The 60,201-nt window shown below is 43.8% G+C and overlaps 1 protein-coding gene across 12 annotated transcripts; it reads right to left on the reverse strand.

Annotated features, from left to right (window-relative positions):
* Positions 1–8,592: 8,592 nt before the first annotated feature.
* On the reverse strand, positions 8,593–48,494 carry SLC37A1 (solute carrier family 37 member 1). Of its 12 annotated transcripts, none has more exons than XR_012765132.1 (22): positions 47,854–47,947; positions 47,681–47,760; positions 44,717–44,998; positions 42,895–42,976; positions 41,933–42,059; positions 40,024–40,102; positions 39,047–39,182; positions 37,466–37,542; positions 35,457–35,623; positions 34,696–34,733; positions 29,105–29,188; positions 25,130–25,261; positions 23,456–23,546; positions 19,780–19,842; positions 17,949–18,034; positions 17,495–17,543; positions 16,593–16,666; positions 15,010–15,088; positions 14,346–14,443; positions 13,178–13,528; positions 11,957–12,009; positions 8,593–11,329 (listed from the first exon to the last, which is right to left on the reverse strand). XR_012765132.1 is itself a non-coding variant. In XM_075431485.1 (21 exons), exons 3-21 carry the CDS (start codon positions 44,770–44,772, stop codon positions 11,314–11,316), a joined length of 1,587 nt encoding a protein of 528 aa, XP_075287600.1. In that variant the 5' UTR covers positions 44,773–44,998; positions 47,681–47,760; positions 47,854–47,947; the 3' UTR covers positions 8,593–11,313. The 12 variants fall into 12 exon arrangements, 1 of the variants encoding a protein (XP_075287600.1); XR_012765129.1 differs by adding an exon at positions 45,332–45,540 and having other exon boundaries at positions 11,957–13,528; XR_012765123.1 differs by lacking the exon at positions 47,854–47,947 and adding an exon at positions 48,399–48,494 and having other exon boundaries at positions 11,957–13,528.
* Between the last annotated feature and the right edge of the window lie 11,707 nt (positions 48,495–60,201).

Consider the following 60,201-nt stretch of genomic DNA (forward strand, 5'->3'; position numbering starts at 1 on the left):
TTCTGCACCCTCCCTTTCTCAGCCGTGGCCCCAGGCAAAGCCCGAGATGTTGATTTTAAGGTGTGAATATTCAAGTCCAAGATACAGCAAGAGGTATAGAAAACAAGCTCAAGCCAGTGCTTCCCTTCCTAGCTCCTGCACAGGGAAGGACGCAATGTCACCACGTTGCGGCTAGCTCCACAGCGTGTATTTGGCCTCAAAACGGAGGAGAGCAGCTCAGGGACCACCACCAGGCACAAATTGCACGGCCATCCCTGAGGGCTCCCGGTGTGACTGCTGCTGGCTTTTAGTAGGAAGCTTCTTCCAGAGGGGCTTTTCTCTCCCGTCACACTCCAACACAGCTGAAACCATGCCTCCTTCCTTGTTTTTCATCCCCCTCTTCCTCCTTTCTTCCTTCTTTTTCCTTCTTTTTTGAATGGATTTCACTCCCTTCACCCGGATTTTTTTTTTTAAATCCCTATCCTCCCATCTTCAGCTGCTTCCACAGAACCTGAACACTGGATATGAAGGTTTTCCTCTACTTGGATCTCTCCTTCTGCCCAAGTGTTTGATGAAAATACACTGGTGGCTTTTAGCCACTGTCTAAAAACTTCCTGTATGCAACGAACAAGTTTTTGGACAAGAAACCAAGACGATGAAGCATATAGAGAAATAACTAAACACGCAGAAATAAAGTAAAAACCCAGCAGTCCTCCAGTAAAAAGGGCACAACGGTATGGCCAGCTCTTCTCTTCAACCCCATGCCTTCTCCCTGCGCATTTATTTTTTTGTTTCTCCTGCTTCTCTTCCATCATCACCTCCTCTGACCAGTGCTTTGCTCCCCACTGCCTGCCCCGGTGTCTCCCCCACCACAGCTGAAGGGGGTCCACACGTTCCCCCTGCCCATTTCATGCAAGGCTTGCAGTCTCCCCGCTGTTTGCCATCCGACTCTCCCGCCAGCGGCGCAACCAGCTCCCCGCTGTCCCTCTGCCCAGGAAAACAGTGCCCGCGAGCAGCAGGAAAATCACCGTGCCAGGGTCACTCACCAACAAAAGAGGATTCCTGCAGAGACGCCGAGCCCTGCTTGCTTTGGAGCGTACGAGTGCTTGACCCTCACGCTTGCCAGGGAGAAGGCCAAAGGCAACACATCACTGTTTCTCTTAATAAAATGGTGCTTTTGGTCTATTTGTCTTCTACACAGCCCTTTCCCCTCCTCCAACGCAACCACACCACCAGAGCGAGTGACCAAGACCGGAGTTTTATTTGCAGAACTGTGCCTGCTGCTGAAGAGCTGCTGTTCGGAGGTGTGCCTGGTTCATGCATGCACGTCTATGTGCACACATGTGTCTGTGTGAGTCTCCATAAATCTTTAAGGTATGGCATGCATTGTGAACGTGCCCCCCCCCAAATACACACCCATCCCTGAGACACGTGGTGGCTACCAGGACATAGATACTGCTAGCGTGCTACAGCATCGTATTGCAATATGCAAAATGTCATTATTACTAGCTGTTTCTGCATTGCTAAATATTGTTAGTAGGAATTTCCACAGAGTCCTCCACGAGGATATCCAAACCTCTACCTGAGAGGAGCTGCACGCTCTTCTCATGCCTCTGGAGTCCTGTTTCTCCCCAGTGCTGCCGCTGGGCACATCTGCTCCGGGTTTCTTTTGACACAATCGCTTGAGACCTTGCCACTTTCAGCACCCAGCTCTGCTTCGTATTGTGAAGGTGAGGAGGTTCCAGCTCAGCTGAGTCCTCCCAAGACACAAAACCCTTTGCCACGGATCACTTTGTGGTCCTGCCCTTGGCATCCCAGCCCAGCCTGCGCCAGCCAGCGCATCCCCCCAGAAGCACCCGCTGCCACAGACGGCCCGGGCACCGGCACGGGCAGAGCCCAGCAAAGGCTGCACGCTCCCAAACAATCCGGGATTTCATTCTGGTGAATCAAACTGTAATTCACAAAGTAAGTGCTTGGAAAAACTTTCTTGAAAATAGACTCATGCCACAGAACTCTCTAAACTTGCTGGAAAGTCACGCAGCACTCAAGTGCTTACTAGGTTCACTCTTTGGCCTAAAAAATAAGACTAGCAAGACAATTTGTCATGGGGTGGTTTGTTGCTGTTCTCAGAAGAACCCATTTACGTGCGCAGTTTCAAAATCAGATAGCAAAAACAAGATGTGTGGTGTGGTTGATAGCTGGAGGGAAGGGATGTCATTCAGAGGGACCTGGACAAGCTGGAGAGGTGGGCCTGTGCAAACCGCATGAAGTTCAACAAGGCCAAGTGCAAGGTCCTGCACATCCGTCAGGGCAATCCCAAACATAAGTAGAGGCTGGGCGGAGAGTGGCTCAAGAGCAGCCCTGAGGAGCAGGACTTGGGGGTACCGGTGGATGAGAAGCTCAACATGAGCCAGCAATGTGCGCTTGCAGCCCAGAAAGCCAACTGTATCCTGGGCTGCATCAAGAGAAGCGTGGCCAGCAGGTCCGACAGAGGGGATTCTGCCCCCTTACTCTGCTCTCATGAGACCCCACCTGGAGTCCTGCATCCATCTCTGGAGCCTCCAACATAAGAAGGACGTGGCTGTGTTGGAGTGGGTCCAGAGGAGGGCCACAAAGATGACCAGAGGGCTGGAGTACCTCTCCTATGAGGATAGGCTAAGAGAGTTGGGGCTGTTCAGCCCAGAGAAGAGAAGAGAAGGCTTCGGGGTGACCTTAGAGCAGCCTTCCAGTACCTGAAGGGGGCCTACAGGAAGGATGGAGAGGGACTTCTCACAAGGGTGTGTAGTGATAGGACAAGGGGGAACGGCTCTAAACTAAAAGAGGGCAGATTTAGATTCGATATTAGGAAGAAATTCTTCACCATGAGGGTGGTGAGGCACTGGAACAGGTTGCCCAGAGAAGCTGTGGCTGTCCCCTCGCTGGCAGTGTTCAAGGCCAGGTTGGATGGAGCCCTGAGCAACCTGGTCTGGTGGAAGATGTCCCTGCTTATGGCAGGGGGGTTGGAACCAGATGATCTTTAAGGTCCCTTCCAACCCAAACCATGCTATGATTCTGTGATTCTAAGGTAGAAGGCAGTTCCTGTCTTTTCCAGGGATGCATAAGGCAAACCTACCAAAGTTGCCAATCATCCATTTTCACTGCTTTTATGAGTCTGGGAAGGCTGAAAAAACTGTGTATAGGAATCAGTCTGCACTTAGGAACAACATTTCCTTTCTGATGACACACAGAAATGACATTTAGATGCTGCTTTGACAGACGCATTATTTTATTAGAGGATTTCAAGCAGGCAAATACAGGCGCTTTGTTTTCCCTGTTACTGTATGACTTCCATCACCTGCAACCTTTCTACCAAGAGGTCTCCTTTTCATATGACAGTGAACATTGTTCTGAGAACTACATGTGTTAGTTCCACTTCAGGTGTTCAGGGGATTTCATCCACTCACCATTTCTAGGAGCTTTGCTGGAAAGGGATTTCACTCCCCTCAAAAAATTACTTGCTGAAATATGGGGTAAGTTTAGAGTCTCAGAATTTGCCTGACAGCGAAGCGTAAGGGAAATTAGTCTGTCCGATGTAGCTCGAATACAGATATGAGTCCTAAAAAGTGCGTTCTCAGACTTCTCTGCCCGCACCCGGGATTTGCCAGTCAGCCCAGTTCTGCCTTTCTGGGTAGGTGACCCCTATTTTCAGAACTGCCGCTGTGAAAGTCAGAGCCAGGAAACCAGAAGGTTTCTCGCTATGTCTCTCCACTTCCAGCAGCCGCACCGCTTTGCAAGCGGGCCCGCAGACCGGCTGCGGCAGTGGATTCCCCTCAGTGCCTAGCAAGTGAGCAAACTCCCTCACTCCCAAGCCCCCACCGCAGCCAAGAGGGAAGCGAAGAGCTGGCGCCAAACTGAACACACACACGCTTCGGCCGGGCGATGGTCACCCCAGCACAGGTGACCCCGCACGCCCTTTCAGCTCTTTCTCCTGTTTGGGAGAGAGAATGTGCTTTTGATACATTTTTGTGACCACCTCTTCTATTCTTCTGTTAACGTGCTTTCTTCCTTTCACGTAACTGGAAAGCTGCAGCCAAAGGAAAAGGGGGAGGAAGCTTTACAAAGACTTCTAATGGGATGGCTAAATAGAACCCCGCGGTTACACCTATCGGTATGAAACCAAACCTGCAGATTCTGCCACAGAACGATGCAACGTTCAGCTGTTTCCTACCAGATGATCAGAGCCATTTAAGAAAAGATTCAGAACCGTCTATACTTATTAAGCAGAAGTTTCACGTGGCCTGTGGTGAAACTGGATGACTCAGACTCAAAATACAATGCTTCATCCTCCAAGACAGAAATAACATCACTGTGTTGGCAGAAGATTCAGAAGACACCCGCTCCTTCTGTAAGTTTTGCAGGGACATCTCCAACCAGACCAGGTTGCTCAGAGCCCCATCCAACCTGGCCTTGAATGTTTCCAGGGATGGGGCATCTGCCACCTCTCTGTGCAACCTGTGCCAGTGTTTCACCACCCCCACTGTAAAAAATGTCCTCCTTGTATCAAGTCTAAGGTCTACAGTAGCAAAAGGGCAATCAGCTCCTAGGAGTAAAGACTGGAAGGGATCACACCTTCGCTGCAGCCTGTGAGTACAATTGCAAAAATACTCACAAGCTGGGAAAGGTTAAGCACCTCACCTCACCCTGCTCTACTGCAGTTCATCTATCCAATACTACCTTGCCAAGGTTTTATCTTCTGTGGATCTTGGATCTTTATGTGAAACAAACAAACAAACAAACAACCATCAGCCACAGAGATGGCAGGGCACAAAACCCAAATTTTCTAACAAACATGAAATCTGCATCCTGCAATACTGGGGGAAACCTTACAAGCTCAGGGCCAGGTTTATGCAAGAAAGTGACCTCTAGGGGTGAGGAAAAATCAGAAATACATTTTAGTTCAAATTTTTCTGTTCTGTTTTTAAAAACACACTATAAATGTGATTAGACCAGGAGAATCAATTAGTACGATGACAAACAAATGTGAATGTCAGAGTAATTTGGGTTCTAAGACATTTATTTTTGAAGCACTACCTCTAGCCCCAAGCCCAGCTTCAAGTAACTGTGGTAAGCTGAAGATGATGGAAATAACTCAAAGTGGGCTCCACATGGACAGGCCTGCACCTTGCCTGGAAAGGACATCCAAGGTTTCAGCCCCATATCAGGTTTTCCACTAGCTGTTCATCCGACCATGTGTCCAGCCTGCCATCACACGAGCAAAAGAGCACACGGGTGCCAAAAAGTGAGAAATCAATCGAACGGTACCGGAGGCAAGTCCAGCGACCGCTCCACGGGGACCCGCAGAAGCCCTCGGCTGCTGCAGCGCTGAGATAGGACATCGCCCCAGTCCTCGCAGGTGTTTCTTACAAGCACAGCAACCAGCCGGTTCCTGGAGATCCAGCCACTGCAGCCCTCTCCCCTCGGGACACGTCCCCGCGGGCTCCCAGGCGCTCCCAAGGCCAAGCCCGGTGCCTGCTGGGGCAGAGGGGGAGAGCAGCCCCCTCCTTCCCACCTGCCAACGCTGCTCAGCACGCAGGACCTTTGCGGTGAGGTGCCTCTTCCCCTCCCCATTATTTAATCCCAACACCAGATTTTCACTCTGCTCCATGGCTTTCAAGTCAACTCAGTCTTTTGTACTTCGCCTTCTTTGCATGTTTACCATTACCCCACCCCACCTCTCATTCACATTTCTATAGCACCCCATTTAGACCCTGCATTATGCATCATTACTGGATGTCCTCCTCTTTCATATCCAAAATTGAACCATCTTTCTGTCTTTGCACTTCCCTTTCTTAATCTGTAGCTAATTTTCCACACAGAAAAGCCTTTGCTCTTTTTTAGACGAAATCTGTTCAAGCTCTTGAATATAGCCTTCTGCTGACTTCTGCTAACAGTTGCCTTTTCTTTTTTTTCTTTTTTTTTTTTTTTAATAAAAAAAGCCCACCTCACTGATACGCAGATATTCCTTTCCGGGGGGGCTGGGGGGGGGTGGGGAAGAGTGAAAAAGACACACTTGTCAGTATTTATTTACACCTGGATAATTATTTAACAGCCACAAGCTGGATGGATGTGTGTGTGTACCCTTACCGTATGGCACAGAACACATGTATCAGCTCTCAACCAGAAAGACAGTCCCTTAGGATGTGAAATCAGGCTGTAAAACATTTTTCATGAAAAGAGCTCTTAATTGTCTTCCACTTCTGAATGGCTGGAAAAGCCTGGAGTGAAGACTGTCATCAGCCACCGGGAAGGAAATGTTTTTGCAGTCCCATCTAAGCGCGACCCGTTACCTGGTCCATCACCCTTTTAACAGCACTCCAACGTTGATATTTACCTGGCTGTACACCTAAAGTCAGTTTAGTGTCCTCCTCTGGTCCTGAAACAAACAACTGGACCAAAGGGAGTATTGTGGAAACATGGCCAAGTATTTGTCAGCTGCTTTTATAAGAGAAGGAAGGAGAGAAACCCTACCCCCAGTATCATCATGAGGTGAAGAAAACATCCCGAAAATCCTCTAGGCAAGTACAGCATCAAAGGAGACTTTCAACACATTTTTGACAGCTAATCTTCCTATGCAGAAGACGAGCATGTTCCCTGAAATATGCCTCAGGAAAGTTCAGCTCTTGTATTCACTTTACAGAGCTGTGAAAGTTTCAGTGCAGCAGAAAGGGCACTGGTACACTACACCGAGAGAGAAACAGAGCTAAAAACAAAAATCAACCCCAAGAATCGGCTTGTGATGTTAACTAATTCCCTCCTTGTTCCAAACTGGAAACTAACCAAAAGGGAAACAAAAAAGAGAAAAAGCAACTTTTTATGGCAATAGAGCTTACTGAACTCTGAGGCAGCGTGACGCACAACACAAGCGAACATCACTGGACGCGAGGCTGAAGCGTACCGGCAGTTAAACCCTCTCCTTCCCCGTCCCCAGCGTTAGGGACGACGGCCAGATTTGTAACTCGGCATGGCAGAAGATACAGTTCAAGGCTACCACAGCCCCAGCGCAGCAGATGCAAACCTCGCTGCGAGCGGCCCGCAGCCTCTCCACAGGCTCAGCAGGCTGCCAGAGGAGGGCAGCAGGCAGAGCCCGTACCACCGCGTGGCTGGCCTAGCAGAGAGCAAAACACAACCACAGCAGGCTTGCTGTAAGGTGAAAGGGATGTAGTTCAGCAATCAGAACATCGTATCCGATCAGCTCTGAGGTTGGGACAAATCACGAAATAATTTAGTCTAACTGCCTGCATATTATGCAGACCGTACAATTTCATTGACCAGAGAACACCACCGTTACCAACTCTGGGCCTCATCATTTGATGGGATTGTAAATCTTCCTTAAATTAATTCCATATAAAGAACAGTCGCCTCCAACAGCTCTCAACATTCTCTGACTTCATTTATACCATCTTACGTCTACCTCATTTTGAGCAGCACTTCTCATATAAACAACCCCACACGTCAAGTCTCTGGGGAAACCTGCCAGCAGCAACCAACCAGATTCCCAAGCATAAACATGACGAGGTCAGCCAAAGTCTGAGGCAGTGCGATATTGGCACAAACACACTGGAGGACTGCCATTGTTATTCTAAGGACGCTAAGCCAGAAGCACATGCAATAACCTCCCAAAGCGGATGGCAGAATCCCTTCTGGGATTTCCTAACCGACAAAACAAACAGAAGTAGGTTTGTCAGTGCATGGAACAGGTTAGCAGTACCATCCAGAGGCAAAAGAAGGCTCAGAGTGACCTGTAAACACGACGGCACCTACCCTCCTACCTCTTCAACTTTTTCCCACCCGCTAAGTCCTTCCGACACCCAACGGAGACAAAGCTCCACCGCAGCACGTCCAGCGATAGCCGGGGTGCTCATGAGGGTACCAGTGTTCTGCTGGAGGCTCCTGCTCCCAGTCCCGCAGAACAGGAACCTGGATCTGAGCCTCTCTTCTTCTACAAGATACCCCAGCTATTACTTGCCTATTCCTGGGAGGCACTTTGGGCACACTTGGATGAGAAATACTGTCCAAGACCCTCAGACACCTTTTCCTAACCAGAAATTGTCTTCCTGTCCAAGCAGTTTTTCCCCAGCCCATCTGTCGTTTTCGACATTGTATCTCTGGTAGAGGCACACAAACCCTATCAAACATTGTAACAGAATCAAGACAACAGATGTTCAAGACGATCAGAGGTAGAGAGAAAAGATGAAGCTTTTCTATTTCAACTACATATAAGTTGAAGGGTAAGCAAAGCAGACAACAAAAAAAGTCACCTTAAAACTATGCTGCAGGAGCAGGACTCAGTCCCTGACTCAGGTGAGTGTCCTCCTTTCCTACTAGACTGAAATAAGGAGGCAGAATACAACCAGCTGATTGGAAATCAATCCCACAAAATGAAAAAAAAAATGTGTTCAGGCTGAGAAGGGCACTGTTTTCAAAATAAAAGTTCTAGGTCATTCTCCTAATGAACTGTTTCCCTTACACTCACAAGAGACAGGAGCACTGTCCCAGCACGGATGTCTATCCTTCCAACCAATAAATTGAGCACTTCTTCATGGAGATGTAAAAGATGAAGTAATCAGCATTTCTCATTTTGAAGAAGAATCTATTTTATTCAACACAGGACAGTAAATGAATAAAATTCACAATAACCAGCATTAAAAAAACAACAGACAAACCCTGCAGTCATATTTAAATTTGGCTCTACCTACTGGTTGCTCACATTTCTACATACAAAATTTTGTCAGTCTTGTTCATTTTCCAGATTAATGGATATTGACACACAATACTAACAAAACAGAGTTTATTCACAACTTAGCGGACCTTTACAGTTGTTAAGAAAGAAAAGTAAATCTTCTTGTCCAACATATTCGTAGCTGGGAGGAACTGAAATGCTGCACATCAGCAAGGAAGGAGGCATCGGCACACCACGAGTCCTAACTCCCTCCTGCGATCGATGGCAGGAAGGACTCAGGCCGACACCTCCAACATTGTCGTCATCCCATCCCCGAGTCACCGCAGTGCAAAAGCTATTCAAATAAATAAATAAATAACAGCAGCAGCCCCAACAATTAAAACATGAAAAATCCAAAACACAGTTAAATATCTTTACAACCTGTAGCTGTTAAACACAACTGAAAGCATTTTAACTGAGGACTTCAGCCCAGGGGGAATAGCCTCTCCAAATCCGAATGCAGCAGAGTTTAAATTGTTTCGATAATCTAGCATGTAGCTCTACACACCTTTTTGGGGAGGAAGGGATTGATATCTTCAGCTAAAGAAGTTCTCCATCCCTCCCTCCTCACACAGCCATTGAAGTTGTGCCAGTACAGCTGTTTTGGGGGTGCAACATTATTTTTCCCCTCATCAGGGGCTAGGCTGTCCTGGTCCGGCTGTCCATCCCCCAGAGCCACGCCACTGGGATGGAAGTCCTTTCGAGTAACATTGCTGCCAAATTCTGTTGCATTTAACTACAGCCTAAAGTCCAAACACAGCACAGATTTACAAATGTACATGTTGAGTACCCCCACTGGTCTCAACAGGTTTACTCAGAATGTGCAAAGTCAACCATTCATCTAGGTAACTGCAGGGTCAGGGCCTACGCAGAGCACTCACTCGCAAGGACTTCAGTACCCTCCTTACATCTGTGTGGGACCGAGGTCTTCCCTGTATCTCTGTTCAGCAAAACAGTTAAAAATGAACACATTCTTATCCTGTTCAAGACAAGCATAATGCATGAGCTGAATCAAATCAGCGAAATAACTGATCAAAGACTGAGGAATTACAAAACAGCCCTGGAAATTAAGTGTGCCAGCACATGGAAGAACACCAGCAGCCGATGAGAACATTTCTCCATGTTTTGCAGGATTATTTTAGAGTGTTGTTTTGTTAATCAAGTATAGACTACAGCATTGTTTCACAAAAGAGCATAATTCAGAACAAGACATATGCCTAGAGCTTTAATAAATACAGTTAAGACTAACACAGTTTAAATTATCTAGCCTTCATGATCTAAGTATAAACACCTCATACAAAAAAACATCTTTTACTTTGTACATCTTTAAAAAAACAAATCACAGAAACATCCGTTTTGCAAAGGAGACAGCTGTACAAAGAAATGATATGTTTTGAAGACATTAAACTGTCTGTTTGCTGGGTAACAATAGTTACTGAAATGTTCTCTTACAACTTACCACCTAGGTCATTTTTCTTATCTGATATAAACATATTTTGGCTCTGAATTTCAGATTCAGAGCCACTTGAAATTAGCCACTTGAAAGATTTCTGGTTGCTAAGGCCATGATCTGACGATGACTTCCGTGTGCATGCAGCAGCATGTAAACCAGGGAGCAGCCAACAGAGATCACCGGGGCAGCGGGCACCAAAGCAGCTCATCTGTTCAGTCCTGTAGTGTGAAAGCACGACACAGTTCCCTGCCACCCCAAGGAACAACTTCTCCTCTCAGCCCAGCCTAGTGGAGCAACACAACAATTCTGTGACGTTTGCACAACCAGTTTATAATGCCCTGAAAATCATTACAGTCCCCCTCTGGAAATTCTGATTCATAATCGACTTTTTGTTGCTTAGGACTCCTTTTTGCACAATCCTAACTGAGGACTAACATCCATCCAGAGAGTCTGTGAAAACTGCTGACTGTGGTACGCTGCAACAGTAAATTCCATTTCATTACCTACCACAAGGCTGCACGTTGTCCTGGACATTGGAAATACTGCTGTAGTTAAAAACTAATAATCTGGTGAGGTTGTTATTGTCTGAGCAGCTTCAAAACATTAACAGCAGTGCATCTTAATAACCAGGCGGCACTGTCCTCTACAAAGCGATGCTCTCGATGTGTGCGAAATGACATAAAGGATACATACTTTGCTCACTGACACTGGAACATTTCACTGCTAGACTGTCTGTTACTACTTCAATTTCCTTCTGCTCTGGTTTTGACTTGTTTTTGGAAAATACGCAGTTTGGCATTTTAATTAAAAACATCCTATCAAAAGAAATGAAAAGGCACTTGGAATTTCTCTTTGGCTCAGCTGAGGCGTGCTGCTAAAACCTTCCCAAAGTTTCTGTCTCTTCATCTGATGAACAGTTGCCATCTTGAGGTACTTATTCATGTGCAAAAATAAGAGCTTCAGGGATTTACCAGTTGCATTTCTCACATTGCTTCCAGTAAATGCGCAAAGTTCTCACCAAACAGAATCTCTTAAATACAGAATAACGCACTCCATGAAGTTTTTTTTCAGGAAATAGCTCTGACCAGTTACGCAGTCCTTATCCCAAATCTGGTCTCTTAGCTCAGTGTTCTTTAAACCTGGGAAAGAAGAGCAAACAGTCAGGAAAAGTTGAGGTGTGAGGCGTAACAGACCACTAACTTCAAAATGCAGGATCCATCCCTTGTTATGAATTTTTCTATTCTCTGTCCATTTTAATTCTCCAAAAACTACAGCTGAGGGGCCCAATTTAAATTTTGATACTGCAGCTGTAACTCCATTGATTCAGTGGAGTATTTCTTCTCAATCCAAAACACTGTGAAGTCAGAGTTACCTTTTCCGTTAAGGAAACTTTGTGGAAAAAGTCACATTTGAAACTATTAAAAAACACAGGGCAAGCAATGAAGTAGCTTCTTGTCCCCACCTGGATGCTCCCTGATGAAAACCCAGGAAGATTACATATTTGGGAAAAAACAAACAATAACTAAGAGACCACGACAGAGAAGCCTGTTTTCAGTTGCTTTTCAAAATAAGAGGTTCTAAAGAAAAACGTTCATGATTTGAAAACATCAAAATGAGATTACTCTTTTGAAGCAAAGTAAAAACAGACAGAAATGGACATCAGAAACCTTAACACGTTCAGTCTACATCAAGGCACTACAGGGCAAAGGCTTAGTAGTGTGTTTTTAAACTGTTATTAAAGAGCAATAGCCATGCATAACACTTACAGGGTATGATCTACGTTACACCGAAGCTCTTTCTGAATAAGACGGAGTAAGAACTGCAAAAACAGTCACAGTATCTATGTTAACATCTGTACAGATATACAAATAAATTAAGTTTCAGTATAAGATGCACGCTGTTATTCAAAGAGTTCCTCATTTGAAACATTACCCTGTAATGCTGAACACTCAATAAAAAGAAATAAATTCTTTGATTTACAGACGCTCAGTCAATGTTTGGAAGAGGAATTTTCACAATGAACGGGCAAGAGGAAAATAATTTCCTTTTCACAACCGAGAGATCCATTTCTTTGTCAAAACCAGAACGGCTTTCTGAAGGTACTTTACCAGCAGATGTGCAAAGAAACCAGCAGAGGGAACCCCAGGTTTCAAGAAAACATGGCAGACAGAAATTTTGGAGCATAGAAGTATTTTAGCTGCTATTCTGAAAAACAGCTCTGTGTGTGAAAAGCGCTAATTGCACAATTAGTCAAGCCGAGTGAAGTTGCTCATGTTTACCTGTGTGTGCAGGCCCAAGACTTCCAAGTGCACTTTAAAAGGTGTACTAAGATAGTACTCAAGACAGTGATTTTACAAATAAAATTTGGCAATTCCCATGTACATTAAAGACAGAACTAGAACTTTCCAGGTTTCCTTATCCTCAGAGCCTCACTGTTATAAATGGAAGTTTCTTCACTATTATAAGTATTGGTGCTTTCAGAAGCTAAACCTAACATTTCAAAGTTGTGCGAGTAGCCAAGCATGACAGAACTGAATACCATGTTAAAAGGCTAAAGCCCCTCCAGATATCTTTGAGGAAATAACAGTCGAACACAGGCATCTATACGCTATACTGCAAAGAACAGGAAAAGCAGAACTAGAGTTACAAAAAACAGGATTCATTACAACAGCACAGTATCAACCCTCTCAAAAGCAGAGCTTTACAAAGGCATTTTAACTGATGCTGCAAAGAAATGTGGGATTTTTAAATTTGGTTTTAATAAATAACCATAAAACAAAAAAAGCAGATCTTTAAGTCTACTTGGGAAAACTACAACAATCTCCCAAACCTCACTCTGCAGCATGGAATACCCAATACTGAAAACAACACAAAGCAGGATTTATAGAACTGCTAACTACCAGCGGGAATATACTTCAACTATTAACTTACTTAATTTACTTACTTTATTTCCAGAGATTTCACATCTTAAATGTGGAAAAACTTACTTTAAAATTTTGGGTTTAACTTGAATTAAGGAAAAAAGCCTCAGTCGTAAGCCAAAGCAAGACTTTCTGCTTTTCTTGTGTCAGGAAAGAGCAGTCTGACCCACTCAGCATTAACTCCTCTGCAGAAGCACGGAGCTCAGCGCAATGCCACGCAAGCACAGGGTTTTGTCTGGGCACAGCCACTATGGAGGACGGAGTATTTCTGAAGTGTTTCACAGTCACCCTGCCCTTTCATGAGCAGTTCTACCCAGGACTTCAAAAGGAGAGGATAGGCAGGTGACGCGTCAGGACATCTCTGAGGTAGTCATAGCAGCATTCTGCTCTGCTGGAGAACAAAGCTGGTACAGAAGCCTGCCAGGGAAATCCATGGCAAACGTAAAAAGGTAACCTACAGGCTAACCTACAGGTGGTTGCTGCAAGACTGACTTCAAAAGGTACAGCAAGACTCACCTTGCCTCATCTCATGTCTTCTTTGGTCTTTAAAAGTAAAGCAGGGCAAGTCAGAAGTAGAAAAAAAAACACCAACCCAAACTCTTTTCAGATCTTCCAACCCATTATACAGGAACTCAAACAGGAAAAAAAAGGAAAACGGATGTGCTTTGTACCAAGCCACCACGTGTGCGTTGCAGTCCTTTTCCCTAAACATCTGCTCCTGGTTACTGTCAAAACTTAGGATGCCAGTTTTTTGTCTAACCAAGTACAGCAGTTTTAGGGCCCATCTGGAGAACGTGCTATATTCACTTTCAACAGCTTCATTATCGTGGTGATTTTGGTGATTTAGCAGTGTAGCAAAACATTTGTTACTGCTTCGCTAAATCAGCTTGAAAGAAAACAGAAGTAATTCTTCCGTGAGTGGAATCTGAGGCATCTTCTAGGTTTACATACGAAGGTTTACTTACAATTATCCCTGCTGTAATCTTCTTAGTCAGCAATTAACAGATGTGTATTTCCTCAGGAATTTAAGTGCATCAGAACTTATCTGTACTTTTGATTAAAATTAGATGAAAATTTCAAAATGAACAAATTTGCTCTTTAATTGAAAATCTCCTACACAACTGGAAGTTTCTTATAAGATGGGAGTACTGAAATTGCAAAAGGAAAATCTACATTTTAAAGTAGTTTAGCACAACAGAAATACATGCCAACTAAATAGCATTTTTAGACTTACTAGCAAGGCACATGCATCTGCCACCATGAGCATGTAAAACACGTTGTTCCAACCAGATGGGGAAATCAGACCAGCCAAGAGAGGCCCCAAAGCCGCACCTAAAACATAATATTGATATTATCAGAACGATGCAATGTAACAATTACTATGCTGAAAGACAGTTGTTCTGAGTTAGAATAGCAGTTTCTCCACCTACTTAATTCAGTATTACCTTATGTATTAACAGGTCCCAGAAAATTACTGGTGCAGCTGCAAGCCAATGGGAAATCTAACACAGGGCAAGCTGGAAGACTAGAAGTTTGAGAAATGCCTCCCTTTGGCTCAACAAAATGCCCATCCAATATTAAGCTGAATCCTACTCAATGTTCCCTCCCACATACCAGCGTGGAGGGCATGAGCAAAATATCCCTGATCTCAGAAACAGCCTGACGGCATCTACTTTTGCTGTCTGTGCCCAGTATCAGTCTACCACACCCTTCTTTCTTTCCTCCCTCCCTCAGGTGTGGGACCACAGAGAGGTTTAAGGCAAAATTTGCTCTACTCCCCGTTTCCAAAGCTCTACCGAGTCCTGGCAAAATGTGACCTGGAGAGAGCCTAGTTTCTCAAGGAGCCTTTGTTTTAACCTCCCACAGCTAAGGCAGGCTACCTTACAGCTCTGGCTTACCTACAGATCCTGTTCCATCGATGATCGCTGTCACTGTGGACAAGGCTCTTGCATTCCCTTTCAGGCTTTTATGGGTACCCTAAAGTGACAATGACAGCTTAGATCCATCCTGAGCTGAACTCTGAAAAAGTGCTTAATTCGTCATGTAGCTCACCCCCCACACACATTTGATGTACTTTGTGAAGATGCCTTAAATATTCTAGCTCAGACCCTTTTATCACTACCTAAAGAAGCCTTCCACCCCATCAACCTGTTGCCTACAGCGTTATCCTTTCTTAAGTCATGTTATTTAAACCACAGGAGCCAAGAAGCTTTGTTCTGCATACTGTGGATTCAAGCCACAAGGATGGCACTTCAGCTTTGCATTGCGCTGCAAGGCTGTTTCCATGGCCATCTTTTGCTGTGCTAATACAGCAAAGCTCTGCGGAACAACAACAACAAAAAAACAAACAACATCACTGCTGTGACAGGAATACTAGAGTACCAGAATTATGGATATACACTGAAATGCTAATGAAGAGAATTCTTTAGCCAAAAGAAGCTTTTCAGTCCCAATTTTAGAAGCCTGGTCTTCAGAACAAAACAACTGATAAAGGGAGTGACTTTGTAGAAAGACAGAAAAAATGAATAGTTCAGAGAACTGCAAATAAGAGACAGTCTTTTATCTCCAGCACACTGAGAAAAATCCAGTCAGGTAATCAGCAATTTACAGTTGCTTGTGTCAGATGTTTGACTGTTCACATCCTAGGAACTGGTTGGCAGTTTCAACCCTCTTCCAAGTGCCAGGTAGGGATCTTGCGACGTCAAGATCTTCTTTCTAGCTAGTAGCCCCTTCAACAAGGCTAAGGATAAAACGGCCAATGTATGGTGGCCTTCTTTGTCTAGCCAAGGCCTCCAGGCCGAGGAAAGGGCTCCAGAGGACGTCTGGAGATATCTGTCCTGCTCCCTTTCCTACATTTAATGCATTTGCTGTTAGAGGACATTCGCCTCTTGCTTGGTACGTTAAGGAACCAACACCTTTGAAGGCAACCTTCCAACGCCTATCTAATGAAAGATGCCAGGGTCAACATTCTCACATGGCATTTTTGACTTGACTGATGCAGCTGGAAGTGCTGGCAACCAGAGCAACTGTCCAACAAAGGGCAGAGGGTAGCATGGACAAAAGTAAAAGTATGTGCCAGGTATAGCTTTCTACACTGATGGGAATTAAGTCCCCAGCTCACCTCTCACACAGATGCAGCTCCTCCCCTCATTTAAAGATGCCAAGTATAAAAGGAAAACGCACTTGCACAGAGACCTGGCTTTGCATGTAACCTTCACATCCACTTTGGGCTGTCATTCACTCTGTCTTGTTGGTAGGCAAGAATAATTTAGAAGCCTCTCACAAGCATGACATTAATTCATACTAGTACACAAACTCTAAAACAATCTCAATGGCTGAGTTCGGGACTGCCTATCTGTCTCCTTATCCCTTTGCTCTGGGACAACGCGGCCCCTTCACTGATGACCCTGCAGAAGTCAAAAGGGCTCTCTCTGGAGGCCAAAGATGCTACACCGGAAGCAGAGGGGGAAGTCAAACTCACCAAGTCAGCAGAGACAGCAGTGGTGATCAGCGCGTAAGGGCCATTCACCAGGGCACCACTGATAAGCAGCATCACTGTTGCAGGTTGGACAAAAAATGGAAAATGTGAGTTGCCTGAAAGACTCTTAACTGTAACAACAGGAGACATTGTAGCCTACGGTTCTCAAAAGGTTTAATCCTTTCTTGGCTCCCCTGATCCCACCACGGAACCGGGAGTGAAGGAAAAGCAAGATACATTCCTATCCCCCTGCAACGGTTACTCTGTGACGTAAATTCTCAAATATAACAGGAGATGAGGTTGATTCAAAAGGCACTTCCCAGGGCCTTTACTGATCCTGGTGGGTCAGAGAAAGTGGAAAATCTGACCAAACTGACCCACAGAGCAGGGGATGCTCACAGGATCCACCCATAGGCCCCTTCTCTGCTCGTACAGCACCAAGCACCAGATGGCCCTAAAACTTAACACGGCCTTAGGTAGGCGAGACACTACTGTCAGCACTTGTATTCCAACTTCTGTTTTGAGCTAACAGACAGAAAGCCACAAGTGAATTCATTCCTACATAAGTAAAGTTAACGTTGCTGTCAAAAGTACGACCAGTAGTCTTTCAACACCTCTGACCTTTGGGATAAGGAACATAATAAAGCCTGTGCTGACACAACAAGCTCCAGAAAGACGACTAATGATATTAACTAAATCACTGTTATCATGCGACCCTCCACTCAGTTCCTAGCCCCTCCTTCCTTACCCTGTAAACAGCCTGCAAGACAAACCTAGGGAATTTGATTCCATACTTCCTCCTCTCAGGGAAAATATGATATAAAAATAAAAAATAAAGAGCATCAAAGGATCATAAATAAGAAGCTCACAGAAATCCAGGCAGAAAATAATTTAAAAATACTCACCTACAGTAGCCTCAAGGCCCATTTTACTGACTGCAGAGAACATGTACAACTGTAAAGACAAAAAAACAAACATGTTGAATACCAACATATGGACTAATCCTAGGTTCCCCATTTTCCCCATGTTAACTACAAAACTACCAACTAAGGTTGGTATTATGTGAAAGCTAGTTCTAGGTTTTACTAAACCTTTTTAGACCACAGCAGAACAATTGTTTGATTGGACACAGGAGAGAAATAGGGTGTATGCTCCTGCTCCCCAGTATGTCCTTTCAAAAAAAGGGCTGTGTTACGAGACCACTCAGTTTTAAACTCTCATATTGCCAGCTTCAACACAGCACAGAATACTGTTCACAAAAGAATCAAAGAAAAATGCATCTCATATGTCCACTGTCCACTTCCCAAGGAATGCTGTCAAAGTCTCAGCCACAGCTTTGAGAGAGGGGCCAACTCTTACTGTGGGTGCTGCAAGCAATAGCATCATTCCACAGGTTGAAGCCCTCTTCTGCAGCCTGTCTGAAATCAGGCCTGCCAAAATGCCACCTGAAAGAAGAGACAGCTGTGTGAGGAAAAAACTGTGCATGTTTTACACAAAAGACGTCCGTTATACTTAATGAAATCCAACCCAGATTAAAACAATAGGATACGGCTTTTAATGTACAGTTAGACAGAGCAGCACGGAGCAGGAGACTGACAACGTAATTTGCACTTAGCAACATCCTATTAACCCAACTGGTTTTGACTTGGAAGATAACAAAAGCAGACAGTTGTTCTTCCTCATCTTATTCCAACCAAATATTCAAGATGACAAGGGTGGGGGCAGAATAGAGATGGAACAAGTACTTAGAAATCATTGTTCTGCTGCTTTTGAATGCAAAAAACCCTGTGTCGACAGGTGCCACATGACCTCACTGCTGGCCTTCTGGAATCCAGCTGTGACCAGCTACTCACTGCTCTTAACTCCTCACCTGCAACAGCAAACATGGCTGTCAAGTGCTCTGACCATGCTGATGGTCTAGAATAACTCAATTGAGCTATTCTAGATCTTGGGGCAAATGAAATATTTGGTTTTCTCTCCAGGTAGTCACTCCAGGCTCTTCAATCTTCCCTACTTCTTGTGTTTGCCAATGACTGTACACAGAAGTACTAATCAGAGCGTGTGGCAGGAGGGGGGCTGGAAGGCCAGAGGGTAGGAGCTGCCAAAATGATACAAAGGGAACTTGGTACAGGGAGAAGGAAAGCAAGTTCTCCGGATTCTCCAGATTCCTAAATATTGCTGGGCCTGCCTCTCTCTTCCCAGCTGCCCACCCACCTCCAAAGTGCTCACAACCCACCTGAATTTAAATGTCAATGCCAAAGGCCCAAGCAGCACTGGCACATTGTTAAGCTTGTACTCACAGTGCAATAAGATGCTGCTGAAAGATGTCACCCACATCTCTAAGGTACTACTGACTCTGGTTTCTAGCTATCTGGATGAAATGAGCAGTGAAAAATGGCAGAAGTCACATCCAGCACATGACTAGAACAGTAACTGCAACACACCTTGACATGCATCTTGAACTACCAGGGTCTACATAGCTTGCGATCCAGTGAAAATTCTCCATCAGGAGCATCATTTTCAAGAGACTGATACAGAGCTTGTTTCCATAAGTGAATGGGGGAGGTGGAGAGGGGATGGGTGTGGGGGTGAGTGTGATAAATCAGCCGGGCATGAAGAAGATGATGATGATGCTTGTTTTATTGTAAGCTATGCTGTCTGCACTCACATGAAAATTTCATTATTCAGTGGCCACCTCACAGATTCCAAAGGAATAGTCTGATCCTTATTATTATAACAATCTCCTTATTTTATCACATACAGTTTATATGAGGCATCAAGAAAAAAAAAAACCACAACAAACACCTATGGCCATTCACCTCTGTACCTACAAAAAATACAAAACTGTACAAGCTGAGATAGTTTTGTTTTGTTAGAATGACAAAAGGAAGATATTTTGAGAGGTGGAGTGACCAAGACTCATGGGCCAAAGCTGATGGAGCTAAAAGATTCCACAGTATTTGGCTATTACAATCCGTACTGGACAATATCATTGGCTCTGTGAGTTACTCAATCTCAAAGATATTTTGCTAGGTTTTCAATGTCCAACCCAGCTCTCAGCTTAGTACCTTTACTAGCACTCTTCTTCAATGGGCATAAGGCACAAGGACTAACAATACATTAGCTGTGTGTACCACAGCTTTTCCTAAACTAGTGCAATTAAGGATGAAATATTAATATTAAAACTTACCAAAGATTCCACCCACATCAAACAGTGTAGAAAGATCCCCTGCTCTTCTGGCATCAAGATGCTCTAGAGGGAGAAGTAAAACATTTGTCTCATTTCCAGACTATAAAACATAGAAACCTCACCACAGTCTTCTCATACTAGGGTAAAGGCATCTTACAGCAGTATTGTTCATTCACAGGAATAAGCTACCATAAGGTGTCACTATGTAAGACAAATAAGAATGTATCAGAACTGGGTATTCAGGGACACAGACTTTTGAATGCAATTACACTCATAGCAAGAGACATCATACCACTTTAACAACCATAGAACAGTTTAGGTTGGAAGGGACTTTTAAAGATCATCCAGTCCAACCCGCCCTGCAATGAGCAGGGACATCTTCAACCAGACCAGGTTGCTCAGAGCCCCGTCCAACTTGGCCTGGAATGTTTCCAAGGATGGGGCTTCTATAACCTCTCTGGGCAACCTCTTCCAGTGTTTCACCACCCTCACTGTAAAAAAAATTTCTTCCTTATAACCAGTCTAAATCTACCCTCTTTTAAGTTTAAAACCATTACCCCTTGTCCTATCACTACAGGCCCTATTAAAAAATTTGTCCCCATCCTTCTTATTAGCTCCCTTTAAGTACTGAAAGACTGCAACAAGGTCTCCCCACAGCCTTCTCTTCTCTGGGCTGAACAGCCCCAACTCTCTCAGCCTGTCCTCACAGGAGAGGTGCTCCAGCCCTCGGATCATTTTTGTGGCCCTCCTCTGGACCTGCTCCAACATATCCATGTCTTTCCTATGCTGAGGACTCCAGAGCTGGATGCAGGACTCCAGGAGGGGTCTCACCAGAGCAGAGGGGCAGAATCCCCTCCCTCACCCTGCTGGCCACGCTGCTTTTGATGCAGCCCAGCATACAGTTGGCCTGGGCTGAGAGCGCACATTGCTGGATCATGCCCAGCTTTTCATCCACCAGTACCCCTAAGTCCTTCTTGTCAGGGCTGCTCTCAATACCTTCATCCCCCAGTCTGTATTGATAACAGCGGTTGCCCCGACCCAGGTGCAAGACCTTGCACTTCACCTTGTTGAACCTCATGAAGTTCACATGGGCCCACTTCTCAGGCTTGTGCAAGTCCCTCTGGATGGCATACCATCCCTCAGGTGTGTCGACTGTATCACTCAGCTTGCTGTCATCTGCAAACTTGCTGAGGGTGCACTCCATCCCACTATCTATGTCACTGATGAAGATATTAAACAGCACTGGTCCCAGCACAGACCCCTGAGGGACACCACTTGTCACTGATCTCCATTTGGACATCGAGCTGTTGACCACGACTGCCTGGATGCGACATCCAACCAATTCCTTATCCACTGAATAGTCCACCCATCAAATCCATGCCCTTAGTGAAGCCATGCTGGCTGTCTTGAATCACCTCTCTGTCCTCCATGGGCCTTAACAGAGCTTCCAGGAGGATCTGTTCCATCATCTTCTCAGGCATAGAGGGGAGGCTGACAGGTCAGTAGCTCCCAGGGTCCTCCTTCCTACCCTTTTTAAAAATGGGTGCAATGTTTCGCTTCCTTCAGTCACCAGGGACTTCGCCTGACTGCCACAACTTTTCAAATATCATGGAGAGTGACTTGACAACTACCCCTCATGACTCCGTGATGCATATCATCAGGTCCCTTAGACTTCTGTATGTTCAGGTTCCTCAGGTGGTCCCAAACCTGATCTTCCCTTACAGTAGGAGGAGCTTTGCTCCCCCAGTCCCTGCCTTGTGGTCCATCCACTCAAGAGATGTAGGAAGAGAGGTTGCCAGTGAAGACTGAGGCAAAAAAGTTGTTGAGTACCTCAGCCGTCTCCTCATCTGTGGTCACCAGTTTTCCAATTGTGTTCATCGGAGGGGGGTATGCTGTCTTTGACCTTCCTCTTCTGGCTGACCTACCTGTAGGAGCCCTTCTTGTTATTCTTCACGTTCCTTGCGAAGTTCTGCTCCAGCCACACCTTGGCCTTCCTGACCCCATCCCTACACAACTGGGTAGCGTCCCTATACTCTTCCCAGGATACTCGTCCCTGCTTCCACAGTCTGTGCATCTCGTTCTCGCCCTTTAGTTTGACCAGCAGGTCTTGACTCCTCCATGCCAGTCTCTTGCCTTCCTTTCCTGATTTCTCACACCTGGAGACTGAGAGCTCTTATGCCCTATGGAAAGCGTCCTTAAAGATCTGCCAGCTCTGTTCAGCTCCTTTATCACTGAGGGCACTTTCCCAGGGGTTCCTATTGACTAATTCCTTGAGGAGCTAGAATTTTGCTTTCCTAAAACTCAGGGTCCTGACTTTACTCTTTGCCTGACCCACATCCCTCGGGACTGCAAACTCCACCAGTGCGTGATCACTGCAACCCAGGCTGCCTTGAATCTTAAGGTCACCGATTAGCTCACTTGCGCTGGTGACCATCAACAGCTCTATTGCTCGGATTGCATCTATGTTAAAGTTTGGTCTAACAATATTCCCATTTGTGAATAGCCACAGATTCATAAACGGTTAACAAATGCTCGTAAGTGAGCCTCTTTGATCTAAAAGCATGATTAGGGTACATTTGGATCACTTCTAGAGCCTCATGCTGCAGGCATCCATCACATGACCAGTAATATTCATCATTAAATTACATCTGGCCATCCTGCTTGGCACAACATGTCCTGTGCAGTTTAGGGGGACTACAAAGAGAGAGTGATTTCCTCAACTCCACTGTTTGGCAGCGAGGACCACTGTTTGCATATGCTTACATTTAATCTAATGTAGTTACTGATACACTACAGGGTCAGATTTCCAGAAGTACACAAAGCTGGGCAATCCAGTCCTACTGTGTGAAGGGTGAAGTTTCAAAAGGAGATGAATTTCTAAACCCCGTTGGTATTTACTTTTATTAAAGTCTCTGAAATGCAAAGAACAGTATGTGCTAAAACACTGTTGTCAGTGGCACTACCATAACTTCACCAACACCTGCCACGGCACAGATAGCAGTACTGTAGTAAATATCAGTAACCTTTCTACTAAACATCCGCTGCTTTCAAGGTACCCAGTCCTACAGGAGCTCTTGCTATTTGGAGTCCACACACAACAGCCTTTAGCTCTAGGATTTGCAGCTCTCTGTATTTTCATGGGGTGTTTAGCCTGCCTCTCTGCTGGTTGCTGCTGCCATACTTGTCCAGCACAGCCTTTTTGTTAGCTGGGGGTTGAACGGTCACATCATGACTCACAAGAACATGAATTTCTCTGGCTAGGGAGAATGCCCTTCTCTGCACTCTACAGCACAAAACAAAACAACAGTACTTAACAGATAGAGAAGTTAATTTAGACTTTTTGTGTATGTTTTAACAAGGCACTTCAATTATGTAAAAACATTATTAGAAAGTAAACCTTTTTGATTGGTTTGCAAGAGCCAAAGACACAGCGTTTGAGCTTGGAATCGTCGAAAATAAGCCAGATTATTTTTTTGTTTGTTTTGAAAATACTCTCTCATAATACTGAATTCACAAAACTGAGAAATATGTTAGTTAGTGAGTTACAACTCTCCTGCTACTGTAGCAAAGACAGCCTATTTCAGAAGCAGTAATGTTTATTTTCTTATCTATTTCAAGCTCATATTTTCAGACACTTCGTAGTCATAATTCTGTATCCCTTCACCGTGATACTTACCTACATTTGTGATATAGAGGGGAAGCCAGAAGAGGAAGGTATAGCTCACCAGCTTTGCAAACAGAAGACAAAGGGAGAACTCTATGACTCCCTGAGAGAATAAAGAAAACAGGAAGTTAGTATCTTGACAGAGCTGCTATTTGCTTTCAAAGATCATTATGAAAATGGTTTCTAAGCAGCATTTAGGCTTTTCTTTTTCTCTCCATAATTCCTAAGAAGCATTCTTCCCCTGAGAGCACAAAGCTTATAATCAGAGCAGACTGTGGTATTTTACTTACGTGTTTTCTCTTCTCTTAATTGTACTGAATTGACCAAAGAGAGAACACTAAAATGAACAGGAAGGACTTGATACCGTCTGGAACACCTGCACCACTTATCTTGCTCAGGTAAAGAGGTTTTTATATAGCATTATAGCAGGTTTGGAGTGTATTCCAGAGAAATTGGCATATCTTTGTGTTCTTTAGATCCTTCCTTCACATGGGTCTAAGATTTCTCCCTTATTGTCTAACTCTTCACAAAAAGCCAGTAAACCAGTATGACACAGTTCAAATCATTATGTGGTAACAGCACACTACAGACAGGACATATGCCTATCTAAAACACTAATTTGTTTCATCCTCTTTTCTGCTGGGTACATGAAAAGTATACTTATTGCATAGAGCTGCAACTAAACTGCCAAATTAACCTACCTTCATTCCCCTCACCATCAGATGTCTTTTTGTTTGAAACCAGATTTCCTAAATCCCTGGTATGGAGTACTGCAGTTATCTGCACAGACAACACACATACACACCTGGCTCTACTTCGCATACAGCTGTGACTCGTCCCAACAACAGGAAGGGAAAAATACCACAGAGTGACAGAGATTCCAGGTGGCAGGAGCACCAATTTTTCTACCCATCACTTTCACTCTGCCACACAAAAACCGTCTGCGACAGACGATCAGACTGGACAGGATGAGAAGATGCAGGAATACAGTGGTCAGGTGCTGGGGATTTCCTCCCCTACCTTCACACCTGGTCCAAATCCATCTGTATATAATCTACTTGTGCAACCTACTGAAGCTGCTAGGCTTTAAGCTGAGAGGACAATCAATGATGGTCCTTGATCTAAAGGAAACTTTCTTTCCTTTTATGAGCAGTCCAAATGTCTGGACTGTCTGAAACTTCTCAATATAAACCATACAAGAGATTTTAAAACTAAAGCTTCTAAAAACAACGTTGAGGAGAGTAAAAGGGAAGCCATGGAAGGAAGTTCTGACGCAGAGAAGTGCTTATAGACTCAGCCTGCTATTCCACTCTTAATACCCGTTGTGTCATTAACTAAGACCAGTATTACATTATAGGCTGCTCTAGTATTAGTTACAATGAAGGTGGGGGGAAGCCATTCATAGGGATACTGGAGCCTAGATGCTTGTAGTTTCTAAGATGCAACCAATGAGCTTATGCCATCTGCTTACTGGGGGAAGAGACCACTCTAATCAATTTTCACTCCTCCTCTGAGATGGGCACACCTTATGTTCTGTACCAGAATCTGCTTTAGCCTATATACACCAGAGATGCCAATGAAAACTTCTGATGCAAAGTTCATGTCGTCTGCCACTCCACGGCAATATGAATCCTGAGGCAAAACTTAATTCTTAGAGGAACAGGCAAGAACAGCACATGTACTCACAGGTATTTGCAAGGCCCCAAGGAAGCTGATAGCTGATGTCCCATGTCTGCCTCCCCCAGTCACTGCAGTGCTGGAGTTCAGTGACACACTGCAATTTTCACTGTCCGTAAGTAAATGCTGTGTCTCTGGATCCTGCAATTTTCCCCAGCAACACCATATGAAAAAGAAAGGAACAACGCATCAAACCACTTATCAAGGAACCATGTAATTCAATAATTTTTTTTGTTTAGTTTTATCTATTTTATCACAGAAAGTTACAGCTTTTACAAATCCCTTGGTTTGGATATACAGAGTATATATAGAGAGTATAATACAGAATGTCAGGTGAAACAAGCCTGGTTGTTTATGCCCGAGTGCATATACTCCATCATGAAATCAAGTTTCTGTTCTATGGTGGAACAACTTCAAGTTGCAAAAAACACATATTAAGAGTACGATTTAATGGAATAAACCATTTTCCAGTCTTCCCTTACCCCACTACGTAAATATGGTCTAATTAAAACTGACAATCCACTGAGTATTACAACACATTTCTGTATAAAAGCATGTATCATACTCTTTCTGTACAAATATTAAGCCCATTTTTCAGATTCTGTAACACTATCTTATTCACCAATTTAAATACAGATACCAAGTGCTTTATGTTAAGCATTCACTTATTTTTTTCATGTCTGTTTCATTTGAGCATTGCAATCCAGAAATCATAAAAGCCTGGAGTTTACCAATATTACCTAAGTTACAGAATCACAGAATGGTAGGGGTTGGAAGGGACCTCTGTGGGTCATCTAGTCCAACCCCCCTGCCGAAGCAGGGTCACCCACAGCAGGCTGCACAGGACTGCGTCCAGGCGGGTCTTGAATATCTCCAGAGAAAGAGACTCCACAGCCTCCCTGGGCAGCCCTCTGAGGGCTCCGTCACCCTCAGAGTGAAAATTGTGAGTTCTGTGAATTTTTTTGTGAATTCTGAGTTCTGTTCTAGCACTAAGAAGGATTTTACTCTAGTAATTCCACTGACTGCTAAGAATACTTGTGGAGCAAGTTAATCACTCAACAAGAACAAGCCATCCCAGTTTAGCCATGAGGACATGTTGTTATTTTTATCCCTCCATCACACTGAAGAGAACTCTCAGAATAGAACTGGGAATTTGCACCTTACAGTTGTACAAAGAAAAAGAAATTCCAGGTATAAATAGACCTCAATATTTCTTTCCAACTCAGAAAAAGGACAGTATGTAGCTATCCTCACTTTCACGGGGTCCCTGAGAAGCTTACTTAGCTGTGTACTTTTACTAGCTACGGATGCATTCTACATACTGTCTTCTTTCTCCCAATTCTTGTGCATTTGAATAAAGCCTTAGTGAAGAATGACGCCTCAAATACAAATTTGGCTGTAGGTTAGTAAGGATAAAATGGCAGACCATCCAGTTTCCAGTGGTTATTACAAAGATGAAAACTTTCCGATTAATGTTCAGTAAACTGATGGAGGAAGAAAGAAAAAAAAAAAAAAATCAAGCGCTGGACACATTCAATTCTGCTATTTTACACTCAGTGATTCTAAATAAATTCTCTATTTAAAGGACTTCATTTAGGAGAAGACACTAGGCAACCACCTGGGCACCTGAGACCAGACACTTCGCATAATTTTAGAAGCTACCATGCAGCATCCAAAACATTTGCACAGGGTTAGTAGATAGGATGCAGGATTCACAGGAGACCCTGCACCCTAACTAAGCATTAACTAGAAGACAGGAAAAACATCTAGGGACCTCTGACATGGCACTGTAAACCTATGCTATGGCATATGAATCGCTATCATCGTCACAAGTATTTATCTTCTGAATTACTGGAGCAACTTCAAAACTTGAACAGCAGCAATTCAAACCACCAGCTATTAATATAAAAAAAAAAAAAAAAAAAAAAAGATAAAAGAAGGGCTTAAGCAGTGAAGGTCCCCACTGGATTCAATGAAAGACACATCTAGATAGTGTCTTAAGTGACACTCTCTTGCACAGTTTGCACAGCAACCCTAACCAGGATTGTCTGAGGTAATGCTGCTCATTTCTCAGACAGGTAGCTCCAAGTCTGTTTAAGAAGAGCAGGTTAAATATTGAAGTGCAAGTGACCAAAGTCCAAATAACTTCTTTAGAAACTCATACTGGAAACTTTTATTGACAATAGGGGATTTTTATACTGCACATAGCTAAATGATAAATACAAACAGCAGTTTGTGCTTGGCAGAGATAACATTGTTCAGCCTTGCCAGCTTGTCAGAGAGTGTGATTAAGCACATGGCAGACTCTTGATCTCTGGGGAAGGATCCATTATCCCTCGATTTTGTGCAATTTTCAAGGGGCCAACCTGACACAAGCAGTAATGAACACACAGAGGTATTCGGGTCACACAGTGAAAAACACATTCTGCTTTCAGTCATTGCCTATCCTGAATATTTGCTTTGTTTTCACAGTAATTGAAGAGGTCAATGAAAAATCAGTAAAAGCTGCCATCCCAGTGTGCTTGGAGGAGACCAGCTCATAAATGAAAAACATCTGTTGTTTGTACAGGCACAAAAGCTGACAGGCACAAAAGCTGGCTGTGATAATCAGCTCAGCATAACTGTCACACAACCACTGTAAAAAGGAAAGATGTGTAACAAAACTCGGCTTTGACAGGAGCAGCATTATCTTTTGTCACTGGTAGAAGATCAGAGGGTCCCAAACAGTGACAAAAAAGGAATTTTACTTATTGTATTAATTTCTTTTTAAAGCTTTGTTAGTACTACATACTACAAACATAAAACCCAGCTGGCATGGGGAGGGGGGTCCAGGGAGAAAGAATATTGACAGGATTGCCAGCAAGTGTTGCCCATGTTGTCCCTCTGTCCTGCTCACAAGGGAGCACCGGTCAGTGTGACAGGGGCTACATTCCCCTTGCCCACTCGCTATGCAGACTCTTTGCACAGGCTGACAAGAGAGTTACGAGCCCAGTTAGAAGATAAGTCTTTGTCTACTGATTTGCTGACTGTATTTTAGCTGTCTTCATGACTTGTCTAAAGACACTGCTGATACTCTTACATTTTCTCCCCTTATCTTCCAGCTGGCTGTGAAATAATACTGAGAAGTGGTTTCTGGGCTGAAGACTGTTCTTGGGCAGCTCAAAAAAACCCATGAATAAACTCAGTACAGAGGTGGTTTAAGCTGGACTGATCAAAATCATGAGTAAAGTGCTTCCTTAACAAAAATTTCAAAACCTTTACATCAACACTGATCATTATACCGGGTGAATACTGACTATTATTCTATGGGCAAAGGTGAAAAGAACAGGAAGTTTCTTTTTTCCTGTAAAAATGGAAAAAGAAGTTCTCCCCTTAGGATATGATGTGCCAAGTGTACTGAACACAAATACGACATTTCAAATGGAAATCTTAAGTTAACGTCCACCACAAGATGGTATCTCTTTTTGCCCACAAATGGGCAAATCCAGAATTCAGTTTCCAGTGAGGACTACCAGCACTTATGGTTACAATTTTAAGCAGGATTTGTGTGAACAAGTGCTTATATTTCAAACTCTGTCTCCATGTATCATATTCTAAGTACATACTTCTATTACATTAAAAGAGAGAGAAGTGAGACTGCAAGAAAGGGACAAACATGATATAAGTAGTTTAAACATTCCAAATGGGCTATCTTTAAAACATTTTGAAGTGCATTACTTTTGCTGGAATTGTATGAAGATCACAAGATAAGAGCAATTGAGTAAGCATGGTATCTTATTCAGCTCAGTTTGCAGTATTTCTGCTAGATAACACTTCATTCCCTCACCTGAAGTTACATTTGTGTATGAAGATGGAAGTAGATTGCAGCACAATAAAAGGAAGAGCAATCTTTGCCAACACTAAATCGACTGTAAATATTCCATGTGAGCTTTAGGAAGTCTTCTATACTATTTTACAGCTATACATTAAATTTTACCTGATTACCTGAGGTTTGCTGGTTTCCTTAGCATTTAAGGCTGGCATCTGAACTCTGAATCGAGATGCACCATTCAGGAAGGTTTTAGAACTCTGAAAAAAAAACCACAGACAAAACAAAACAAACAAACAAACAAAAAAAAACATACTTTTGTTGCTTGTTTTCTGAAGGACTACATCAATATTAATCATTTCTCTGCAAAAAAAGTCTTTTTGTGCATTGTAACATAAACATAACCCCAAATGAAGCATCTTTAATTTAATGACTGCGTATTTTGGATTTTTAAACTTCTTACGCAGACCTATGGCAATGTACATTAAATGCAGTCACAAACTTATTTGAAGATTCACTTCATACTGGTTTTATACAGAAGCAGCATACTGAATTCAGAGCACAGTTATGCCATTCTTCACATCTTTAGCTGCTTTCTCCTCTACTGAACTTCCATTGACATCGCAAACTCAGTTTTTTCTCATAAGCAGATGGTCCTAGCAGCAACTACAGAAGGTCACTGACTTCAGGAAAACCTTGATTTTTCATTTCCCTATCATTTTAAGATAAAAATTTATCCCGTTAGCTTGTGCTCACTCTATTCTTCTAATCCAGAAATGGACCGTGCTCATGTCATAACACAGCATGCTCAGTACAGAAATCGAGGCGACAAGCTATATTTTAGGCCCTAGATGGACCTACATTTTATAAACCACACCCTGGATACCACATTAAAAAAAAAAAACAAAATAAAACAAAAACCCCAAACCCTGCCGCAAATAAAACCCCCCAAACCTCCCAACACAAATAAAAAAAGCATGCCCATTCCCACCGAACATTTTAATTCAAATAGAATCACTAAGTAATACTTCCCCAACAAAAACACAAGGATATGTACTGCAGTATTCTTTAGATAAACTATCATTTATCAACCAAATCTTTCAAAGGCGGCAAAACACTTTTTAGGATAAACAACGTGTATCTGCTGCTCAATGCAGAGCTGAGGCACAAGCAGTCTTGCACATGCATTCCCCAAAACAAAGAAAAACAACATTCAAACCCCCAGGGTCTGATAAAACACATTTTTAAATTTTATCTTGCAGAAAATCAGGCTCTCGTCAGAAAAAGTGATTTACAATAACCTGTGAAAGAAAATCTATTATCTTGAGACATGTCATCTACATCTTTATTCAGCAGCTCAGCAGAGGGAAAAATGAAAGACTTTTTCATTTGACTGTCAAAAATAAGATTTACTGTGGTAAGGAGGAATTGTCTGGGGAAAAGGACTAGACTGAGAGGCTGCACATTTAATACTTAGACTTCTTTCTCCTTTTCAGAAGATAAAAATTGTAGCCTGGTGTCTTTTAAATTTACAAGCACTTTGCCACAGGAGTTTAACAGAGCTAAATTTCCTGGAAGCGCAAAGTCACATTAAAGAAAATTCCTGGAATTATAAAGACAGGTCTGTATGAACATGCTGCAACTAATATGTTTACCTACTAAAAAAGAAAAACAAAAAAACCCCAAGGTACAGACAGAAAAGATGACAAGCAATAAAAACAGTTCTAAATCATCACATTTCACAAATGCCATTAAATCTAATCTTTAACATTCATTAAGAAAGTGCACCAATGCTTAATAAAGCACACCGACTTCTCGCTTGCATCTGTCATAGGTATAGCCTTTTGGAAAGTCATAGATTAAGCTCCTAATGCCAGCATTTAAAAGCACTCTGTTGTACTCAGATATTTGTTTTGAAACAAACTTCAGATTCATAAATCAGAGCCAAGATGAATACAAGCAAATGAAGCCCAAGCAATTGGTAAACAAGGAATAAGAACCACACATTCAAGGCTCTGCGTGGCTTTCCGTCTGTGCTTCTGGACAACTCTGTGAAATCAGATTACTCACCACTATAAACTCTGTAGAAATATTGCACTCACGATCACGCTGCAAATAAACAGCAGACTAAATTTATCCAAGATAGTGACACCACACAGAGATGAATCTGATCTCTAAATCTTAATATAAATCTACCGTAACTCCTCACCTCACGTTGAGCATTTAATTTAGTCGTGAATAAATTTAACTGGCCTCATTCTTCCACAATGAGGTTCAGGTTCTGGCACCGGCTGGCGAAGCTGCCTGCACCTAACCCAGACATCTGTCTGAAGTGACCTGCTATAGCCTTATAAGCAAAGCAAGTGTGTATGTTTCTTTAATGTCTTAGAATAAGCACTTCTAGCTATTTGCAAAAGCAAACGGGTTGTTCAGGTTGTCACTGAAATGACTGAGCAAAAAGGGACAGCCAGCATTTTATGCCTGCCAGCAAATTCTACCCCTTGTACAACACGGCTGAAATTTTTTGCTCCCACTAGTAACACAGTCTATTTTGTTACATGAGCCCTCCTTCAATCAGCAATCTTTTTTTTTTTTTCTTTACAGTCAGACATGCTCACTTCCACATCTGCATTTGTACATGTTCTTGAACTTCTATTCTTACCTTATTAACTTCCTTAACTTCTAAAACCACCCTCCCCGCAGCAAACAGAAGCTGTGAGCCCTATTCTCTAAGGATTTAGAATCCATTGTACTTCACAGAACACACAGGTCTGAAGAAACGTATTTGAGCAATTCAAATGGCGTACAACTTCCTAAGACAAAAGTGAATCTTCATCTGAGAATGGTCCAAGGCAGGCGGGGAAGCACTCTTATAAACCTCCTACAAGATTTGCAGATGTGAATATATGGAACACGGAAGGGAGAAGTGATGCCTTCTGCTCTGGAGAGCAAGGTTTCCAGGGAAACAGAAGGTCAAATGCATCCCTACACAATGAGACTGTGTCTGGAACAGTGATCTTGCAGCTGCCCCAGAGAAGATTAGGTCAAACACTGTCCCTTTTCTGGGACTGGGGGAAAGGGTGGTGAATGAAAGGGGAAGAAGCACCTAAAATACAAAATTTTTGTTAAAAATATCACAGCAAGTAGATATTGAATGCCAAATTTTTCCATATCAGCTCCTTGAGACATATAAGCAACATACTGTGCAGAACTCTTTAGTTATGCTATCCAGTAAAAGTGTATTTGAAACAAATAAACATTTACTTCCATAAAGCCTAACAGCAAATTCTGTAAACATTATGCTTTATAAACAGCAGCTGAAATATTCATGGGAGCATTTCTGAACTACATAAAAGCTAAGGAAAAAAATGCCTCCTGTTAGGAGTCTCTAAGAGTCACTTACAGTATTCTCATACTTGACAGAAGTTACCTTTAAGAAATGAAAGAGGATTAAATGAAAAACACAGAGCGCATTCTGAGCACACCTTATCTCACAGTAACAAACTAAGAACAGGAGTTCCACAGACCATTAAAAGTATTCAGAAGCTTTATCAGGAGTACTTCATATGAGAAGAAAAAAACCCCATTAGCTGGCAAAGAAAAGATAACACAGACTAGAAAAGTTGTCTTCAGTTACTATTCAAGAAGAAGGGAGCATTTAAAAATGTAAAAAGCCACCTATCTGAAACTATCGGGGGAGTGGTAACAAAACAGCAATCATCCCTGTACAATCTACCTGCGAGACTTGCAGCTAAAGGGCTATAGTTCACACATGCACATGTGCAGACAATCTCCATATATAATCCCCTAGCACTGGAAATCACACGTGGGATTCCCTGGGACCTTCCCTCCAACACTTCCCCTGCAGCCCTGATTTGCCCTTACTTATGAGGAACCTTAAGATCTTCTTTGCCAATCTGCCCCGGTATTCTTCCAAAGAACTAGGTGAAAATGTGCCAGACCTGATTGCCCACAGGTCCCTGGGAGCCAAAGAAGAAAGAGCCTGGAGCAAATCACTGCCCTAGGCTTGGGTCTCATGGAACATTTAAACAGAGATGAACCTGCAAACACACTCCTAAACGACAGTGGGCTACAAATGGTATTCTGTTATGAGAAGTTATACACAGCTGGTCTTCCTAATGCTCTCTTTTTTGATCCCATTCCTTGCTTTTATTTTTTCTGTTGATCTATTTGGAGTGCCTCCCTCCTCTTCTCTTGGGTCACAGCTATGCGAGGCAAGAAAGCAATAATCTTCTCGCGCAGCAGCTAAAGCTTTCTAAGGCACAGCTTTTCATCACTGACATGGCTTTCTACATTACTTAATTCTGAGTACATAAAATCTCTTATGAACTTTTGTTTCAAAAGCATTGGGCAAACATCTTGGTACCAGAGCTCAACCACTTCCAACCTACTTTTAAAATACTGTTTGAACAACCTTATGCTTATACTTACAGAGAAAGCTTTCCTTTTAGAAACAATTTTAAAAGTTATGGGTTTTGCTGCCACAATGGCACAAGGAATTATACATGCAATGTTCAGCAACCCGAAGAAAGCTTAGACATTTGCACACACACACTTCAATCCTGCTTCATCAATGCCTTAAGCGCTCAATCCTTGACGCTGGATTTTTCAAACTCTTGTGTCAAGAGAATCGCATTTTCCCTTGTGATGCCAGCAGTACGTGTTCCACGGTTTGTGTGTGTGACAGTGTATTTACAGCTTAGCAAAGTTCGCTACCTTGCCAAAATTTAAGTATAAGCTCTCATACAACAGGAAGATCCACTGCCTTGATGCCAGCAAAACGTGATTGATGCATTCTAAAAACTGTGTATTTAAAAAAAAACCACCACATATAAACAGCATTGCCATTCTTGAGGATTTCAAAATTTGACAGGCAAGCCGTAAGCAATTTAATTCTACATCACATTTAGACCTACTACAAGCAGAGGGTAGGACCATACAATGTCCAGGGGTCCCACCCCTTCCAACCCAAATTATTCTGCAATGCCACAAAAACTAAAGCATTGATTTGTCACACGACCCATACCACTAGGCACAGATTATTTCTCTCTCCTTTTCCCAGCTCTTCATTACTGACAATTTTGGTTAAATAAAGGTCATATTATACCATGACTAAACTCACTGTCACAGACTGACTGCTCCAGTCTAGTCACCTCAGCTTCATATCCATCCCTTGCTTCCTCTTTTCCCTAGCCATGTGCTCCTCCTGTCCTTCCTTCCACCCAAGGGAACACCCCACCTTCCATCCCCAATCCCACAGAAGCACGGTTCATTGATGCTATGCCAGCAAACAGGCCATTTGCTCTTTCTGCAGTGCCTAATACAGGATTCTCAAACAGTGAGACCCTTCACAGCATATGGTTGGCTGCTATCTCATTATGCTATCTCTTAAGCAAGGAAGGCAAGAGCAGGAGACAGGTCACAATGCTCTGAAGATGCCCAGGAAAACTGCAGGAAAGTAAGAAAACTAAAAAAGAAAATGAACAGTTTTACTTGGTTTACTGTAGTAAGGTCATCTATTCCAGAACTTTTGTTAAAACAAACTCATTTGTCTCTTGATTCACGTTGCTTTGACAGAAAGGAAGCTACTGGTTTACCAGCAAAGCACAGACCATTCCCTCAAGCATAGGGTCAGTTGTAACAGCCTGGCACAAAAGGGCCACATAGATTATCTGATTTCCAGAACTATCATAATAAATATGCATATTAGGAGGCAAAAATCAAAATACAAAAAGCATTCACTTACACTGGATGGTGTGCAGGAGCAACTCACATCTTTAGGATCTGAAATACAATACCACGGGTAGTTAACAGTGAAAACAAGCATAATGAATATCTCTAAAACACTTACCAGTAGTGTAATTTACCAACAATAAACCAACAGTACAGATAACACGGAAATAGTCCTGGTAGAAACATGTAACTGTAGCTTTAGGGAAAAAGAAAAGGGTGCTCCATGGTATCCTTCCCATCCCACAACCACATCAAATACTACTCAGGCAGTCCAGCTCACAGTACTGTAGTTATATCTGCAGTTGAGATAGCACAGTTACAGTAAAATAAACATTCATACTAACATCTCCAAGTCCACGTAGGGACAAGACAGGGCATTCCTTTTTAATTTCTAATTTAAAGTGACAAAACTTGCTCTATCAGCTGATTTCTGTATTTCATAACACAGAATATGGATGGCATAGGTTGAATGGTAGCACAGCACATACACTGCAGCCAGGTGGGACATTCTGCTAAGATACACTTCAACAATTGATAAAAACAGGGAACTAATGACAGGGCAGTGGAAGTGTCACTCTCAGGTATGCCAGAGTCTGAGGGTATAAACTCTTCAGATGTACACAGGTTCTTCTCCATCTAGTGTTCTAGGAAGAAGTTCTTTAAGTACTGATATAGCTTGAGGAATACACTTTGCACTGGGTCATTTAGCTTAAACAGCTGGTGTTCTTCACCCATAATGAGCCCTCCATAGTTCTACCGCATTAAAGCACTTACGTTCAATAAGAAAGAGGAAACAAACGATCCCCATCACAGCAATGATAACACCCGGCATCACGAAGGAGAGACCCCAGCACGTAGACACCCAATAAGCAGCAATTAAGGATCCCACGATATTTCCCACTGACGTGTGTGAATTCCATATTCCCATGATCAAACCTCTCCTGCATTTAAAAGAAATGTTTGTAGTGGGTTTTTTTATTATTCCAACAATAAGCATTACTCTCTCGAGACAAGTGTATAAAAAAACGACTGTTCATCTGTGGTGTCAGTGAAATATTTGGAATCTTACTGTTCTGTAACTGACCACTTCTTTACGCTACAGTCTCTCATCTGGCAATTTCAAGGCGCCTAGATATTAATAGAACTGTTCTAAATACTTCTCTGTGCATGGCAGAACTCATCCTGCATTTAATGGCATTAAAAGGCACCACTAGGGTTTGCAAGTTTTTGGAGTTTTTTCTTTGACAAATACAAGTATGCAGATGTTGTGTAGCATAGACACACTAAGTCTGATGCTTCTGGGAATGGCAAGCCCTCCTGCAAACACACTGCACCCATAACCTGATGCTTTCAGGATATGTTAGACTTCTCATGCAGAAGAAAACAATCCGTATAGGACAGGTAAAGAAAATCCAGTATTTTCTGATCACATTCTGGACTCGCTAAGCACTAGTGGAAGGTTAACACGTGTGCAAGCTTGGCTAACAGACACAAACTGCTGTCTGCCTGGAAAGCCCAGATTAAGCTGCTGTAGAATAACTCCAGCTGAGCTAATGCAAACCACAAAAATCCTACTGAAGTCATTACAGTTAGCAGGGGTTTTTTTCCTTGTAAGTCATGGGAAAATTGCCTTGCCCTCAGCAGGAGTTTACCCAATTTGAGTAGAAGCAATCTAATATGAACTAAACCAAATCTTGTCCTTTGGCTGAAGACAAGATCTGAGAGGTCTTCTCATGCTTCACAGAATTTGTAAGAAAATGAAAACAAGAACCAGATTATTGACATTCAAACCAGAGCCCTAACCACCACTCCACTATCTGGCCTCGTAGAAGTAAAGGCTGTTGCTTTGTGCAAAAGCTGAATAAATCTATTTGTTTTGCACAAAGTTGCTAATTTTGTTCACTATTGTATGACCATTATTATTCTCCGCATTTTGTAACATTAACCAAAAAGGCTGAAGGGACTATGGCAAACTAGTTTGAGCCTACATCTTCTTAACTATCTCATGATTTTATATAGAAAGCATATACTTAATTTTCATATGTCCTTCTCTTGAACCGATTGACAATAATGTTCATTCAATGGTATGTATCTACAACAGATGTCACTATAGTAGCATTACTACGTGCTACATGCATCAACCATTACCAGCGCCAACGGATATTGCATGCAGCTCTTGCAAAATTTAGGGACAACGCCTGCATGGTATGACAAAATATGAGTATAAATACGAATGATCTCTATGCAGGATTAAGGAAATAACAAAAAAAGATGATTTAAAGAAAATGACAAAAAGAAAGGTTAAATCAGTTGCCATATGTATTTTATTTTTTTAATTAATTTTCAAGTTTCTGTGAATGTGTTAGAAAAAAAGACAGACAAAAAGATACTTCTAGACTTACACTCTGACTACTGCTTTGAAATACAAATGAAAACATGGGAAATTCCACATTAAAATGGCATAACAACAGCCTTTATTGAAAGTGGGTTTAGACTGTTAATACTTGCAAGAAGTAGTCTTAATTCAATTCCGAAATATTTCATCTGAAAAATTAAACATCACACTTAAGAGCAACCACAGAATGCTGTTTTGACAGGAGACAGAATATTTCAAACCAATAGATAAACTAACCAGTGTAGCAAAGAAAACGTCTCTCAAGGATCTACCTAACTGCTCATTTCATCCCAGAAAATCACTGAAGCCAAAGAAAAATTGACTATAATATTACAGCCCATAATGTGTTGATTTGTACTTCCAAAAATTTGGATTATGTATTATTTACCTTCCTTTTCCAAACCAGTTGCCAATACATGTAACGACACTCGGCCAGCCAGTAGTTTGCACCAACCCATTAGCTATCTGAAAGTATATAAAAATAATAATAAACAAACATACCCTATAATAAGTCAGGTTCCTACACAGTTCCTGCCGAGTGCTGCACTGGCAAAAGGAAGCCTACACAAATGCTTTGAATTTAGAAATTTAGCGGGGGGTTTTGAAAGCATTCTTTTCCAAGAATAAACAACTTACAATGTTTTGCAGAGATTTTTGCTCTACCTACATCTCTCCAATTATTTTACAATTTAAAACACAAACAACTGTAATTCAATCACATGCTTAAAAAAATCACATTGCACTGAACTGAACAGAGAAACAAATTCCCCACACTCAAACAGTTACATAATACTTCTTTCAACTTGAACATACAGCAAAGCATGTTTGCAACCAAACAAAGCGAAAAAAAGAGAAAACTTTAGGGGAGACTGGATAACTTTGAACATTAACTTTAAAATGCTTAACAGACACCTGTAAATAAACTGAGAAGAGAAACTTAACTTACTATATTCAGGCTGAAGTAAGAACTATTTCAGCCTCCATGCTGCACAGATCATAACTCTAATTCATCTCAACTCCTAAAAAGCTCCCTACCTAGGATTACACATTAGCACAAAGATCACAGTACAGTAATTCACATGTACAACAAGCATTTGAACACGCAACAAAACAACCTCACCCTACCCAACAGAAACTAACTAGGCTGGTGGTGAGGCTCCACTCCTGGTATTACAGGACTCACTGACCCCATCGCAATGGTAGAGATCGTTAGCTCAACCCTAAAGGGGCCAGCTCCTGCCTGGGAAACCACACAAGCCAAAAGCGCTGGCCCAGTAACATGGTTAAACAGATGACTTGGTGAAATGGTTATAAAAGGTTGCAGTACCCAAGTTAGTATCGCTGCGTGCCACGTTGCACAATGCCACGCAAACGCGCCAGCGGTGAAAGCGCTACTGGAACAACACAAAGAAAGCAGCAGTGCAAGGTGCAGATCTGTCCTAAATGATTCAGAAGGGCTAACCATATCCTGGTCCTGACCTAAATTCCATTTTAGGTCCATCATAAATATTCTTGTGATGCCTGGTTAGATCTACAAGTGCTCTGAAATATCCCACACAATGAATCTCGTTACAGAAGCTGCCTGTTCTCAGCCACACCAATGTGGGAGACTGTTCATCATTTCCTGCAGAGAAAGCCAGGATGCGTCACTCAGGTCTTGGCAGACTGACAAAAGTAAATACATTTGTTTTAAAACTCGCCCACAATTAAGCTTGCAAAGATTTGATCACCGATTTGACGCAGACTGAAACACTTCAATTTGTTTTCTTCCACTAAAAGAAAAACATTTTTCAGAAATAAAATTTGGGGCTATCCACTTTGTCATTTCTGCCCGTCATCAACGACAATGCATGCCAGCATTTACGTCCTCCCATCCAACCACTAATCACCATTCGCAACTGAAAAAAACCCAGTACAACACCAAACAGCACCATGGAAACTCAGAGTATCTAAATAACATCGTGCCTACCTGGGCCATTATGTAAAACCACAGATTATGTATATTATAGAAATAACCCAATCCAAACATTGCAGTGAAGAGTCCGCTAGCAAGCATCCCGACTGTCAGATAGTACCGGATAGGTAGCCGTTCTCCTATTATTCCACTTGGAATGCGGAAGGAAATAAAAAGAAAGGCAATAATCACAAATGAGATCATACCCTAAGCCTTCACAAATCAAGAATATTTTGTGTTATTTAATTCTGGTTGAGGAGAAACTTTACTGGTAACTGCTGTTTTTCTTCACAGCAGTAAACGAGTGATTTCTAGCACTTGACAGAAAAAACCCAAACATTTCATGTTGCCTACTTGCCAAGCACTGACATCTGCACAACCATCTTTCAGGGAGATACTCACCTGGAGCAGACTGGAAGACATTGACTTACAGAGTAATTTTCCAAATGACCCATAATGTGGCACATCTCCAGCCACTTAAAGTGAGACTTGCCTCCCTTCCTAATGATTCTGGTTCTGAAGGTTCACTCAATGGTTTTAGTCAATAAAAAGAAGCACCTCCAGACAGCAGCTAATATTGCACATTTTAAGATGGGTTTGGTATTGTTTTTTAGGAGGTGTCTGCTTCTGTCCTTTGACAGAGAAAGCCAGGGCAATCAGTCCAGTCTACATGTGCAAGCTGGAGACTGATAAAGTTTGAGGACATATATTCCAGCGTGTATTTCTTCACATTCCATATGAAGGCTAGACTGCAAGCTGGAAAGCATTCAAGCACAAGGCAGTCAGGATGGGTGCAGGTAAGAAGCTTTTCGTGTACCAACAGGTATGATACCAATAGGGATTCAGGATGAGGTGTATTTTCTCCTCAGCAACAAATTCTCAGTTCCTTTATCAGAAACTTTACAGCACGAAAGGACAATACCTCAGAAGTAGCAGATCCTCATAAATTAAGAGTAAGTGATAAAGCAGATTTCCAAGAGACTGAGGTTTACCTTAAATACATTCCAACTGCATACGCACAGAGAAACGAGTAATCCAGTGCTCCCAGTAACTGCTTGTAGTTGCTCTTATCTAAGAAGAATTTTCAAAGCAAATTATCAGTTTAAGTGTACCAATAACTTCCCATCCATTTTTACACATTACAAGAAAAATGTTAGTGAATGTGTACTAACAATTTTCAATAGGCATTTTTAGACTTATGCATGCATTTTGCAAAACATTTTATTTAACCAAAAAAACCTCTCTCTGGAACTGACCCTTTTGCCTGTAACGTATTAGGAGAATATTAGTAGCCCCTTTCTTAATTACACCTTATTCGAAACAGCATTTTGGAAGAGAAGAAACATCAGTTCTTAACAAGGTGCCCTTTTCTTATAGGTCCTTAGACAAAAGAAGACCTGTACTTTAATGGACTTTATTAGAAGTAGAAAGGTGTTGCAAATGTGTGAGGTTCTAACAGTCAAAATGGCTAAAAAAAAAAAAAAAAAAAATCCATCATCATATAGTATTTTAAGGAATCAGCTTAATATATGTATTTTAAATGGTTAAAGCCTTTCACATTTCATTTTCCAGCTCATTAGGCACACAGATAGAAGTCTTGTACAGCAAATGACCACAATCACAACTAAATGGGACTTGCTGGCAGGATGGAGGGAGCAGGAGGGTGTCCACCAGACAGAAACACCAAGTCTAGCCTCAAGAAACCTGAGCTCATGCCAAGAAAGACAGTTTGTGTATTTGCAAGGAGCCACAATTCCCATTGACTTTAAGAATAAAGTCACAGTTACTAAAGCATTCCTTCTTTCAGTGTTACTCCCAGCTTGCCAGCTATGTTGCCTGAAAAACAGAGCTGAAAGAACAAGTCTAGAGTGCCATCCCAAAGGAGCAGCTTTGCAACAACCTGTGTGTTCATGGAAAAAAGAGGACACTGTCTCCATTAAGAAAGCTAACTTGTGTTTTAGACAAGCAAGCTCCATCTCCCCTTGGTCCAGGGACAAGAAACAGCAACCAAGTTTAACTGCATCCCAATACATTTGGAAACTTGTGGGACTAAATAATTTCAGCAGAAAGATTACCTTGCAGCAGGCAGTTAACACACAGCAAACCCAGAGCTCAGATCTTTAATTATCTTTGAACGGAGCAGGACTTTTTTTTAATTGCTAATTAAAGAATAATTAGAATGGATAGCTAGATAGACCGGAGTGGACTGGCACACTGACAGAATGGACTATTCTACTTCATTGATGTTCCTGATAGTGATAAAAGTGTCAAGGAATGATTCAAAAATCTCTATTAAATTCAGACGCAATTAAATTCAGCTTTATTTGTAAGTAGGCAAATATTTTTTCTATTTCAGTGAAAGGCCAGGTTCACAAGTTATTCAGTAAGTTGTCAACTCTATGCTGCTATAAAGTCTCCCACTTTTCTCCATTAAAATGGAGAGAAAAATATTCTTTCTGGCAGATAAGGACTCTGAAAAGTTTCAATTTAGATAAACACCACGTAATTTCATTTAAATGATTGCTGGATCTTGAATTAAAACCGCAGAAAATTATGATGATTTATTTTATTTTTTCACCCTCTTTTTCCTTTATAGACAGTCCAAAGACAAATCCTGTCTTCTGACTTAAAATTGATCTACTGAAACCTTCCCACAGCCATGACACGTAAAATAATGTCAGTTAAGTGATTTTAAGTAGGAGAGACATCATAAGGTAGGTTATAACTTCACTTTCTTTGGAAAAATCAGTGAGAACATAGAAAACAAAACACCCTTCCCCTACACATCCCCTGAATCCCTCCACACATGAAGACGACATAGCACACGGCAAATAACCTAATTATGAATATCAGCTCCTTATTATGAAGGAAAAAACCAAACTCAATAAAAACAAGCCTTACCAAATGGCTCCCAGCCACACTGAGATACATTAGATGGCTTTCTGACAGGCTGAATCCCGGCAGCATACTCTTTGTAGGAGTTGAGTTCAACTTCATGTGAAGCAGCGCAATGCTTATGCAGCTCTCCCTGATACAGAAAGGAAATTTGAAAATGGAAAATTCACTTGTGACTGCTAATCCCCATACAGCAACAAATTTAACAATTCTAGTTCTATATGAACCTGTGTCAAACCCACTGAAATCAGTAAAATTGTTAGCTGTTATTAATTGCTTGGTATTTTGCTGGGTGAAGTCACCATTACATGAAAGAGTAATTACATGGTTAGAAGCAACACGCTATAGTGAATTGGTGTTTCCAATACTGCAGAATATCAAAATTCTTCATTAACATCAAGCTACTTTGCCCACTGTTACTCATAAATTACATACAATACAGCCCTGGGCGATTTGATTTGTGTTTGGCAAGTTATACAGGCCGAAGATTAAGCTAACTAACCTAGAATTGGATAATATTTTGACACCGGCTTCACTGGGGACAGGGTCCCAAGTGTACAACCACGACTATGATGCTCAACAGTACTCAGAACAGTCTTGTAAGCCAGTGGAATTTTATCACGTTCAACTCACCAATTACGAACAACTTCTCTCAAACATACAAATGTAAACCTGTAAACTCTGAAATATCTATAAGTAGATTAATTCACATGAATTAACTGCAGGCATAGCTGTTTCAAGTCTTAAGCCCAAAGATTAGATGTATAGGCAATATTCTAGGCGTGGTCTCACTAAAGTTTATCAAGTAAATGTCACTGCGTACTAGCTTTATCAGTTTTTCATCTTTTAAACCATTCCTTTTGTGAAAGGCAGCGTTAAACTTTAACTTGGAAATACTGAAAAAGACGGCTACTTCCGTGTTTGACAGGAGTAGAAGGATGTTTAAACAAGGACGCAACCTTGCTTACCTTAACTATACTAATAGGTTTCCTTGATAAATGGAAGCTGGCATACAACAAGAAAGTGAGAGAGAAAATGAAGGCTCTATACCTACAATACAAAAAAAAAGGAGTATTTTAAAATTATTTTATTTGGATTTACTTTTAGCACTAATTTACATAAAAAACATTACACAAGTCTGGTAATCTTGGAATAATGGAGAGAACTTTTTTCATGTTCTCTAACAGCCAGCAGAACCACCAGAGCAGTTACGCTGCTTTACATCATCTGCTCTGATCTGGCTTTGGGAGGGAGCTTGGTGGCACACAGGCATGGGCAGGACAACTGGGCAGTGCCCTGGAGACCACAGAGCTGATCTGCCTTGTTTACAACCTTCATTTGGGGGCTACTAAAAGGCAGTTCAACATTAAACGTACTGATAATCAGATTTCACATTTCACTGTCTCGTCGGGTTTTCTGATACGATTGGGACATAAATGATGGCTCTGAATTGTTAGTTTGGCTACTGTGAGTTATTACTTCTTTCTTTCCTCACTGCTTTTAGAATTTTGCTTTACTTCTGCCTTCCTCTGTATCAACAGAAATAGGCCATTTCTAGAGACAGATGGGCGACTGACACTGTCTGTGTGAACTGTCAGCTGGAGCACATGAATACAATTAACCAGCTCTGGGATCGGGAAGGAATTTTCCCTTGTACCTCACTGGCATCCTTGGGTCTTTCTCTGCAGTTCCTCTGAATTAAAAGGGCATCTCAAACTCTGCGTCACCACAAGCATTAAACAAAGATAACAATCCGATCTATTCTCTACCTGCAGCACGTTTCAGCTGTTTAAGAAGGAAAGCGTTTTGTGGATTTGTGCTTTTAACAATACACAGAGATCAGAGTGTATCTACTCGCTCCTTCTAGCCTTGATCTTAAAACTAACATCTGTAAATAAAAGTACATATATATATACAAGGATCTGATATCACACAGCCTACTATGGTCCGTAATTTCTAATTAACCATTTTCAATCATTTTCTGCATTATAAACTTTTACGCAACAAGGGTCCTGTTTTCTAGTTCTGGCATATTGACAGAGACATTAAAAAAAAAAAAAGAGTTATCCCACGAGTTGAGTTATTCACCCCGACAGCAGAACACATCCTCGTAAGTGATAAAACTGAAATGACTTTGTCCTTGCTGCTCTGCTAGAGAAAGCACGTGATAAAATTGGTCAAATGGGAAGTGCCTGGTCTTTCATTTGTTATTTTTTTGTTACTCACACACAATTGACTCAGTAGTCTATCTCAGAGGGCACAAGAACTGATGCCATCTGACTTCCAGGATTAGTTTTCCTAAAGCAAAGAGTTTTTGGTTTTGTTTTGGGTTGGTTTTATTTGTTTGGGGTTTGGGGTTTTTTTTTAATATTACAGTAGCAAGAACTAAAACTGTCCTTCCACAAGTCTATGTTACACACCAAATTATGGGGGAGAAAATACACTTCTGGTCAAGAAAAGAAACCTAACCTTGAGCACCCCTCCCACCTAAGAGTTTGAAAATAAAAATCTGAGATTTATCCCTTCATATACATATGTTGCAAAAAAAAGGACAAAAGGAGAAATTCTTTAGCACACTTGACTGGTAAGGGTCTGCCTGGGTTCCCCCAACAAAGTATCTCACTTTTTAAATGTCAGTAATATTTATTTATTATACAACTGACTATATTATCTTGAAGTATATATTAAGCAATGAAAAATCAAAAATAGAGCAAGGCAACAGTATTATCTTCCTCAGATACAAGCTCATGTTGTCCAAAACAAAGATCACCACCATACTTCAAGACTTACCACTGATCTCGTGAAAATGAAGTGATGAAACGAATTCCAGGAGGAAGCTGAGCCATCTACTCTACAGCTGGTATCAAATTTTCGGTGACACAATTATGTACTTGTGACAACGTTATCTGTTCTTCAGAATGTGTAACAAAGATTCTCCCAGAGCCGTGTGATGCCAGGCCGTTAACAAACGTGGAAGATATGCTGCTGAGCTGATCTCCCTGTAGGTTTTTTTCCTTATACCTTCAGTCACGACGTGGCAAATGCTTCACTCTGCCTTTGTTAATTGCTGATCTTCAAATAAGAGAAGCTGATAAGTAAATATTCTTATCAGGTTATTGTAATATTCTCTAATCATAACATTTGAATCAGCAATTATCTATTTCAGAGACAAGTTATTACCACAGCTAACCTTCCAGACATCAAAAATGTAATGGAGAATTTTAAGCCAATATAAATCGTAGCCTTTTCTGAATTTTATCATATATAATCTATTTTGAGAAGTCAGCATGCTATAAAGCAGCGGGCACACAAGGGAAAGATGCACTTAGAACAAGATCTAAAGACAGCTGACGTCAAAACACTCTTCCTTTTTCCCAGAAAAACTACAAACAGGCAATTCCTCACCTTACAAAGATCAATTTTAGCACATCAGAAACATTCATGAGGTTGAAGTTCATTCAGAAATGACTGCAGTGTTTTCAGCCCAGAACAGAGACTCCTCCAGCTTGACAGTAGGTACTGCTGAACAATGCTGCCAGCAAGTCTTGACCTCTTTCAACCCAATTTCCCTGTCCCAGTATCAGTGCTGCATAAAGCACCACATCGTCAGAAAGCTTGGAAAAGAAAAAAAAAAAAAAGTATTTTTCCCCTACACTAGCTCATCCAGCACAAGGGAGAAGGCAGGCTCACGTGTGTACGTGACATGCAGGGAACAGTGAAACTGTGGCAGTATGAATTCACTTTGGTTTAAAAATCTTTTAGAGTTCCTCCTGTTTCTTCGAATTTGGGCCAGACATCCTCAACAGAAGAAGACTGAGAGCACCTTTATCACAGGTTCTTCAACAGGAACTAGCTGCACTGTTATTTCGCAGCAAATCCGAGCCAACTGTTGAGTAAGATGACAAAAGGCACTGTAGGCAAAAGGTGTGACTGCAACTCACGCGTGCCAAGCCGAGCCTCCCCCTGTGCTAACAGCAGAGCCACCCCAGCAGGACGCCAAATAACATACCAGGGTCTGCAACACCACCCCACCCTTAACACTCCCAACGGGAAGCCGGCAGGATACAGGACTAGCTCCCCTGGTAAACAACGGGAGGAGAGCGAAAGCAAAATCTCCTTTGAAGACAACACACCTGCCAAGACCAAGGGTTTGTCTTAACGCAGGAATTTTAGAGGCTGCCACAGGGCAGCCAAAGGCATGAGCCTCTTTCCTCTCATCTTACAACAGAAATGAAAACTACTCCTCAGCCAGCTGAATGATGACACCAAGCAGCATCTGCTGTGTCAAAGCTGAGGACTTGAAAGCTTCACTATCCGCATAGGCTTCTTTCCCAGGAATGGAGGAAAACTACCACCTCTTCACATACCAGAGCATCCCACCAAAAGATCAAGGGTCTGCTCCCTTATGCGAACACATTTTTGTCATACCTTTAATTTTTCCTCAGTGGTCCGGTTCAGCTTGACACTTCCCTCCCCTAAAGTGAATTGACTTGCTAATCTTGTCTGGCACGTTCCACCTCCTCCCCTGCATCAGGTAACTGGCTGTGCAATTAATCGGCAAACCCATAATCATTCCCACCCAATATGCATGTCCTACCTCCTCTCTGAGGCTGCAGGGACAAGCCTACACCCTCCTCTCCCAGCCTCAGCTGCGGGTCCCTGCCTCCCTCTGTGTCAGACCCTGTCATCAGAGAGCGATGGTTCAGGCAGCTGACCCATCAGAAAACCTGTCCTGAGAAACAACTGATCAGATAAGAGAATTTTACCTCGCTCCGCGGCCACAAAACTGATACACAGGATGACCCCGAAGCGGGTCTGCCCCTTACAGCCACAGCTACCTAGTTAGGTCAGCTGAACTCTAATTTCAAGCCAACAACCGCTTGTCAGTAATTGCGTGTTTGGTTGAGACAAGCTGTGGATAGCTCGAGTGGGAGAAGAAAGGGAAGAAGAGGTGGGCACATGCAGCCCAGCAGAGGAGTGAACTTTTCTTCCAGCAGTAACACATCTGTTCCAGGGTGGTCCCAAGCCCCATCTCCCCTCGCTCACGGTTGTCCCAAACACCAAAACTGTTATTTAACTGGCTGCATTTTAAGTGAGGTGACAGAAATATCTACCAGGAAAAAAGTGAGAGGCCAGCAAAGAACAAAAATCTGGGGTCATAAACCTCTTTAAACAGCTCTCCATACAATGGGGCAAGGCAGTTGTCATCACATAAAAGTAATTGTTTAGCAGGTTACTATTTAACAGATCTAGCGTAAGCAGAAAAAGACTTCACACATCTCACCAAAAAGGTTTCAATACTAAGTGGTCACACAAGGCTGCTCATCTGTACACCTGCTACACAGAGCATACTCACACCACCTCCTAACAGCGCATCCTGGCCGTAAATCCAGAGTCACAAGCCCCTAGCAAAGACAACGGGGCCATCAGCGTCATTTAGAGAACTGCACCTTAAGGTGCAGTTTCATTTTATCTACCGCAGGCAGAGAGACCCAAGTTCTCATTTACTCCTCAACAACTTATCTCTGTCCCTATATATCCGTCAGTTCCTCTGACATTCATGTGCTTTTAATAAACAAACAAAAACTTCCCCCGCAAAAGCAAAGAAACTTGCGGCAATAAAACTCATGATAACAGGTCATAAAGACTGCATCCTGCTGCGGATCGAACCAAACTTTAAAACCAAGCCATTCTCCAGACACGACACAAACAGGCGACAGCACACAGCCTGTGGTTTACCAACACATCCCTTACATTTCCGTTTCACCAACGAAGCCCAAGGCCAAGCCTCTCGATCCGGTTTTCCGCTCTGTCATTCTCAGCAACTGCCGCACCTGAGAGGGAAAACCCACGCTTTGGCTTCCTCCTCGCCGCGCTGCCACGGATGAAAACCAACGTCCAGGCACTTGCTTTGAATTCGTATTTACCTTCCAAGCCCCGCACTGCTTCTCCGGGCTTCCCGCCGCGCCGGCTGAAGCACAGCTCCCTCCCCGCCCCAGCAAAGCGCGGCCCTCCGCGACCGGCCTCCCCCGCCGCGCACCCCGCCAGCGCCGCGCCCCCGGGGAGAGGCCGCGGGGCCCTGCCCGGCTGGGCGTGCGCGGGCAGGAGCGGCGGGGAGCGCCAGCCCTCGCCCGGGCGGCCGCGGGGAGGCGAAAGGCCCCTCACACCCGCGCACCTCAGCCGCCAGCCCGCCGGCTTCCGAACCCCGAACCTCCCGCTTAAGGCGGAGAGCGGTTCGCCCCGGCTGAACGGCGGCGGGCGGGAGCCCCTGAGAGCCGGCGGTGAGACCGCGCCGGGGCCCCGGGACCCTGCGCGGCCAGGCCCCCCACGGCCCAACCCGGGCACCAGGGCCGCGAGGTGCCGCGGGCAGCCCTCCCCGCGGCGGGGGCGTGAGGCCGCTCAAGGCCGTCCCCGCTCCGCCCCCGCCGCGGGCACGGCAGGTGCAACGGCCGCCCGCCCCCGCCGAGCCTACCCGCTGCCGCCGCGCTCGCCCTCCCGCCGCCGGTAGCTTCCTGCTTCCTGCCTGGCCTGCGCCGAGCCGGGCCGGGCCGGTTGCGGGAGCTGCGCGGCGGGGCCGCTCTGCCCGCGCCCCTCCCCGCCGCGCCGCGGCGGAGGAGGGCGGCCCGCGGCGGCGGGGCTCGGCGCGGCGGGGGCCGCTCGGAGTCCGGCCGTGCGCTGGTCCGTGCCGGCAGCGCGCCCGGCGGAGGCTGCGGGCCGGCTCCGTAGCGCCCGGCGAAGCCTGCGAAGGGGACCGCCGCGCCCGGCCCGGCCTCCCGAGCTGGTGCTGCCCGCCGTCCCCGCCGACCCGCCCGTCACCCCGGCGCCATCCCCGGGCAGGTCCCGGCCCGGAGCGGGTGCTCCAGCGACTGTGTTTCTGGTGCCAGACCGCAAAAGGCCAGGAACCGGGCGCCAGGTCGTCTGAAAACTGAGGGGGGAAACCGGGTGGCGTTTCTGTCAGAAATCAGTCATGCCTGTATTTTCTTTGCCTCCTGGTTTCCTGGTGCTGCGGTGCGTTTCCGTAGCCAGCAGCCGTGTGTGTTTCAAAGCGGAGTAACTCAGGTGGATGCGCAGGTCGAGGTGCAGGTGTGTGTCCCTGCTGTGACCACCGCACCAGAGCGGGTCACTCCACGCCGCTGACTCCATCGAAACCCGGGTAGCTGCTAACAGTTACCTTGTGTGGGTTTTAGTTGTCTGTGTAACCACTGGTCCCCTGCAGAGCATCACCTGTCCGGCACGAGCAACCCGCTTACGGCACTCGCTAAAATGTTCAGTTTGGTTTTGTCTCTTCCCTCTCCTCTTGCACTGCCTGTGCCTCTCATACCAGTAAAACACTTTGACTCCCAGCGTGACATCACTCCGGCCCCACAGGTCAAACGCTTAGACACGTGCTGGGCTTTGCTCCACAATCCCGTCTTCCCTTCACTTTCTCGTGGTCGGTAAGCAAGCCCTGCTCCCTCCCAGTAACATCCGCAGGACCGGAGTCTCGGAGTCGCAGGAGACCATTGCAGTGCAGGTGGGTGTTGCACAAGCTCCTGCTTGTAAGCTCGTCACTGGCAGATGCCGATTCCTGCTCGGGCTCACATCCTTCTAGCTGAGATCTGTAAGCGGCAAATGACACCACGCTTGGTGGACGACAGGTTGACCAAGAGCCAGCAGTGTGCCCTGTTTGCCAAGAAGGCCAATGGGATCCTGGGGTGAATTAAGAGGAGTGTGGCCATCAGGTCAAGGGAGGTTCTTCTCCCCCTCTACTCTGCCCTAGGGAGTCCCCATCTGGAGTGCTGTGTCCAGGTCTGGGCTCCCCAGTTCAAGAAAGATGACGAGCTACTGGAGAGAGTCCAGCGGAGGGCTATGAGGATGATGAGGGGGCTGGAGCATCTCTCCTATGAGGAGAGGCTGAGGGAGCTGGGCTTGTTTAACCTGAAGAAGAGAAGGCTGAGAGGGGACCTTACAAATGCCTATAAATATCTGAAGGGTGGGTGTCAGGAGGATGGGGCCAGACTCTTCTCAGTGATGCCCAGTGACAGGACAAGGAGCAATGGGCACAAACTGAAGCACAGGAAGTTTCGTCTGAACATGAGGAAGAACTTCCCTCTGAGGGTGATGGAGCACTGGAACAGGCTGCCCAGGGAGACTGTGGAGTCTCCTTCTCTGGAGATATTCAAGACCCGCCTGGATGCGGTCCTGTGCAGCCTGCTCTAGGTGACCCTGCTTCAACAGGGGGGTTGGACTGGATGACCCACAGAGGTCCCTTCCAACCCCAAATATTCTGTGATTCTGTGATTTTGTGAATCAGATGTTAAAGAAAAAGTTTCACATCGTCTCCCCGAATGCTACAAAGTTCCAACTTGAGAAGCTAATGTACTGCTCTTGATTAGCATCAATCTTATCAAGTTGCATCAGGGGAGGTTCAGATTGGATATTAGGAAAAATTCCTTTACTGAAAGAGCAGTCAGGCATTGGAACAGGCTGCCCAGGGAAGTGGTGGAGTCACCAAAAAATGTGTAGATATGGCACTTCAAGACACGGTTTAGCAGGCACGATGGTATTGGGTTGATGGTTGGACTTGGTGATCTTAGAGGTCTTTTCCAACCTTAATGATTCTATGATTCTAAGGAGTGGATTTTGGTTCACAGATTAAAGCAAAAGCCACTAATCAGCATCAAAAGGTCTTGCATTAACACAGCTTTTGCAGAACTGTCAGCATGTAGTATACAACAATCCATAATTTCATCCAGCGTCTCAGGGAAAGGGCAGTGCGTAGCTGCTTTTTGACAATACAGTCCCATGTCCTTTGTGAATGCCAAAGAAAAATAATCTGCCCCAGACCCCCATCAGCTCAGCTGAAATGGCTGATGCCCTGGGTAGTCGGACTATGTTCAGCCGAGCTGCTGTTGCTCTCCACATTCACTGTCCCCTGTGTGGTGGTGCAGGAACTGGACAAGGAAATACGTCAAACCTTGTTACTCTTCTGATCAGGCTTATGATGCCATCATCTTACGGAGAGGGCAATTTTTTCCCCAGGGCGGAAAAGCACACGCTAACTTCAGATATAAATGGGGTAATTACAGCCAGAGCAGAGCATCTATGCATGTTGGTGTTTGTCATTTCTGCTGTAACACCCATTTAGCAGCGACAAAATTAGATGGGGAATGCTCCTCTCGGAAAAGAGATTTGCGTGAATCTCGTCGCTGCGCTGTTGCACCGGCACGGGAAGGCACCCAGGCACCGTCTCGTCTCACTGGCACGGGCACACGCAGAAATGAAGCTTTGTCTCTTTATAGCAGAAAAGGTCAGACCCGCTGCAGTGCATTTGTTTGTACACATGATTAGCCATCCCAAATTATCACAATAACTGTCGTCATCATGCAGAATCCTCATATTTTTTAAATTTATTTTGGCTTGGCCCTTTTTAAGTTCCTTGAAGAACTTGACCTTGTTGTGTATCTTTCTATCTTCAGTTACAAGCCTCTTGCAAAAAGCATGAGCCAAACAGTCACACAGAGCCCTGGTATTTTTCCTACTTAAAGTAGAAACTGCATCTCCCATTAAAATAATGGTCCCTTCGAATCCATGCCTCTAACGCCACTGAAACCTTCTGGCTGCCACACTTGGCACAGCTGCTCTCTCTCTGCTATGCCAGTGCTGGCCACCAGCAGCTGCAGTTGCCAGAAGCCATCAGAGGAGTTGAGAACTCCGAGAGAAGGAGCAGAATGAGCTTGTGCTGCTGGTTGCACCACAGCCTGCTGATGCCGAGTACCAGAGCAGGGCCAGAGGTCCCTCGGGGATAAAAGGAGATCTACAGCCAGGAATGAATGGTAAAAAACAGAACACACACACAAAAAGTTTAAAAACAGCATATGTAGTCTAGAGCCTCACAGGAAAAAGTAGAAAGGATGTTTTGCCGGTTCCTTCCTAAAAGGAAATGCAAATGAAGGATACGGTCCAGTAAATGGTTGTAGCCGGTAGAAAGCGTGGCAGCAGCTTGGCTTTCTAAGCCTCTGGCAATGTTTGTGTAGAGGAAACAGAAAAGGGCGTGTTCTTGTCTGCAAAACCAAACAGAAGTGAAGATGTATGAGTTTACAGATGCTTACGCAGGCTTCAGCTGGCGCCTCTCTCAGAAAAGCTAATCTAATTTCCCAGTTGACGGTCAAATTTTACTTCCCCTGAACAAGAGTGGCGCTCTGAACTCCTCAAGCCCTGACGCAGCACAACACTTCGCAGTGTTGGATGTCAGCGCAGTCTTTCCTTTGTTGGATAGGTGATGCTGGCAGAATGCAGACCAATGCATCCTTTAGCTGATTAATGTATTTATTTTCTTTCTGGTGAATTGCATGAGCATATTTTATGATTTGTAATTGCACAGATGGAAATGGCTAATCTGTTTAGCCACGGAGTGATCTGTTTGTCTTAGAGGATCAGAAAAGTTCACAACTTCTTTACATAATAATGGGTTGTTAAATAGTATTTTACTATATAAAAATTGATATTTACTTACACTTTATTCCGCATGAGTAGCAGGATTCTGAGGACTGATATAATCACAGCTTTTAGTTGCCTGTATTAATTTTATATGCTTTGTTTTCCCAACAGAGCATCTGGGATATTGTATAAGCAATTCGCATCAACACTGGGTGCAATCCAAATATAACCTGCCAATGAGAATGAAAAAAAAAAGAAATATCCAAAAGAGCCAAAAAAGAATGGTGCTGCGAAGGCTATGCCTGTGTGTACAGGAGTGGGCAGATACAGCCCTGCTGTGGTGCCTCTCAGAGAGGGCTGGAGGTAAGCCAGCTGTGGTCTGGAAGCCATCCAGCACACTATGCCCTGCCTGTTGAGGAGAAATTCTAGTACTGGCACAGCGCCACGCTAATATGACTACACAGTTTCCAGACTTGTACTTTCATTGCATCGAGCTTGCCAGAAAGCCGCTGAAAATCACCAGTCGGTATCTTTAGGAAAAGAAACCGGTGGACAAGATCACTGCGCCAGCACAGCCTTTTCCCCAGCCGGAGCAGGATGGTACCTGCGTACTACAGGGCACTTAGGAAGAAAAGAACCTACAGCACGTGGAACATGGAGGGGAGGGCAGCAGAATTGCCTCCAGGCCTCCTGCATAAAGATAGGTATTGCTATGACTGCAGGAGACATTTAGGAATAACGGCATTGATTTGAGCCCTGTGAGTTGCCTATCAGTCTCCGGCGCCATTCAGAAAAATGAGATCAGGAGTGCTGACAGTATGCCACGCTAACTCTCCCCAGGGCTTTCCAGAAGGGTGGAGAGTAGCACCATCAAATCACCTCATGCCGTCTACGGAAAGGTCTGTTAAAAAAGCAGTTATAGCAGCAGTGGTGTCTACTGGGGTAGGATCTACTGGCGGGAGTCCTGGGCAGACCTGCTGCACGTGACCTGTTGCTGCAGGGACCAGCAGCCCCTTGCAGCTAGGACCGAGGTTCACTGGTTAGATACCCGGATCAGCTCTCATACCTTCAGCCACCTGCTCGCAAGAAAATGAACAAAAATGTACTGAGAACACAGAATTTAAAAAAAAAAAACACAACCAAGCTGTATTATCATAAATGGAATCTGTAAAACAATATATAGAACAACTTGCATTACAGAAGAACATCTATTTTGAGGAACTTGCCTTGAAAAATTTAATTCTGCTTTCAGCGGGAAATCATAGAATCATAGAATCATAGAGTAGTTTGGGTTGGAAGGGACCTGATAGATCATCTAGTTCCAAACCCCCTGCCAAGGGCAGGGACACCTTCCACTAGACCAGGTTGCTCAGAGCCCCGTCCAACCTGGCCTTGAGCACTGCCAGGGAGGGGGCAGCCACAGCTTCTCAGGGTGATGAGTGGGCAAGACGGGAGAGGTTCTCTTATTACTTTGCCCTTATATCTACTCTTCTTAAGTTGCCTGGACAGCTGAGTGGAACTGCAAGAAACAAGTGCTACGGAAACAATTGCTGAGGAGTAACCAGATTGAAACAGGCAGGTAGACTACTGATAGATTTAATTTCTCCATGCCTGCAGACTTGATCACTGCAAGGCAGTTATATGAAAAGGGAGGACTGAAGCATGTTTTAACAGAAACCAAGCTTCAGAACAGCTACAAATACCATGGTAAAATAGAAAGCAGACCACAACAGAGAGCTTACACTAAAGCAATTGTCTTACAGGTCATGTATAAGAAGATGAAGTGCGAAGGTATTCAAGCTGACAGGAACGAGGAGGCAGCAAATCAGTCCCATCTACCTCAATCGTTTCATTCTTCTCTGTTGCATTCATTCTGAGTTACCAGGTTAGGACTTCAGGTGGTACGGACAAAAGGATTGGGCTGCTTTAGCTTTATGTCATTACAAACTGTGCCTAAATAAAGAAGCTTAGGTTTGGGGCTTTGTTTATTTAACAAAACAAAACTCACTTCCAGAAAGAAGTAGAGAAAAATGTAATACTAACACTGCTTTGTTCTTACACTGACCATAAGATGATTTTTCATCCCATGAATGCCAGCTGCTTTCTTGATAGCAGTAGTAATGCTGACTGTCATAAAAGTCTTGAGAAAAGACCTGAGCAACAATTTCCTAAATGGAATAGAAGTGGCCTGTATATGTCCCTATTGTGCTTTAGTGGAAAGGGAAACCCCATATGCAAAAGAAAGACTTGACAATTTTCCCAAATGTCTGAAGAATGGAATGCGCTCTGTACTTCAAAATGAGCAGTGAGGTCCAAGAAAAGGGAGGCAGGGTGTAAATACAGCAGAACTCTTTCCCTTGGGTAATCTGCAGGAGGGAATTGACAGGTTATATTTAGCCAAGATGCAGAAAAAGTATTACCAGTATTTCAAGAACGGCTTTCATACAAACCTTTCTTTCCTAATCATCCCTCCGGCAGGATGTACCGATGTTAATTGCACTTGGAGGAGGCAGTTGTAAACTGGGTGGCTAGAAAGGTCATTTACTTGTTCTTCTGGCTTGCCTCTCAGCACAAAAAGAGCCTCTTTACGTGGCATACAAACATGCTGTGCAGCTTTCGTTTTGCCTGTAAAGGGCTTAAAAAGAGATGTGCAGAGAGACGTTTCCATTTTGCAAAGGATTTTGACATTTCAGAATCTGGCTTCATTCTGAATTGGAGGAAAAAACCCAATAGCTTGAAGTTAGTGACAGTAAATTCCACTTTGTCCACTGTTAGCTCCCATAATCTAAGAAAATGTTTTGAATTCTTTAAGTGTGTCTGACTGTATATGTTACAGAATAATAGAAAAAACCTGAAATGTATATTCCCAAAAAAGAACTCTCCTTTGAACATTATTTTAATTCCCTAATCCCACAGTTTTCCTCCAAAAGGCTGGGGTTTTAAAAATGCATTTATTATTTCAAACTTGGTTTATATTTAAGTTTCACGAGGAAGAGAGCTGATTTCATTAAGTTTTTCCTGACACCTCCAGTTTACACTTTGCTAGTATCTGACCATGCAGAACACTACACTGTGGTTTTAGCTTTTATAAGGAAAAAGCTGTAAATGACTGTCTTCTAAGAAACAACAAAGTATTTCCTGACACATTTCTGTTATTTAAATTCCTGTCAAAAGACAAAATCCTGCTCAGGTTTCCCTTACCCAGAGCAATAAATAGTCATTTGCATCTCTAACTTAGCCCAGAGGAAAAACTCAAACTGACCTGAGTGCCCGAGGACCGGCCCTCACTAAGTAACCAGCTCTGTCAGTAATGATTGACCCGTAGGTAAAGTGAGGAAACCAACCCGTGAATCAGGCAGATTACCTCCACTCTCCCTATTGATTTTGATAGTAGAATTTGAGAAGACAGCTCTCTGGAGCCACGTTGCTGGCCGAGTGGAGAAAACCTGGTTCACAAAGGCATTGCCCCTGGAAGAAGGGTGTGTGGTAGGACAGGGGCAGGGAGCAGAGAGCTCCCAGAGGGCAGGAATGCCGAAGTGCACCTAGCGTAAATTAACAAGTACGCTACCCTTACCACTTCAGAGGTAATGTGTGTACCCTGCTGGTTTTTTATCACCCTTTCGAAGCGAGGCACTGACTGCAGTGTAAGGGTGAACAAACAGTCCTGTCGTTTCTAATGTTCATGGTGCAATGTGTGTTTTCAAAGCTCAGCGCTGGAAGGAGCCCCAAGGCCACACCTGGCACAGCGGCGTTTTCCCTGCCAAACCTTTGCGCTGCCAACAGTCTCCCCCCTCCTAGCACAGGGTAAAGTCCAAAGAGATCCAGGAGCATAGTGGGCCTTGGAAGTGCCTTTTGGCCATTCCTCCCTACAGAGAAGCTCTCTGGCTAAATTGAACGTGAGGACCTGCAAAGCAGGATTAAAGGAGGGCCAGGGCTGTCCCTTCTTACGGGAGGTACCTTATGGGGTCCGGTGCCCAGCAGCCTTTTGCTTTGCTGTGTCACTGTCTCGCTCTGTTTGTAAGCACCTCTGGCTCCGGAGGCTTCTCTGGAGCTCTCTCTCCTCATGGGGCTTCTGCTCAAAATACAAACCAGCTCGCAGCTACGGCAGCTTCTGCCCTCTCCTGCCAGGGTGATTGGCAGTTGGTGCCGACAGCTGCCAGCTGAGCCAGCAGTAAAAGCAGAACAGGTAGTTAGCACATCCACTAACCCTCTCAGGCCTTTTGCCAAATGAATTTTATATACAATATCAGCAGGACCTTAAGAATATTTGTGGTATTATGTTGGTCCTTTGCTGGAAAAGGAAAAAGAACAGGAAAACAAGGGTGATAGCAGCCCTGTTTGCAATAGTAATGTACTTCAAGCTTAACTCGAATCTGGTATTGAAACGCACCCAAACGTAACTGAAAGACTAGAAACTACAAAATATGTCCTCCTTGTCATTAATCATATGCATCTCTATAAGCTATAGTTCTCCTCACAAGGCAGTTTCCAGGTACAGAAAAATTTAAATGATGCCTCCCCCATCTAGGTCAAGCTGTGTGATCCTGCCATACAGAGATTTGCGCTACCTGCCCTTTCTCGGTTCAGAGCAGTTTAAATTTTACAGAGCAACAGTTCATTTCCTCAGGAAATAAACTCTCTGAGGAAATGAACTCTTCTTCCTTCAGACCCTGTCCTCCTTCAGGACTCTGAAACAATACATAGAGCAAGAGCGGTCAGTGATCATTAGGGGAGGTGGCTCTGATGGCTTGTCACTGCGCCCGGTTTGCATCACAGGGCTACATCAACTCTGAAGCCAAAAGACATACCCGGTTATTTTTGTCATTGAGTTTAGCAGGGAGTACCTCTATCTGCATCCCAAATGTGTTTTGCCTCACAACTCTGAGCCACAGTGTCTGCTTAGAATTAACATGCTACTTGCAGACTAAGTAACCAGTTTTATGATTAAGACATTACCTTGTTATAGATAAAGGAATTTAGCCAACCTTAAGTGAAAGAAGAAACTTAGGCATCGTCAAGAGTGAGAAAGGAGGATATAAGCAGACTATGCTTCAGATAATGTGCACTCATATCCAGTTCTGCAGGAGGTAAGCAATCGGAGCAGTAGTTTTCATACCCTGCAGTTACTTATTAACAGTACGGTCATTATGCAAATCAAGATTCCCTAGTTAAGTGCAGAGGAAGTGCAGGAAAAAGAAATAATCATACAAATTTGAGTTAATAAATGTATAGCTTCTTAATGCTCTGCTAGCTAACAAAATTTAATTTCACTGTTCTTAAATGTTTCAAATGGAAAGCACTCTCAAATTAGTAACTGGCTGTTAACTCGGAAGCCCAAACACTTCCTATGAGTTACACGATGGTATTTAGCAATAATTCTCTTCCTTTTTCATCTTTGCCTAACTGAAAACAAGAAGACACATATGCCACATAAGTGACACAGCTCAATACATAAATACTATTTATTTATTATCTACATACTAGCTATTTAGATTCCTACTTATGAAAACTAAGACAGCTACCTGAATATATAGTGTATCTCGGTACAGAGATGACCCTTTTTTTCTTCTGGTTTGGGTGGTAAAGCTTTGACCTAGGGTATAAGGTGACCTCCACCACATTATCCAACCACTTACAACTCCTTTTGCTGCCTCAGAAGCGTCACCTCCTTTGCCCAGTGCTTGGTTAGCAAACTGCTTTCCTCCACACATATCCTCACATGTGTCCTCTTGTGAAACCTCGGCCACTAAATTACTGTGCAAAGAGTTAGCGAGGCAGTTTACCTGACTCCTGTGTCACCGCCAGGCCCTGAGTCCCACCACTGTCTTGCAAGCACTGTGCAGCCGCAGCTTTGCAGGGAAGTGAAGTGCTACTTGTGTTCAGCAAGACAACTCGTCCTCAACATCTGCAGCAGGTGGGCATGAGCCGTAATGCTGTCACCAACAACTTCCTTAGCCAAGGTAGATTTTAGGGCAACAGGTTGCCTAGAGAAGTTGTGGATGCCCCCTCCTTGGCAATGTTCAAGGCCAGGCTGGACGAGGCGCTGAGCAACCTGGTCTAGTGGAAGATGTCCCTGCTCATGGCAGAGGGGTTGGAACCAGATGATCTTTAAGGTCCCTTCCAAACCAAAACCATTCTATGATTCTATGATTGTGTGGTTTTCCTCTGTAAAGACTAACAAAGCGCTACCTTGCATTGAGGCAAACAAGATCATTTTAAAGAGTGATAGATTTTGAATACTGTAGCTCACATAAGAAACATTAAAAAAAAAGAGACACGAAATGCAAAACAGGTCTTTTCCATATGGGGTATTATTATTGCTTAATACGGACCGAGGATGGCTATGATATACTATCCTCTCTCCTGTTCCTTATGAGCTATTCCCTTCCACTCTTCTTGGCCTTTTGAGAAAGCAGAGCCCTTCTCTTTCCTCCCTGCATTGATGTAGCTGTAATCATATTAGTACAGGAGGCTCTTGACTGGCTGAGGTGACTGAACTTGTCATCAGAGTTATGTAGATCACTGCTGAGCCTGACAGAGTAGAGGGGTTTGGAGAAAGGTCAGGATACAGAGAATTTCGTACACATTAAGATCATTGAGAATTATAGTTACCGAAAGGAGAAGAAAAAATTTAGTGGAAGTAAGAGTGATTGTATGTGTGAAAGATGAAGATGGTTAAGTGATGTAAAAACCTGGCTGACTCATCGTTCTGCTGTCTCACTAGTAACTCTGCTGGAACTGCACAGGACCCCAGTTACCATAGCACTTCAGTGCAATTTAGAAAAAATAACGTGAGCAGTTAACTTGCGCTCCATTCTTTTACACAGAAACACAAGATTTTCTGGGCTGGACTACACAGTGATTTGATGACTTCCAGTGCCTGAGGTCCAGAAGTGTTCAGTGCCGGAGCATTTCCCCACCTCTGCCCTGACCCCCAAATCACCCACATGGACCATTGTGCTGCACTTTGTGTGGAAAGGAGTGGAATCTCCTCAGAATGCCCCAAAATGCGGAGCCTGGCCCCTAACAGCGACGCCGCTCAAGGAGCCCTCTCGCATGGGGCCTCTGTCTCCAGCTGCACTGTGGGCTGGCACGCCAGCTGCGGGCAGGAATCTCATGGGATTTCAGAGATGGGAGCTGGACACCCTCGGCCGCTTGGCTCCAGTTGAAGGAGTGTGCTAAATTTCCAGTGGGATTCACCCAGCTGTGCAGAGGGAATGCATCTGGTCTGCTGAGCGGCTGAATGAGGCTCGTCAGACTGAAAGTGTTCAGATATAAACCAAAAAGATAAGATCCATGGTCTGGAATTTCTGAACGTAATGGGGCACTGGTGGATGAAAAGCTGTACATGACCCAACAACATGTGCTCGCAGCCCAGAAGGCCAACTGTATCCTGGGCTGCATCAAGAGAAGCGTGGGCAGCAGGGCAAGGGAGGTGATTCTGCCCATTTACTCCGCTGTGGTGAGACCCCACCTGGAGTCCTGCATCCATCTCTGGAGCCCCCAGCACAAGAAGGACATGGACCTGTTGGGGTGGGTCCAGAGGAGGCCACAAAGATGATCCGAGGGCTGGAACACCTCTCCTCTGAGGAAAGACTGAGAGAGCTGGGGCTGTTCAGCCTGGAGAAGAGAACACTGCGGGGTGACCTTACTGCGGCCTTCCAGTACCTGAAGGGGGTCAATAGGAAAGATAGGGAAAGTATTTTCAGCAGGGCTTGTCACAACAGGACAAGGAGCAATGGCTTTAAACTAAGAGAGGGTAGATTTAGGGTGGATGTAAGGAAGGAATTTTTTACCATGAGGGTGGCGAAACACTGGAACGGGTTCCCCAGAGAGGCGGCAGATGGCCCATCCCT

Source organism: Opisthocomus hoazin, chromosome 1, assembly GCF_030867145.1.
Source record: "Opisthocomus hoazin isolate bOpiHoa1 chromosome 1, bOpiHoa1.hap1, whole genome shotgun sequence".
Lineage (NCBI taxonomy): Eukaryota > Metazoa > Chordata > Aves > Opisthocomiformes > Opisthocomidae > Opisthocomus > Opisthocomus hoazin.

Excerpts from the sequence above, each read along its gene's own strand:
- SLC37A1 (XM_075431485.1), bottom strand. The coding sequence starts at position 44,772 with ATGGCTCAGCTTCCTCCTGGAATTCGTTTCATCACTTCATTTTCACGA. Across the intron at positions 35,624-37,465 it reads AACTGGTTTGGAAAAGGAAG|GAGAGGTTTGATCATGGGAA; the intron begins GTAAATAATACA and ends TTTTAAATGCAG. Across the intron at positions 19,843-23,455 it reads CCTCTATATCACAAATGTAG|AGCATCTTGATGCCAGAAGA; the intron begins GTAAGTATCACG and ends TTCTCCCTCTAG.